This window comes from Elaeis guineensis, chromosome 10 (genome assembly GCF_000442705.2).
Source record: "Elaeis guineensis isolate ETL-2024a chromosome 10, EG11, whole genome shotgun sequence".
NCBI lineage: Eukaryota > Viridiplantae > Streptophyta > Magnoliopsida > Arecales > Arecaceae > Elaeis > Elaeis guineensis.
In genome coordinates this window covers 38571068-38643156 of record NC_026002.2, presented here as the reverse complement: position 1 = coordinate 38643156, position 72089 = coordinate 38571068, and the positions used below count along the sequence as shown (strand labels likewise).

The 72089-nt window shown below is 38.4% G+C and overlaps 2 protein-coding genes across 3 annotated transcripts; both read right to left on the bottom strand.

The window, feature by feature from the left end:
• Positions 1–19535: 19535 nt before the first annotated feature.
• On the bottom strand, positions 19536–36599 carry LOC105052345 (ethanolamine-phosphate cytidylyltransferase). The gene is made up of 9 exons (XM_010933121.4): positions 35972–36599; positions 33031–33266; positions 31901–32082; positions 27600–27671; positions 26420–26487; positions 25034–25154; positions 21004–21069; positions 20788–20910; positions 19536–19946 (listed from the first exon to the last, which is right to left on the bottom strand). Exons 1-9 carry the CDS (start codon positions 36295–36297, stop codon positions 19875–19877), a joined length of 1266 nt encoding a protein of 421 aa, XP_010931423.1. The 5' UTR covers positions 36298–36599; the 3' UTR covers positions 19536–19874.
• A 19762-nt stretch (positions 36600–56361) lies between these two features.
• On the bottom strand, positions 56362–63208 carry LOC105052346 (vacuolar protein sorting-associated protein 32 homolog 1). 2 transcript variants are annotated; one of them, XM_010933122.4, is made up of 7 exons: positions 62872–63208; positions 61531–61630; positions 59450–59509; positions 58116–58201; positions 57941–58032; positions 57251–57365; positions 56362–56735 (listed from the first exon to the last, which is right to left on the bottom strand). In XM_010933122.4, the coding sequence occupies exons 1-7, from the start codon at positions 62944–62946 to the stop codon at positions 56553–56555; spliced, it is 711 nt and encodes a 236-aa protein (XP_010931424.1). In that variant the 5' UTR covers positions 62947–63208; the 3' UTR covers positions 56362–56552. The 2 variants fall into 2 exon arrangements, with proteins under 2 accessions (XP_010931424.1, XP_010931425.1); XM_010933123.4 differs by lacking the exon at positions 59450–59509 and having other exon boundaries at positions 62872–63201.
• Between the last annotated feature and the right edge of the window lie 8881 nt (positions 63209–72089).

Genomic DNA, 72089 nt, shown 5'->3' with positions numbered 1-72089 from the left:
AAATAAAATAAAAATAAAATTATAACAAGGATCTGAAGTTGATCAGTCAAACCTCATCGGAAAGATGGTTGATGACCTCTCCATCTTCTGTCGTACTCCGTAGAGTGAACCAGCTTCTCTCCTTCTTTCTTTTGGATCCCTAAAGCTATTTAATTTTTTTTCTATTTTTTTCTACACTTTCTACTCAATTTTTCTACTCACAAAGCTTATTCCCAGACCTCCTATTTATAGATGAATTTTTTATAATTTTTTAGTAAAAAAAGAAGTCCTAAAATCTTTAGAAATCATATTAATTTTCTTAAAAATATTCTTGACCGTCGGATATGGATTGGACTGCTCAGATCTGCCCCAAACTCAGTCTTTTACTCCTTATCAGGGTCGGATTCGATTATGACCGTCCGATCATGCTTCAGATGAGATCTGAGCCATCGATCAGCGCTTTTGATCTCTTATTCAAAATTCGGAGCGTCCTCAGTCGTTAGATCTCTTGATGAATCGCTTCTGAACCGTCGGATCGCGCAAAAGAGTCCTCTTATAAACCGGCAATGAATAGCAACCATTGGATCTAAGTCGGATTGAATCTCAGCCATTGAATCGCATCCAGAATCTTTCTCTCACTGTGAACCGCACCTGTGGACCACGTGAAGTTTTTTGTGGACCACGCCCTAGCTCTGTGGACCGAGCAGCCGGTCCACCGTATACCGAAGGCTATTTTCTTTATTTTTTAGAATATTTTAGCTCTATTTTTGCTCTGATTTTTACCTGAAAAATTAAAAAAAAATATGTATTAAATTTTTCAAAAATTTCTCTTCATTTTGATATTTAAATTACTCAATTAAATTAACATCTATTTTTTTATAAATATATCTAATTTCATATTTTTTTCAAAATCACTTATTTTTTAAGAAAATTCAATAAATTTATGAAATTAAGATTTTTAAGAAGATGTTAGCACCATAAATTATCAAAAATATCTATAATAAATATAAAAATATATTCCTTATTATACTCTCCAACTTGAATTTTGCTCGTCCTCGAGTAAAGAAAGAATTTAAAATTAAATACCGTTTAACTTAAAGTTTCGAATTTCATCAAATAATTTTTAAAAGACCATTGATATTTAGTAGAATGTAAATGAGGTATGTCATTGGGGTATTAATACTAGTCAATATGAGAGTTAAACTAAGAACACTAAATTTTTTCTGAACTTTTTCAAATTATCTCTATCTTTATCTCTAAATCATTCACCTTCATATGGACAAGTATATTGTTACTTCCATCCTTCATTTATTGATTGATTTTTTTTTTAAATGTTGTACTGCTATTGAGTATTTTAACCCCTTAAACTTTTTGTTTGACTCATGTAGCAAGTTTTCAGTCATTGACTCCCAAACCAGATGGCTTTAGGGTACTAGGTATGAAATACTCCTCGAACCTACTTGCTCGAATCAAACAGGCTATGAGTTAAAACTAGCTTTATAACAAAGCTTTTTTATCCTTCATACTTTTTGACACGAAACTCAATGCTTGCTTAGACAAAGAGGCTCGGTTACTCAGCATGAAGTACTTGAAATTTTTTTTTTTTGAATATATGAAGAAATGTATAGTTACTTTACACAAGCCCATAAGAAGTAAACTCTTCTTTGATGCTGGTAGAAAAATTTAGAAATGCTTAAAGAAAATTATTTAAGTTCTAAACTTAACTCTTTATTGAGTTTTCTTAATACTTGTTCCTTCAATATCTCACAAACTCTCTGATCTGTACATCAATTTTCTTTTAAAAGTATTTGGTTTAACTTGATTCTTAAGTATAATCAGATGCTTAAATGCTAAATACTAACTTACTTGAGGACTTAAAATTTTTTTTTTTTATTCTCCCCCCACTTTAATCAACATTGTCCTCAATGGAGTAGAAAAAATGAACAGTGTATGTAAAGAGAAAGAAAAGGAGAGATATCACCTGATCCATAAGTCTTTTCAAAACTGATTCTCCCCCCAACTTAGCCAAGATTATTTTCAGATCCCTACAAAAGACATAAAGCAAGACTCGATTATCCTAAATAAAATACAAAAGAAAGCAAAGGTAAAAGCAAAAATTAAAAATTTAAAAACTGTGTTGCCTCCCAGGAAGTGCTAAGTTTACCGTCTTCAGCCAGACCATGCTAATTCTTACTTATCCTGTGTCAAATATTGGATTGACAAATTTCAATAATTTTGGATTGCCAATCTCAAGAAGATGACCTTTGATAAATTTTAATATTTTATTACCAATCTTTAAAAAGTATTTCACATCCCCATTTTTAATTATAGTAAGATAATTTTCAGATCCTTGTTTGTTGAGAATTTCTCCTATTTGTTCTTCTAAAATGCTCATGAATTGAGTTTTTAGTTTAGGAGTTAAGTTCGATGCAATGGATACTGAAAGGATACCATTTAATTCTAAACATATATTCTCAAGTGTAACTGATGATGATTTCAATTCTGGAGGGGATGGTGATTCTAAAGAAGAAGATATGACTTTTAGGGCTGAAGAAAATAAAACTTTTGGTGGATATATCTTGGGTAGCTCATCCGCTCTCTTTTCAGTATCACTTAGATCAATATCAGTACTGGGCTCAGATTCTTCTATCAGGTTAGTCTCAGTTCTAATCTCTTCTTTCAAATTTTTATTTGGGCTAGCATCAGTACTAGCTTCTCTCACCTGATCTTGATATGAATCCTTAAGAATCTTACCACTTCTAAGTTCAGTAATTGCTTTGCCATTTTTAAATTAAAGATTCTTAGATGGGACATTGGATTGATGACTAGGTCCAGGTGGTTGATGAGTGGATGGGTTGTTCCTAGGATTTGGTACTGGTTGGCTTGAGAGTTGACTTGGTTCTCTTCTCATGATAGACTCAGCTAATTTTTTTATTTGTGCTTCTAGCCTAGTGATAGATTGTTGTTGGGTCATGATCAATTATTGTAGTTGGTTTAATCTATCATCAGTTAGATTAGTCTGTTGAGGAGGTGGGTATGGTGACTGATTTTGATATGGTGGCTGGATAGATTGACTGGGCTGACCTCTATTGTAGGCATAATTCTGGAATGGAGGCCTACTTTGAAAGTTTTGCAAAGAAAGAATTGGGTCTGAGCCTAAGTCTGTTGGGGTCTCCAAGAAAAATTAGGATGGTTCCTCTAGCCTGAATTATATGTGTTAGAAAATGGATCATTGACAGATTTGGAGTAATCTTGGGCAGCTTGAACTTGTTCTTGAATGAAAGGTGAAAACTGTGCAGTCATAGGACATTCGCTCATATGATGGGCTGGACTAGCACAGATAAAATAAATCTTCTGATAATTAGGTAGTGGTGTGTATTGTGCAGGAGATTGCTGACCTAATGCTAGAAACTGATCAAATTTCTGGGCAAGAAGGTCGACTTTATCTAATCTTTAGGCTATTAGGTTCAGATCAGCCTTAGGACTAGAGTCTATTTGCTTGATCTTAAAAATTTTTGTCCGCTTTTGGTGAGAGATTAATCTTTCATAAGAGGATAATGAAGCATGATTGATTGAATTTTCACTCAAAGTTTTAAATAAAGTGTAGGCTTCATCCTCACTTTTACTCATGAATGCACCCCCACAAGATGCATCTACCATCTGTCTGTATTGGTTACCTAAACCCTCATAAAAAGCTTGAACAATTTGCCACTTAGATAGACCATGGTGTGGGTATTTTTTAAGAAGTTTCTTAAGTCTCTCCCATGTTTTATGAATTTGTTCTCTTGAAAGCTGAGCAAATCTAGTGATGGCTCACCTCATGGTGTTGGTTCGACCTATGGGATAGAATTTCTTAAGAAACTCGTGCTGCATTTCAGCTCAAATTTAGATTGATCTCCCTATTATGCCAAGCCAGTACTTGGCTTTGTCTTTAAGTGAGAAGGGGAATAAGGTCAATCTAAGTACATCATTAGTAAAATTTTGAATTTTCACCGTGGAACAAATTTCTAAGAACTCATCCAGATGCTTGTAAGGATCTTCATTAGTATTTCCATAGAAAGATGGGAGTATCTGGATTATGATCGACTTGATCTCATAGTAGCTTGTAGGGATATCAGGTAAGTGGATACAAGTCGATGGGTTATAGGTGGAAGGAATAAAATATTCCTTCATCTGCCTAGGTGGTTCTCAAGGATCTTCAGTCATCTGATTTTCAGGTTTAATATGAATCAACCGTTCAATCTCAAGATTGGGTTCAACTAGATCAGGATAGAGAGATCTTCTACCTTGCATATACCAGTGCAAATCCTAATGTATGATTCAAGTTTTATTTTTGTTTCATTTTTTTTTAAGAGAAAAAGGAGAGAGAAGAAAGAAAGAGCTCTAGACCTAGATACGTAAGGTGGGAAGAATTAGTTGTAGTTTAGTGTTAATTATAATCAAGTTAGCAAACAATTAAATCTAGACACCTATGAGTTTCTTAGACCTAATAGTTCGATGTAGAGTGGTTTAGCTTAAATGCAAATTGGGTTTGTTCTCACTTCCTTCAACTAGCCAGATAAGAGGTGGGATCGTGAGGGTCCCTCCGTTGCTTGCCTTAGACACCAATTGAATTGGTCAGGTAAGCTAACGGAATCAATTAAATAACCACAAATCTACTTAGACTGAGCTTTTATAACCTCTAGCCTTAGACACCAGTTTCAGGAGTGAGTCCGGACTTACTTTGCACTTGACTTGACCACAATACTCAGAACTGAACTTGATTAATACTAGGAGCCAATGTCTACTTGATTTTAGTTAGGCTAGGGTTAATGTGGGATGCTGGTTGGTTGTTTTTGGACAAAGGGAGGGTGATGAAATCTCCACCTTATCTTGTTATGGGTGTTGCCCTTAAATTGATTTGAGATGAATATGCACAACCAATTTCAAACAAGAGGTTCTATGCAACTAAATTAGATGCATGAAACTAATAAAACTTGAAAGCTTACCTTGTCTCCAGCGATCACCAAAAATAAATCTACAATAATGAATGCTCTTAAAAATTAAGTTTCTACTCTTGTCATGCAATTTTTATTAGATTTATGTGAATATTCTTTTAGGTTAATTAAAAAAAATAGTAATTAATATTAAAAAAAATAATTAAGGCTAGGGTTAGGATTGATCTCACAACTTGGAAGCTTTCTATCTCTTTTTTTTTTGAATTTTTGAATTTTTTTTTACAAAAAGATAAAAAAAGTTAGTAAGCAATAGTCACAAGAAAATCAAAGAAATCAAACATTAAAATTGGTGCCTTCTCCGGCAACGACGCCAAAAATTTGATAGGGTTAAGATGTTGTCGTTAGGATACCGTGATTATCAATCAAATTTTGACTTCAATAAAAATTAAAAATATGTAGAAAGTAGTGAGTCAGGTCGAATCCACAGAGAAGGCAGGATTTTGATTTAAAATTTTTGATTTTACAAAAAAAAATAAAATTTTGGAGAAAGCAATTTAATTCAAAAAATAAAAATTAAAAGTATAAAAAATAAATCGGATACTAAGATCTACTAACTAGATCCTAGCATCTACTTATAATAAAAATAAATAATAAAAATTTAAAAAGTATAAAAATAAATTGGTACTAAGATCTACTAATTAGATCCTAGCATCTATGTGCAAAAAATAAAAGACAGAAAATTAAAATACAAGAAAATAAATTTTACATTAATTAAAATTGAAATTCAAGTATAAAAAAATTAAAAAAATAATAAAATAAAATAAAAATAAAATTGTAACAAAGATCTGAAGTTAATCAGCCAAGCCTCATTGAAAAGATGGTTGATGACCTCTCCATCTTCCGTCGTACTCCGTAGAGCGAACTGACTTCTCTCCTTCTTTTTCTTGGGTCCCTAAAGCTATTTAATTTTTTTCATACTTTTTTCTCAATTTTTCTACTCACAAAGCTTATTCCCTGACCCCCTATTTATAGATAAATTTTTTATAATTTTTTGACAGAAAAAGGAGTCCTAAAATTTTTAGAAATCATATTAATCCCCTTAAGAATATTTCTGACCGTCGGATCTGGATTGGACCGCTCATATCTACCCAAAAATCAACCTTTTACTCCTTATTAGGGTCGGATTCGATTCTGACCATCCGATCGTGCTTCAAATGAGATCTGAGCCATTGATCAGTGCTGCTGATCTCCTATTCAAAGTCGAGAGCATCCTCAGCCGTTAGATCTCTTGATGGATCGCTTCTGGACCGTCGGATCGTGCAAAAGAGTCCTCTTATAAACTGGCAATGAACAGCAACTGTTGGATCTAAGTCGGATTGAATCTCAGCCATTGGATCGTGCCCAGGATCTTTCTCTCGCTGTGAACCGTGCCTGTGGATCGTGTGAAGTTTCTTATGAACTGCACCCTGGCTCTGTGGACCGAGCGACCGGTCCACCGTACACCGAAGGCTATTTTTTTTATTTTTTAAGATATTTTAGCTCTATTTTCTCTCCGATTTTTATCTGAAAAATTAGAAAAAATATGCATTAAATTTTTTAAAAATTTTTCTTCATTTTAGTGTTTAAATTGCTCAATTAAATTAAAATCTATTTTTTTATAAATATATCTAATTTTATATTTTTTTTAAAATCACTTATTTTTTAAGAAAATTTAATAAATTCATGAAATTAAGATTTTTAAGAAGATGTTAGCACCATAAATTACTAAAAATATCTATAATAAATGTAAAAATATACTACTTATCAAGTATCAGGCTCGAGCAGCTTTCTGAAGAGTGATCGAAAAGTCGATGCATAAGAGGATATCGGTCGCTCCCTGAATCGTCATGACAGCCTTATAGCTCTCAAGGTGGTCGATCAGATCAGTGAAGCCGTCGTATGGCTCCACCTGAGGCATCTTGAGTCAAGATGGAATCGGTTGGTACAAGATGTACTGAAAAAAAGGCTGAGCGGTGTGGAGGTCGTAATCGTTTGAGGACTTTCGACCTTCCACTTGGAGCTGAGCAAGTTGGTGATTGATCTCCTAAAATTTGCGTTCATAATCATCGAATCACCATTAAGAAACTTTGGGGGTAGAACCACCCAACAAGCTCGAAAGAGAAGCGGTGGGTGTTCGCGGCCATTTCTTCTTCTTAATACTATTGAGATGGGTAGGAGAGGGGGAACGCCGTGAACGATGAAGAGCACGTCGAGAGTGTCGAGAATGTCCTTGCCCGTCTCGATGGGGAAGCCGAGACGGTCACTTCAGAGAAGGAGACAGTGATCACCGTGGATGATGGCGGCTGTGCGTGGAAGGCACCGACTGTGCCACCGATTGTTCCATCGGTGGCTGTTGCTGCTGGGTTTGCTGTTGCTGGAGGCTTTTGACTGCCTCCGCGAGAACATTCATTTGCTGCACAATTGTAGCGATTGGAACGTCCGTGGTGATCATGAGACGTGAGGAGCTAGGTTCTGCTACTGGAGGAGGGGGAGGAACCTCTTCTCGATGGGAAGAGTGCCTCGTCGATTTGGTTGCAGTCGAGCATCGAGCTCTAATTTTTATCATGACGAAAATGATTCTCCGGTCTCCTTCCTAGCGTGCCAATCTGTTGTGGCCAACTCTCCATCGTCTATCGTCGGTATCGAGCACCTGTAAAACAGCATCCACACAAATTGGATTGGTGTCCGATGGAGACCCTCCGATGCTTAAGTCAGAGAGAAAAATTGGTGAACAGTAGTATTTTGGATATTCAGAGTAGCAGAGCTCTGACCAGAAGTGGCCTCTCCCTGCTATTCACTTACCCTCCTTTTTATAAATTAGATTATTGTAACCGTCGGACATGGTCCTGTGTTTTATAGCACTAAATTATCGAGTCATAATCATGTAGTGGGTCATTAGTTTCCACTAATTACGCTGTGATATATGGCAAGTAACCGTTCATAACGATTATGACGTGTTGAGCGGATAAGCCGATCATACATCAGTAGTAGGTGTAGCCGTCGGCTGATAGTTCTATTGCACCGATAGCCCAAGTTGTTCGATATTTATCAGTATCAGCTGATCACTAGTCGGTAACCGACCATAAATCGACGAAGCTTGATCAATTGATTGATGAAGAGTCGGTACTATCTATTCAGCCGATGTTCAGTCGGATTCGTATGTTCAGTTAGTCGGCTATTGCCGAGTCGGAGTCAGGAGTTGGTTGGTCTGAGTCGGAGATCGGCCGATTTATCCCAACAAAGAGGGATGCCATTGAGCTAAGCTCGGACTGGCTACTATGATGAAAATAACGTTCGAATCAAAATTTTCTTTTCAGCATAACACATATAAGTGATCTAAATTTAATGAAATAAATTTATTTAAGAAAAAAAATTTCTTCAACTTGCTCCATTCTAACTCTTATAAAATAAAGAATAATAAAATTTGGAAAGTATGGTTCTAGATCCCTTTTTACTAATTTGATAACAAAATTGATTGCCATCCCTCTATTTATATCAATGAGATCTGCCATTACAAAACTTAAATTAGATTCCTCCTTTAATTCGACGAAATTATAGTTTTTGCAAAACAGTTATGACTAATAAAAAATAACCATGAAAAAAATTAAAAGCTGCCTATAGAGTTAGTTCTTGACTTTTATTTTAATATTATCTTTAATTATGCCATGCAATTTTTCTTAGATTGTTGGTTATGCGCGGTTAAAATTTTCTCAAAAAAGAAACTTCTACTTTCCCCTCTTATTTGGAGACCTAAAAGTTGTTGTATGGTGTCTTAAAGATTTGACACAGCACCATAGATCTCATCATAGTAATTATGACCTTCCAAAACTTTTGCACTCAATTCAATTTCTAACATAGTAGATGTTGCTAATGGATCTTATCGAACCTATCCTACATCATCAGAATGATCCATAATGGTGATCTTTGTGGATCAAAAATAATTTTTTTTGATAAAAAATTAAAAATAATATTTGAATCTAAATTAATGATGTAAACATCAAAAAAAATATAACTATGAACCAAGTTGACATCAAAAAGTTTCGAAAGAGATTGATTTTTTATTCAATCATGAAATGAAATCTATTTTTGCAAAATGATCATTGTTTTGGACTCTATTGAAAAATTTTCAGGATCTAATGCCAAGGTGATTTGTTTACCAACAAAGCAAGCTCAAATGAACCACATCAGCGGTCAAACCTTAGTAATACATGAACAACTTTTCTCATATGCAACCCGAAAATGTTTGGATTTGAACATTTTTTTTTTTTTGCCAGTAGATTTGATTCAAGTTTAGATCCTTGGATTTTGTTTACTAATGAATACATTTGGTCATGGACATGCTTAATTTTGAAATTGCGGACTCTATATGATTAATTGCTATCCATCTTGATTATAGATATTCATCAATCATAATCCCTTCTATAACTATTCTATTCTTATTCGCAACTGTATCATGACGCGATGGGAAGGAAGAGCAAGTGGTGCAAACGCAAACAAATTAAGTAATCAAGGACCAACAACTTTGCCGATAGTGTGATTAATGCTAGATAAGTGCAAAGCTACATATAGTTCTGTTACCATCCAAAAGAATATTGTGTAGGAGTGGGCCATAAGCCTCAATTTGTTCAGAAGTCCAAAGACTGCATTATTATTCTTGGCTCTTTTCCCCACTAAATTCATTGACTACCGTACTTGGATGGATTAGGAGCTGGAGATGGAGTGCTTCGGAATATGAGAGAAGAGAGGACTGTTGTGTAGGAAAAGGAGGGTATAGATGAAAATTTAAACATACCATAGTTATTATTCTTTTTCCTTTTTGCCTTTTGTTTCTATTCAGATGGACTGAGAGAAGATGAAGAGGTAACTAACCTTGAAATAAAACCTAAATATTATCATGCTATGATTTAAACTTGTAGAATTCCTGCACTCAACTATGTAAAGGACATTTGTACCCAGAACCTGTTTGCTGGCTGACAATTTGATGCAAATTTGTGACAATTTGATGCAAATTTGTTATACATCGCATTAAAATAAGCTCAATCTGCACTCTCACCACCAGTTTATTGACCTGAACCTGCCTCGCAATGAATCTGCATTACAGATACAAGTGATCATCATGACGAACTGCAGGAAAAAAAAATATCTCTTGAGACATTGTTATGCAGGTGTTTCATCATACATTTGCCTGCCTGCCTGGTCCACTTCAGGTTTTTTTCCCAGCTGAATCACAAAAGAATTTCCTTTACATGGAAGATCTTGGAGCATAAGGAAGCTCTCCTATCTAACCTGTTAAAAAAAAAAAAAAAATGGGCTGATAATTAAATATAGTCAGCCTTTCACCAAACAAGACTATTCAATATTCATCACTTTCTTCGTGGTGCTTGGCTGGTGAAGCTATTAACCTTTCCTAATCCACCCTTTAACACTTACTTAGCATGAGTATGGATATTTTTGTATGTTAATCTGCTGATGCTCTCGATGGATCTAATGTTGCCACTCCTCACTAAAGCAGGTCCTATCTGAGGAGGTCATTTCATGGGTGGACCCAGCTATGGCCCTGAAGTCCTGATCAGCCCGGACAGCTACTGAGTTCCAAGGGGACAGCTCTTTTCTCAAATTAATATCATATCTTGCGATCTCGTAGTGAAGGAAAATGGGTAATGCTATGAATGAAAAGGCTTGGTCTGTCTTCGTCTCATATCTCCATTGTTTTTGTGTCACCAAATCAGCCACAATCGGCAAAGCAGACAAGTCAGACTCGTTATAACAATAATGTAACATTGTGTTGCCACCCTGTTGGCTTGATTTGAGGCTGATTTCCAGCACGCATTAAAGTTATTAAACATATGAAAGATGATATTTTAGTCACACTTGTCACTGCTGACTGGATAAATCTTCAAGAAATTTTTAAGATCATGCAGTCAAATATTTAAGAGATCATCAAAATATATTCAAAAAATTATCAAAACATATTCCCAGAATCTAAAGAATTAGTAAAGCATATTCAAGAAACTACTAAAGCACATTCCTAAATCTATTATCATATATTTTCTATTAAGGGATTCCCGAGGTATATTCTTGAAATATTGGTGAAATCTTTAAGACCATGTAGCCACTTAATAAGGAATTTACAGAGTATATTCTTGAAATCTATGGTATATACTTTCATCCTTGTATCTATTATAATTGTAAGCAATTATACAAAAATAATATAAAATAATATGTAGACCTCCTCAACAAAACATGTGGAAAGAGAATTTCTTCCCAACTCCAATTTTTTTGTATTTTTACAGCCATGAACTTCGATTAAATATAATTCCATTCCAATGGTGAAATTACCCTACCTTGGACATCCATCCATGTATCTTGGATGCCATTGGCCAAGTTTAAGTTGGTATCGACCGGGGGTTGGGCAATCTATTTTACGTTTCGACTTTGAAGCATCTCCTCCGGGATGATAGATTCTAGTGTGATCATGGTCCCCGACTTTTCTCTTCTGCATGATATATTCTCTCCAGCCCCCATTTTATCTGTCATTACTTCCGTTAGGAACCCAACTACCTCCTCTTTTAATGGGAGATCGTGGCTATCCAATCCACGTTAACCTCAAGAAACCATCAATATTTATTCCCACCTTAAATTCCATTCACATGTCTCTCTTTTTTTCTTTTTTTAGAGTTTCATAGAAAGACAAATTTATTAATACTACTTTTCATGAGTCACGACACCCAAAAAATTATTATATATATAATTTCCGTATAGAGAATCTTTCATAGAGGTGTATTCCTCTGGTTGACCTTTTCATCCAATCTTTTTTCTCGTTTCTTTTTCCCAAGAACTATTCTTAACTGCTACATGGCGTGGGGGAGTGATCCCACGTTCATGCAGTGGTCTTCTCTCCACCTGTCCGATTATGAAAATATTCTATAATGGAGAAGTTGGTTAGGGGAGTTCTTCAAGGTACAAAAGAAATGGATTCTATTAGGGTGACAGTTGGAGAGAACGTGTGAGGATCAAAACCCCATCATTTGATAATTATATGGACCATGGTTGAGGTTAAACTATTAGTTGGGCTGTCAAGCCTAATGGCATGTGACATGGGGATGCTCTAACAAAGTAGTGGCAAACAAGATGAGCACTCCAATGACTTTAATGATATCAAAAGCATGGTAGGATGATTTGAGGGTGCGTGAGGACATGATCCTTTGCCCTTCTCTTTCCTTTGTTCCCTTAAAGAAAGAGAAGAACAGGTTCTTCTCTTTGTTCATGTACTGATCTCTGGGAGTTCCTTTTTGTTTTAATGAGTTATATGAGCTCTCTTTTCTCATGCTTTTGTAAGGGGGTGGTTGGCTATCCGTTGTATCTGATGTAACTATCATACTGTGTAATTTTCTTGCATCTGCATAGCCTTCAGCTCCTTTTCAACAAGAAAAAAGAAAAAGAAAAAAGAAAGACGAGAACAAACCTCAGCTCATTTTCTCTTGTTTTTTGGCATAGCATTCCAACAACCATAGTCATAAATCCACCTTAAGCATCCAGATTTCTTATCTTCTTTTGGAAATAGGAGGACTCAAATTCGTCTCCAACTTCTGTTCTACAATATCCAAGCCATGACAAGCAGTACAATTAGTAATTTTTAGAAGGTTTATATTCTTCATCTATAAAAGTTACTTTTATAATTTGAAGTATATGTTATGGTCGGCGTTGGCCACTCAATTCTCTTCCATTAAGATATTATAATAGTCCTGATTAACATCTTATAAAATATTGATCACCATGCCTTTTGCTGAATTGTTAAAGATTTAATCTCATGGAAATCAAGATCTTTTTTGGTCTCTGACATTAGCTTAGTAAATATAATATAAATCATTTCACCTTACACTGCAAAGAAAACTATAGAAGCATTGAGCAATAGATTATTCATATGGCACTCTACTAATTGTAGTATAATATTGCTGCACAATTTTACCAAACTACAACCATCGGACAAGAGCCAGCTACTTGCCTCTGCAAGTAAGCATCGAGCTTGACCTTTTTAATAAAAAAAAGGTGTCATATATATACACTGTGCTGATTTTAAGGACTGCCATGTACTCTCGGCATACAAACATAACAAGAAAAAGATAGAAAGTTCAAATTGTGTTGATAGCACCCTCCCAGACCACAATACCACGGAAGAGACGATAGTGGTATATACCCATCGCTACACGAAAACACAGTATGTAAATGAGTTAGATAAGCAATTTAGATTAACATTGGGTTTCCTCATCATGAGGATGAAAGCAATGTGTGGTCTCTGGACGCATCTTAAATATAGGGCCTCTCTATCTTTACCTATGTATCTTATCACCCAGTTTTTGGCTGGTGGAAATGATAATCCACTGCGTTTTGGAGAATGTTTTGGGTGCAAGCTTAAGGAGTGCTCTCTGTTTTGTTATATGATGCAGCACTTCAGTGGAAGAATGAATGGCTTCTTTTGACAGAGAGATGAGCTTGCTATTTTGGAATGTAAAAGGTTTAGGACAACCTTCTAAATGTAGGCTAGTTAGAGACACGATAACTCAAGCCAGTTGCTCGCCCGTCTGTCTCCAAGAAACTAAGCTTGGTGAAGCAGCAAGCAGATACATTACCAGTTCCTGCGGAAATAAATTCGACGCCTAGAGTGTGATTAATGCTAATGGGACATCGGGTGGAATCTTAACAGTTTGGAAGACATCTCTGCTTGATGGGTTAACCTTCCACGAAGGAAATTATTCTCTCAGCACCCTGTATCATCTCCGACAAGATTCCCTAGACCAACCGCAATGGCTGTTAACTAATGTTTACGGACCTAACGACCAATGCAAGAGATCAGATCTTTCAATGAACTAGCATTCATTCGAAGTAAATGGCAGGGGCAATGGGTCATAATCGGCGACTTTAACACCATCGGATTTCCAAACGAAAGGAAAGGAAATAGTAACAACGCCTCTGTCTCGGAGGTTTTCAATTCCTTCGTGGGTAATTTTGAGTTGGTAGAGCTGAGGATGAATCTATTGTTATTCACATGGTCAAACCACCGGGACTCTCCTCCAATGTCAATGCTAGACAGATGCCTTTGTATCTACGGAATGGATTGAGCACCACCCATTGGCTGTGCTCATGCCTCTTTCTAAAACAACCTCCGATCACTTCTCCATCAAACTGAACTTCCATAACCCTCCTCTTAGAAAACCTTTTCATTTTGAACTTTTTTGGATCCAGAATTTTGAACTTAAAGATTTGATCATAGCCTGGTAGAAGACTGCACCCAACTCCCCTAATGCATCTACTGCTTTGGTTTTGAAATTGGGATACCTAACAAGGAGGCTCAAGGTATGAAATAGAGCAACTAATGGAAACATTCTGAGGAAAAAAACTCAAATAAAAGAACAAATTCTTGACCTTGATGCTCAAGAAGAGAGCAAAAACCTGTCCTCTGCAGAACATGATAGAAGGAAAGCACTTAAGGATCAGCTGGATGGTATTCTGCAAGCAGAGGAAACTCTATGGAAGCAAAGATTATACGTCAATTAGCTTTTGCAAGGAGATCGTAATGCGAAGTTTTTCCATGCTTACGCTAGTGGCCGAAGGTGGAAAAATCTCATTATATGCATCGATTATGGAAGGTCTACAACTACCAAACCCAAAAAAATTGAAGACACCTTCCTGTATAAGTTACTACTTGGAACTGCTTGGTAAAGCCTCTTCCACGACCTCAACGGCAGACTGGAAATCTCTCTATCCGCAACAACCACAGGTGCTGGATAACCCATTTATAGAAGAAAAAATTTTCAGAGCAATCTTCAATCTATCTAAGGGCAAGGCTCCCAGCCCCGAAGGATTTCCAAATGAATTTTATCAGATCTATTGGAAAATTATCAAGGTTGACATCCTCAACTTGTTCGATCAGTTCGATGCTTGCCAAACTGATATTTTCATATTGAATTATACCTTCATCTCACTCATCCCCAAAAAATAAGAATGCAAAACTGTCTGTGACTTTCGCCCAATCAGTCTGATGAATGGAATCCACAAAATTTTATCTAAAGTACTGAGCATCCATCTATCTAATCTCATCGGAGACATCATTTCAGATGACCAGGCAGCATTCATATGATGATGCCCAACAAGTGATAGTTTCCTAACAACATAGAGATCCTCTCTTATAATTAAAAGAAGAAAAATTCAGGTATTCTTCTAAAATTGGACTACGAAAAGACCTTTGATCGTGTTGGCTAGCCATTCTTACTAGAAATACTAAGGGCAAGAGGATTCAGTGATAGATGGTGCAAGTAAGTGGACTGCATTCTCACAACAAACAAGATTGCTCTTCTCCTTAATGGAAATCCATTGAAATGGATCAAAACGAAACATGGCTCAAAGTAACCGGATCCATTATCTCCCATTCTTTTCATTCTGATAACAGACGTTCTGAACCAGATAGCTATTAGCTAAAAATGGTCCAATAGCTGGTATAGGTTCTTCATCCATCATTGGCAAAATTTCTTGCTTGTAGTATGCTGACGATACCATCTTATTTTCTGATGCAAAGCTCCAGCATGTTCAACACCTCAAATTTATGCTTTACGCCTTCGAAATTCTATCCAGACTGAAGATAAACTTTGATAAGAGTGCATTTGACACAATTAACTTATCACAAACCCAAGCCAGAAGATTTGCAGCGACGTTGGGATGCAAGCTTGCAAGTTTGCCCGCCACATATCTTGGCTTTCCTCTGTCAATTGGCCACATGAAAGCAGCTGACTGGAACTTCTTAATACTGAAAGTAGACAAGAAATTGGTTTCTTAGAAAGAGAAGCTATTATCTATGGGAGGACGCCTATCCTTGATTAATTTAGTGTTGACATCATTGCTTTCATATTGGATGTCAAGCTATCTTCTTCCCACAACGGTAATCAACTCAATTGACAGAAAAAGAAGAAATTTTTTATGGAGAGGGCAGAAGCAATGCAACGAAGGACATCGCTTACTAAGATAGAAAAATGTTTGCAAGCCAAAGAAGGTTGAAGGTCTGGGTGTTTTAAACCTTAGACTTTTCAACAAATACCTACCCTTAAAAGATGGTGGAGATACATGAATGAACTTACAAAAACATGAAGAATTTTAATTCAAAATGCATACTATGGCAACGTGAATGCTCTTACAATGTTTGCATTGAAAGCAGATTAGGAAATGGAGAATGGACTCTCTTTTGGATTGACTGATGGTTTGAAGGAAATTATATGCAAGACCTGTTCCCAAACCTCTTTAGATCAACGCTTTCACCAAATTTTACGGTCCATGAATTTCTTCATGCTGAAGATAAACAACACAACTTCCGGAACCTCCTTAACTCTGCTGCTAGATCAGAATTCAACCACTTGCAGATTCTTTTAAGATCTATTCACCTTTCTTCTAATACTGACACCCTGCGCTGGAGATGGACAGCCAATGGAATCTTCTCTATCAGCAGTGCATACAAGTTCTTTATTCATAGTGGGATGATCTCATGGTTCCCCTTGACTATTTAGTCTCTACCTATTCTGACCAAAGTTAAAATCTTCATGTGGCTAATCTTTCACAACAAAGTTCTCACTGTCGATAATCTATGTAAGCGTAAATTTTCAGCACCTGTTCACTGTCTTCTGTGCTGTTCTATGGATGAAAGCGTCGATCATTTATTCCTTGCATGCCAATTTTTCTCTCAGGTTTGGAATGTGATCATGCAGCGTCTTTCATTTCCTCCTCTACCACCTACTGTTCAAGGCCTGCTGGGCGATTGGATGAATAATTTAAAAATAGAAAATGCTAAACAAGCAATGTATAGCGTAATTTCAGCAATTCTGTAGTATCTGTGGAAGGAATGAAACAGAAGAATTTTTAACTTTGAAGCATACTCCTATGGAAAGATAATTGAGACAGGATTAGCAGTATTAAAAGACTAGCTTCAAGCTGCTAAATGGTGGAAATAAAAGCTGACTACACCTCTGTTTAATTCACTGAGGGGCTTACTAACAGAGTGAAACAGAGTTTTTGGTAGCCCCTCACCTGAAGATTTAATTTCATATTTTCTATGGTCACACCGAAGAGCTGCAACCAAATCACATATCCTCTAACAAAATCTGTAATTCGTGACTTGAAACTTTGAAAACCTGAAGTCTATGACTACTTTTCACAGTTTTCTTTTTCTTCTAAACCTGAAAATCTGTAAATTTTTTCTACCATCTTCGAATCTAGCTCCCCCAGCTTGATTCGTTACTCTGTAAATCTTCATCATGCTTTATTAAATCATGGGTGGGTTCCACCTCCCATGTCAATAAAAAAAAAAAAAGATTAACATTGGGTTTCAATGGATGGTATTGATTATTTCTTCCTATAATTTTTTAAAAGCTTACTTTCCATTTCATATATTATGCATAACAAATTATAATACGGAAGAAGATAATAAAATTGATTCAGTAAAAAAAAAAGCTAATCAATATAATATTAATTATGAAAAATTTTTGTGAAAGACTACTAGTATAGTTGATAGGCATCTCACTCGTAGAGGCCTACCCTTGGGATGCCTAGGTTTAAATTTCTGATGTTTCGAGAAAAATAAAAATATGTATCGCTACTAATGCTTGAGCAATAAAAATTAGGACAAATCCAGAACAGTTGACTCATGCGAGGCGTGGCAAAGCACCAGCCACGTTGGACGGAGAATGAGGACGGGAGCGGCACGGGTTAGCATTTTTTTCTCTAATTAATTATCTAATTATTTTTTTTATAAAAATAAATTTTAGTATATAAAAAATATAAAAAATTAAAGATAAATTTTTAGCTTTACTTTCAATTTAAAAGCAGCTCTCCAAAAGAGTTTTATACAAAAGTATATACTCATTCCAAACATAAGTTAAAAACTATCTATTTTGACTGAAATTATCCTTATACCTTTATATCTTTTAAAATACTACAGTATTACATTATCATAGTGCTGTATTTTTTTACAATAAGGTAGTATTATATTATATTAGTATAGTATTCCTTTATAACAATGCTGTGTTGTTTTATTGTATTATATTAGTGTAATATTCTTTTACAGTAAAGTAATGTTACATTATCATAATATAGTATTCTTTTATTATAGTATTACTTTACAACAATGCAATGTTGCTTTATAATAGTATAGTATAACTTTATAATAGTATAGTATTACTTTATAATAGTATAGAATTATTTTTATTATAGTGCAATATTATTTTATAATAGTGTAGTATTGCTTTATAACTAAAAGGATAATTGGGTCATTTCATCCCATTTAAATAGTTGCTTTTAAGTTATGTTTCAAATGAAGAAGATTTTTTACTTGAAAGTTGAATAGATACACACTTTTAAGTCTAAACTCAATTAAATATTTTATTAATTTTTTAAAAAAATATAGATATTGAAAGGTAATTTTTCATATTTAAGATCGTTCACATCTCTTTGCTATGTTATTCATACATAATTGGTGACACGTAGCTTTCGTGTGGTCACAAGGTCCTTAGGTGTGACAGGACCCCATCCCGAATCGTTTCAAGTTTCAAAATCTCACATCATTAGATTCCTACATTCCACCAACCATCTTTAGTTGGTTCGCGGTCATCCAAAAGATGAATAACTAATCCTATCCCCGATGCCTACATCAGCCTCAAGAAAAAGATTCTTCTTCGCTGAGGTGTATATAGTTGACACGGAAAAGTTCTTTGTGCAACGCGGGTTTCTCAATTGACACGAAATCTAACGAAGCCGAATATAATTGACACTGTATATAATTGACACGAAATCTAACGAAGCCAAATATAATTGACACGAAATCTAACGAAGCGAAATGAGCGAGATTTATATGGAGGTCGCGACCAATTTGTAGCGAGATTTATATGAATTTTCTACACCGCGGGCGAGATTTATATGGAGGTCGCGACCAGTTTGTAGCGAGATTTATACGAATTTTCTGCACCGCGGGCGATGTCCAAAGAATTTCGCTTACCCAGAAAAATAAGAGAGCACAAGTACGCCACCCAAAGCACCAAAATCCTATTGGTTAACGCCTAACACCAATACAAACCAATATCACGGCTGAGAACCCCGAGAACAAAGCTTTCGGCCCAGGTCCGCAGAAGTAACCGACGCCTCAAGTAGTGGATCACTTGGCATAGCGGGCCCCTTCTCTGTTAAGGCTGAGAGGAACAGAACATTTTCTTCCAAGATTACACAACTAGTCCTCCAAATACCACTGTATATTTATTTATTTATTTATTTGCTGTTGCCTTGGGACAGCGAACCTTGAAGTCGAAGACTTTGGATCCGAAAAACGGAAAAAAAAAAACACACACACACAAATACACGAAAAGTCGTAAAAGATCCCTACCATTCAAGGGCAGCAATTCTTTAGCTGAATCCATACAAATAACATCAATTCGTTCTTGGACAAAAATGCAATGGGGAAAACAAGTTTAGGGTAAGATATTCAATAAGCCAATTGGTGGACAAATCCACCCTTCCATGTGAAAATACATGACAAGATGATCACGTTGATGGGGGTAAAAAAAAAAAAAAAAACAATCTCAAGTACCCACCAATACAAATAACTCGTGCTGGAAACTGCACGGTATGATAGCCATTTAAGGCAAGAAAAAAAAATGATGGAAATGAAAAGACAAGGACAGACCGATCAATCTTATTACCCCGATACGACCCAAGTAACCAGCAATCCGCCCGCTATCATCTACGCTGTATCTCTGAGCGCCAATAGGCTTTAAAAAAGGAAAAAAATCAACGCAAAATTTGCACCATACCATGATGGCATGCTGTTGGAAACAACTGACGACTCCTGTGAGATTTTAGATGAACTTCTGATACCCAAATTCCAGGGAATTAATCTTCAGATACGTAAGTTTTACCCTCATAGTACCTCCTTTCACTAGCTTCCTTCTTCTCATTCCTTTTCTGCAGAAAGAGAAATTCTTTAATGAAAAAAAACATATTTAAAAAAATCCAAATATTCTCAGTTTCCTACTATAAAAAATCATCCTAATTGCAGGAGGCATCACAAAAAATATGCAGCCAGTCATCACCCATCACATGTATGACCATGATTCTTTCAAAATTGAGAAGAAAAAAAAAAAAAAAAAAAGAAAGCTACATAGGCCACAGAATTTTGCAACCAGTCTCCAAAAGAACCATGCACGGTCCATAAAAAGATGCCTGCAAGATATCGGAGTGTTTTACATGGGAACGGTTTGGGTTGTGAGTACTGTGTAATCCAAATGCGCATATCCCAAACTGGAGATCAACAGAAATCATAAAAGCATCACTAGAGAATACTGGTCGGCAGCAGCCCCAACCTAGAGTTGGACAAAATCAACTAACCAGCTTTGACTCCCCGATCAAGGTCAGTGATAAACACCACATGCTCATTTTGATGTTACTTAATCACTTTGAAGGACTATCACATTTCTACATGCTTATACAGGAACCATAATCCAGGACATTCAGACAACTTAAAATATTTGCTGCCAGTCAAAAATAAATTATTGTTAATATGTCATCAAAAATAGCTGCCCACATAGAAGACAAATACTTACGTGGTTGGCAACACATTTTAATAAAGCTAAGATTACATGATAAATGAGGCAGCACTGGCTACCAACCATGCAAGCCGAATCCCTCAAACAACCCATATTAATGGTTCTCAAGGCATCTCAAAAGACACAGAATAATAAGAGAACAGACAAAAGTACTTCGGAGTTTGGACTACTGAAATTAACCGAATTAAATGGCACATTACCTGATATGCTTCATGATTTGAAACAATCCTCCTGATGATTGTGCTAGTAGTGATGTCCAAAGGGCTTTCTATTTGCCTATAGATGCCCATAGCCATTGGAACTGCATATGGGTTAGATTTCTCCTGAATAGTGATCCATAGACCGTTATCAGCTGATCAGATTTTGATTATTCACATGCGTATGACAATTATGTATGAAAATTTAACACAAATTACCTTCAGAAAATCCATATTTTCTGCAATTGTTCCATGAACAACCAAGGAGATATTGAAGGTAGTAATCTGGAAATAAAACAAGTTTGGATATACTAGATTAGTCTTCCGTGCCATCTGAGAAATACTTTCTTAGTGTCTAGCCAAAAGAATAAAGAGAAGAGCCAACATAGATAACAAGAGAAGGTATGCAGCAGAACCTCGGTGAAAATTAAAAATAAAATTTATCTAATAAATATTACTTCAGTTGATGAAACAATAATTCAAGAAAATTATCTTAGTATATTCCATAAACAAATTTATCTAAGGGATCCACTAATATTTCTCCTGTTTGACAAGTTATGCATCTGAGGTGCACCACTGACAATTTGTTGGCAGCATAAATAAGCAGCATTTTTATTTATATATTTATTTTTTAAAAGGAAGAATGACTTGTGAGTGCACAGTTGAGTAGCCAAAGTAGCACAATGGATTCTTGATATAGCTGGTGCACATGACAAAGTCACGGGCTGTATGCTCAGCATTCCATTAAACCAAATTGAGTGAAGACCTTCCCCACTACATAGCCCAGACCAGCCAATGGGCTAATCATCTGAACCTTTGCATTCTTTTCTTTTTTGATCAACAAGGCTCTGCAAAAGGCATGAAGAAGTTGATAGCAAAGGCAGTAAAATGGTAATTGGATTCAAGGATTTTGGTTATGGTTGTCCTCATTTCACTGTGATGGTAAACTTTGTTTAAAATGGTAAGATGATACTTCCTCTAAAGCAAGAAAATGAAAGTGGCGTAAAATGACTCTCCGTGCATGCTGTTTCATTCTTCTTGATCATTTCTTCAAAATAACAACATTAATAAATAGATAACAATGCTAGAAAATACACCAATATAGGATGCACCAATTAATAATTGGCCTGCTTGGACTAAAAAGGGTGGGATGCCATTATCCATGATTATATTTCTTTGCAAATATTTCAATAGAAATGATCTGACAAATTCCTCAAAAAGAAGAACATGGCAGATGAGCACAGAAGAAAAGCAATAGGCAACATAATTAGCATCAGTCCGAACCCAAAAAATAAATATCGGGTGCAATCTCGGTTTTTGAAGGCCAAGGTTTCAGTTTATAACAAGATTATTTTTGATTGAACAAAGGCCATTTGAAGATGACTTTTTTTATGTACTTAGATATCACAAGATCTTGCTTGCTATATCTCAGATAGGGTACCAAAATATTGCTCAAAATTCAAATGACCCTTAATTTTTCAGTAATATCTTTATTTAGTAAATATGGATGATCAATAGCGAATGGTTATCAAATTATTTAGAAATTACCTATATATCATAAAGGCAATTGTTATATGATTATGTCTATGACAAGTTAAAATTAACATTCGATAATGAATCATATTCTTCAAAATAAATTAAAATATCTTTTGCGATAAGCATCATATAGCAATGTAATATTGATAAATAATATTATGACTAGTTTAACTTAGAATCATTATGCATTAAACATGGAGTTCAATTAACCTTTATGAATTTTAACTTTCAGTGAAGATAGATGTATATTGACTATTAAGATATGTATGGTGTACATCACAATCTCTCCTTCATTTCCAGATATCTATTCACTATTTATTTAAATTATTTTTATTCATACGGGTCAATTTGTTGTTTCAATATGTATTTTTCTTCCTTTTTAATTGTTTTCATGCCATGCTTCTATTTAAAAAGAGATATAAAACCATGGCACATTTAAACATATGTTAAATACACTTATTCCTCTATAGTCATGTCAAATTTTTATTGTTGTACATAGTAAAATATCATGTATAAGATATCACCTTACAGTAAACAAATCACAAAAATATTTGAAATATATTTATTTTTCATGTGTTCAACACTGTTGTGTCAAACATTTAATTTCTTTTATGATCATCATGCAAATTGATTTGTCATGCCAAAAGAAAAAAAAAAGGCCCAATTAAGAAATATTATATTATAGTTTCATCTCGGCCAAGATATCAAGATACTGTGAATCTCAGTGAACTTCGCAAGATATCCATATAACACTAGCTATAAAAAATACTGTAAAAATTGAACTGGTTAATCTTGGCTAATATGATGAAATAAAGTATCTGCCAATAGTGTCAACGTTTCAGTTATCATATCTTAGCAAAGTTTTTTTGCTTACATGACAAAATATCCCAGCTGATGCACTAATATCATGTCAGGTAATATATCAAGATATCTGGGCATATATCAACCAATACAATAAGGACCAGTATCTTAGATGCCGCGTATCAGTGGGTCCCCAGCACTAATATCAGCCAAGATCTCACGTGAGATGAAATCCTTGGATGCAGTCAAGCTCAAGATGTTCAAGGATAAGAACAACAAAGAGAGCATCAGTATTACTCTCATCGAAATATTCCAAGCTTGTCTACTAATAAAACAGGGAACTGTCATTAGACACATCAAAATGCCACAGATGATACAATCATCAAATCTTTTTCTTTAAAAAAAAAAAAAAGGTCGTTCTCAGAAAAAGTAAGATTCTGAAAGCATGATAGCACTGCAAGATTCCTGCCACTAGCAGGGCAGGTCATAATTGAAATAAAAAAAAGTAAAAAAATACAAAATATTGGGCTATCTGCTGAATACCTCCATGAATTACAGAACTTTGTGAATGAAACATTTTAAAAGAGTCACACTCAACCAGATGTGACTACAATTTTCGAGGCCAACAAGAAGCCCGATAATAATAATAGTGATAATAATAATAATAATATTTCTTTTGCCCATTTATGTACTCCTCATGATCATGTATTAAGCACAGATGCTTTTTTTTTTTTTCAATAAAGTTCCTAGTAACAACATTTGTCAAGTATCCATGAAAAACTATGATGCTACTTCACATCCAGATCGCTTTGTCATCCTAATTGTTAGAATATAAAACAAAAAAAAAAAGGAGTCTATGTTGAAGATTAAAAGCCTTAAGAGAACGTGAGAAACAATGAAAATAAATACAAATGAAACTCTAAACCTGAGATTCATTTGCATTCTGACACAATTGAAATGGAGTTTAGAACATTAGAACCCAGATTTCACAGTCAAATAATAAACTGCATATAACAAGATGAGGCTACCAACTTGTCCAGGAGGCTCAGGAAGACAAATGAAATGAGAGTTCCCTCCTTAATGTGCATAGGATATAAAACAAAAAAAAAAAAAGGAGTCTATGTTGAAGATTAAAAGCCTTAAGAGAACGTGAGAAACAATGAAAATAAATACAAATGAAACTCTAAACCTGAGATTCATTTGCATTCTGACACAATTGAAATGGAGTTTAGAACATTAGAACCCAGATTTCACAGTCAAATAATAAACTGCATATAACAAGATGAGGCTACCAACTTGTCCAGGAGGCTCAGGAAGACAAATGAAATGAGAGTTCCCACCTTAATGTGCATAGGAAGATATGTTTATTTCTTTTGAAAAAAGACACACCAATAACAAATAGAAAATCCATGTATACACATGACCTTTCAAAAGATTGTTTCAGTGGATTCTGCCAATCTCCACAACCTTCATGGGCAACTTGGAAAGAGGCATTGGATAAGTGGGGCAAATAAGGTCTGGACTACCAAATGTCTCACTCAAGATAACAATCTCTCACAAAATATCCCAAATGAAGAGAAAAGAGCATTTGAGGTGCGATTCAAGCCCACCCCTATAATTGCAGTTTGCGATCATGGTCATGTGAAACTTGTGGTTACAAGATACACTCTAGTCAACATTCTTCGTATACACAATCTTGCCTAAAAATTTTGATCGATGATGTCACTTTAGTTCTTCCTTTCACTTCAAAGTCAATATGCATCAGTTCTCCATTTCTTTCTTTCATATCTAATTTTGAGGGAAGCAAAAAATTCCTCTTTGTAATTACATGCAAACTGGAAATAGGGATAAATCAAACAAGTGTAAATGCAGCAATACATTATAAAACATGTGTCACATGAACATGACTAACCATGTCTTTTGAAACTTCCCAGGGGGCACCAATAATCACTTCATCTACATAACGACAGGCCAAAACACTCAAACTTCTTTCATGAAGATTCATGATTGGGCGATGGGCTCCTCGAGTAGTGCTGTCCATGGGATAGAAAAGACAAATATTAGTTCATTAGAAAAATTATGTGATCAAGAAAAACTATAACTGAAAAGTAGCCAGGAACTTTGTAAAGGAATTCAAACACTAACACCAAGTTAGGGCACACATCATGGAGGAAGCAAAATGAGTTTTTTTTTTTTTTTAATAACCTAAAATAATTTTGGACTGGATGTTTATCAGTGGCTATATCTGGGATGTATCCAAAATGAGTCCTCTTCATATCCAATACCATTTTTCCAAAGAATAATAACCAGAAATATCCCGGATGTATTAAGCTGTGACTAAGGTTCCACATATCCAATATCTGGAATACAGACATGGCTACCATATGAAAGTAAGCATGGTTCATAGAGAATAGGTAAGTTATTTCCCCTAATGTTTCCTGGGCATACATACTGTAATATCCTGGTCCTCATGTTTCCTGAACATGAATGGTGTAATATCCTGGTCTAAATGGGACTAAGTGTATCATAACGTACGCTATAAAACAAGCAACTCTTTGTGAGCTCATGCCTGGCTCAAAATCAAGCTTGGCTTTGGCTTGCTTGATTGGTAAACGAACCACGATATAGCTACGCTTGGCTCCTGAAGGGACCTCAGGATCTCAGTGAGATCTCTTAAAGCTGTCTTCAGCAGCTCAAGTTCAACTTGAAATCAAATGAGCTAGCTCAAGCTCGACTCAATTACAAATATGAGCAAAGCTTGAACTAAACCTGGCTTGCTTGAGCCACCTTGTTTACACCCCTGATCATCATTACCATAGCGCAAAATTATGGCATACATAGATCTTTGATGTGATGGTAAAGTGCTCAGTCATTGTATGATTTGTTAAATCAGTTTGTATGCTATCACTAGGTAAAGAACTGAAATGGTGGCAGGTTTTATTTAGGCAATGAAGAGGACTCACTTGAGTGTTATATGCTTGCTTTCTTTAATCATCCATGGTGTTTCTTTAATTATCCATGGTGTTGGAAAAGAACAACACATAATCAGTTCAAGAATAGCTGTTCTTGAAGATTGAGAATAATCACTAATAAGATTTATTATATGAACCATGCATAGAGCTATGGGAAAATGAAGTTCTCCTTTCTCATAAAACAGGACTTAAAAGAAAAAAGACTGTTGAGCAGCATATAATCACTAGCCAAGCTTCATGGAGGCAGGCAATGCATGAATTTGGATGGTACTAGTAAGGATCACATGGTTATTTGAAAAAGTAGGGAAAGAAATCTAGCATATAACCTGATTGTCTGATCCGTATGTATCCCCACAAGCAAGAAATCTCCAAGTCCTCGAGCAATCCGCAGTATCTACACAAAAACCGATATGAGCTAATTACAAGGAGAAAGGTCCATAAGCATCACGCAAGAAAATAAAATAGCGTACCTAAATTTAGTAACAAGTAACAATAGACATGTAAGCAGTGTGAAGCAGCAAGCACACATGCATGCATGCATGCACAGGGTCAGTTGCTAAGCAAAGGGTTTACTACATTTGAACATAGGATGGCAAGGAGCTTTGCTTTAATGACAAAGAAATGAGCTCAACCACACTGATCAGGAGATGGATGAAAACAAGCAATGCAACCAATTTTGTGAAAAAAAAAGGGGGGAGGGGGATCAAACCAGACCATCAGGTGATACTAATCTAGCATATCAAGTACACATACATGAACTGGATAAAGCACAAGAAATAACAGCAAACTGGAACCCCATTCTATAAGAAAATTTAGAACAAAATCCATTGTCAATACTAAACCAGACTAAATGCTTTTTCTGCACGGGAGGAAGCATTAAATTGATAAAATACAAACAAGAAGAGCACCACATAGAAGGAAATACAACTTATGGACATGTTACATTCTCCTACATTAGGGAACTTGTTACAATTTGCTACGTAGGAAAACCGGAGATTCAGTAAGTGGAGCGAGATAGTCCAAGGGAACTTTTCACAGTTCTAAATGGCGAAAAAGCACTCAAAATGCACCACCAAAATGATGAATGGCAGAAGTAGATAATTACATAGTGACATGAAAAAGCATGAGAGATTGAGGCAAATATGATATTGACATAAAAACTCTCTCATTTTGTTTAGCCTGCATAGATGTAGCAACATGCTGTCATATAAAGGGGCCTTAAGGAAGGGTATGGAAATAGAGAGATGAAATTCAAGAATGTATAGAGCTAAATGCAGGAATGATAAGGAAGGGTATGGGATCATAGTCAAAGGATCTGCCATGAGCATTGATTACTGAAAAATCTGAATAAAGCAGTAAGGACCACGGAAACAATTCTTATGAAAGCTTATGTGGCCTTATGCGAGATGCCTCCAGTTAATCACCAAACATCAGTAACTACAGTTGATGGTGGAAAGAATTAAAAAGAAAAAAGATGATAGAATGAACACAAAAAAATGTGAATACCTCTACATGTCCTGCATGGAACAGATCAAATGCACCATCAATGTAAACTATGCGAGCATCTGGACCAGGCCCCTGCATGAGCAAAAAGTATTCATAGGATGAACAATTAGAATATATTCGAGTTGAATTTACTCAACATGATCCGAAACAAATAAAACAGTACCATGCCAATCAGTTTCTGAGAAATCACCAAAGCCATCAATTTATTGGCAAAAAATGAAATCCTTATTCTTGAATTGTATTTCCTACAGGTTTCTAGATCTTTGCAGATTAGACAGGAAAATAACATAGCTTGTTATATCATATAACATTCTGTAATTTATTCAAGTTTAGTTATTTTTCCCTTCACCACATGTTTCAAAGTATTACTTTTTCCCTTCATCTCCAAAATTTCTGACATTTTCCTAAATTTTTCATCGAGTTTGACTTTTTATTATTACTATACTAATTAAGAGTCTTGACTATGTACTTATGCTCAAGAACATTACTTACAATACTCCCATGATACAACATGAAAAAGAAACACAAGCAGACACATCAATACATGGTAAAAATGTAAGAAGAACAATCTTTCTTGTGCCTGCTTTGGTTAACTTAGAACCTTTTTCATATCTGAATCGTGTCCTGGCTTACAAGAAAACTAAATACAAGAAGGATCTCAAAGAAACTAGACTTTGTCACCAAAAGCGAAGAGGTCAGCCACTTGGGCCACCTGTCACATGTACTTCAGGCATGCAAATTTTAACAGCAACAAAAACTGAACAGAAATGAGAAAGGTTTTGTGCTAGCTACCAAAAAAATTCAGTCAAACAAATTCATTTACAGACATACATATGTTAGGTTCCCTAAAAATTTTTTTCTAAGCATTTCTGGATTCAAAAAACAAACGTAACACACTATAGGAGAAACCAGAAAAGGAAATTGCAAGATCTTAGAGTAATAGAATTGTTCTCTTAGTATATAAAAGTTGTCAACTCTAGTTTGGAAAATAACTAGCTTGGCCCAATAGGAAAGTAGAATATAGGTTCCAATGTGATGTTTCATTCCCAATATAAAACAAAGAAAATTAATCAGTTACCAAAGAAAATTTTTTCGAAATTCAAATGTGTAAAACTGATTTTTCATTCATTAAGCATCCTAAAAATTTTAACAAATTCACTAATTGAGACTTGCCATTTTTGGGTGAAGATCAAGGTTTTTTTGTTTTCTTGAAAGGCCTTCGAGAAAATAGGGACTTTTAATCAATAAAAAGATTTCATCTATGGTCTAAAATTGCATATAGATCTTGTTGAGGTATTTGTCAGATATCTATTTCCTGGAATCCGAGGTATCTTCTTTTTTTCTTGTTTTTGATTGGCTTTATTGGCTTTGTTATAGAAATTAGTTATCTAATCTCTAAGTGGAAACAAAACAAATCTAGAGATTCAGTACAACAGGGAAAAAAAAAAGAAGAAGCATATGCTGCTTGTTCTGTTTTTGGCAAACGAAAATGGCTTGCAGACTAGTTACTTCATCCAAATAAGTTGATAATTCAAGGAAAAGAATATTGATACCAGTAAGGAATTCTACCCGTTTTAATCAATATACAAAACCCTAACTTGATTTTAACTTAAGGCAGGAAAGTAGGCTACCTTTGGCCCACTTCATCCCAGTAGCCTTAAATCTTAGATTTGAACTCAGATTTGGCCCATCTATGTCCACTATAGGACATGTCAAGTTCAATTTCCAGGCATATGTGTTGAATATCAATCCTTTGGACCCGCATAAAACTTCTAAGTATGTTTAGTCAAAACAGTCAGATACAATCAGGTCAGAATTCCTTAATCGAAACCCTATTTAGTTCAGAAATTGGGTATAAGGCCCATAACTGAATCATGGTCCAGCTAACCTCTCTGGTTTCAATCTGAATTAAATGCAGGATCACCAGAACTAACATTGGATCCTAGTCCTTAGTCTTAAATTGACAACAGATGCACTAACATCGAGCAAAGGGTGGGCAAGAAGAATAGCCAACTTATTATCAGCAAGGTTTATTGCCCAGCAAGGATATGAGTTAAAAACCAGTAATCCCCATGAGAATCTCCAAGTACTACTGTCAAGGTTTGAGGTCTCTTGATGATAATCAGGCTTTCGCTTAAGGCATAATAAAATTTGTAGGTAGATGTTAGGACATGAGGGGTCGGTAAGAGATACTTTTACACTTAATGTAGCATGAGTCGTAGCAAACCTAGAAACAGGAAGGAAATATTTAGATATATGTGGATTGGAAATAACATTGTTTTCAGATGATTTTAAGGAGATACAAGGCACGAGGTAAAGTTCAAGACTAAATCCAGGAATGGAATATCCAGGGGAAGGTTGGTTGACCCTGATTATTTAGAATTTCTATGGTGGTGCCACTGTTTTATCTACTTTCAAGGCACAAGTTTCTACATATTCCAATCTTTCAACCTTATTTCAGTTACTCATGTTACCTTGAAAGGAAAATAAGGTATAAGGAAATGGTGGACTAAACATTATGTTGAAACTATTAGAATTGATATTTTTTTAACAAAGATAATGGCATCCAAAGTTTTATATCTCGTGGGACAGAGGTATCCCGGTTTTTCCATGGAATGGGATGCCCCGCTGTCCCGGCAGCGGTCCCGATTATGCGACCCGATAGATATCTTCCATCTCTCTCCCCTAATTCTTTTCTCTTTCTTTTTCTTCTACATTCTTTTCTTTTCTTTCATTTTTCTTTCTTTTCTTATCCCTTCCTTTCCTTTCTTTTTTCTTTTTCTTCTTCCTTCCTTTCTTTCTTTTCTCGTTCCCTTTCTTTCTTTCATTTTTCTTCTTCTTCTTTCCTTTCACTTTTTCCTTTTCTTCATCTTTCATTCATTTCTTTTCTCTTTCTTCTTCTCTCCTTGTGTGGATGGGTCTTGGAGTCCCGACCTTGTCCTAGTCCCGTTTTCTCATAGAAATAGAAATAGGACAGCCGGAATGCCCCCTGTCCCGCTGAGACGTAAAATCTTGATGGCATCTACCATTTGTCTTAGAAAAGATTGCTATACTTTCTTCTCCAAGAGAATGTTTGCAAGTTTTTTTTTTTTTTGATCCATCTATCCTGCTAAACCAAGATGTAAAGATCTTTTTTTCTTTAAATTTTCTTTTAGCACTTAAAGACACCTGCAAACCTGCACAACAGAGGTAATCTGGAGAATTTATCAAAAGCATGGGGATTTAATGCTGAACTTTTCATGATCAAGGTGTTTGTGGTAATCTTTTTTGCTGCAAGATGAGAGCGGTGACTATCAATTCTCAAACATGAACAGCTAAGAAAAGTAACCGAGGTTGAAAAATAAAAGTTTTATCAAAGTCACATTCAATTGTGTATTGCTCTCTAAACTGGCCAGGACAGCTTCAATAATACAATAAGAGGTCTCCCAAAATTTATATGCCAAGTCAGCGAGCAGAGTTATCAAAGTATTTGTTTCATATGTTGGGATACACTTACACAGAAAATTTGGAAATGGATGGATTTGCTGCAATAAAATAAAGTAACAGCAGGATATTCCTAGAAGACAAAAGTATTTCACGGAGTCCACAGGTGAACCCAAAATGCTAAAAAAAGATAGCACCTTAAACCTTCATCTGGTATTAAACCTATGATGCACATGAATTTAAGAAGATGTATACAGTAATTCCTGCTCTACTAAAGACTAAGGCATTTAACTCCTATCAAGCCAGTCACGTGTGGAGTACTGAATCTCATTTCCTGATTAGCAATTCCAATTATTAGTATTTATCTTGTTGCCTTGTAAGATACAAGTTTTAATGATTGTAAGGAGCTTCCAAAAAAAAAAAAATGGTATTTTACCTGCCAAGTGTCTCTGCTTAATCATGAACAGTACTGGATGTGATGGCATGTCAGATTATGCCGAGTTTAATTTACAGCATAAAACAGTGTAAAGGGGCTTAACATCCTTATACACAGTTTTACATGGATAGTGTTTAAGTGTTAGCTTACTCCTCTTGTTCAAGTTACTATTTTATCACAAGATTCACAATGCTTCTATTGCAAGCACTCCAGTTTTAACTCTCAAAAAAGTAACTTCCTAAACCATTAGGGTAAACCTTCAGGTACTTTGCCACAAGGTCTACTGAATCATTAGAAGGAAAAAGAATGGACATGAACAAACTTCATGAAGAAATGCTCCTAGTTTCCATTAACATATCAAACTTCCAGTGGACAATAAAGAGATTCTTGGTATTTTTTTCATCAGGTTAGCCAAATTTGGATGAGAGTTCAGTAAGTATACCTTCCCATTTGAAAATTGCACTATTCGTCGAGATGTTGGCAAAAAATGATATATCCGAGTTCCACTGCCGGATCCACCATCATCAACTTTTTGGTTGTGTCCATGACTGAACTGCCTTTGTAAAGAGGAATGATTATGACTATCACTACTTGATCTCTCCCTCACACAAAGAAGCATACGACCTGTTCATGAAATATGTTAACGCTCAACTTGGAAATTGCATACATAAATTTACCAAAATTTACATGAAAATTTTCCTAGCTATCATTGTGATGTACTTGGTCTATTGCAATATAAATAAACTTAACCGACTAGAGTTGGTGCAACAGCCCACAATCAAAATCCATCACCTTGATTTTCCATACAAAGCATACTTAGACATGTAACAGGATCATTCTTGAGGCTATCAACTTTCAAGGTCATGAAAGACAGTATACATACAACTAATCCTTCAATGGGCACTTCTCAAATTGAATCTCCATATAAAACACATGCAACTTATCTGCATTATGTATTCAAGATTTTCATTTAACATCATAACAGGTTACCAGATGGATTAAATTCCTGTATAAATATCAGCAAGCAATTTGCAGGTACACTCATGAAAGGCAAAGTGCACTTGGCCTAGTGGTTGTATCCCTCTATATGGCAGGAGAGGAGGTTCTGGATCTGGATCTGGATCTTGGTGTTGTTGTTTCCCAAGTATTATACCCAATTAATTCTGTCTGGTGGTACTCCCATCTATACCATCATTCTAAAACTAAAATTGTAAAGAGAACAATCTCTCTCTCTCTCTCTCTGTGTGCGCGCGCGCGCGCGCGCTTATAACAAGCTCATCCCAATTTGATTTAAATGGACCAATATCATCATAGTGTGAAGAAAAAAGAACAAATTTAATCAATATATCACTTTAAATCCCAGGATATTTTGTTGATATTGAATAAAAACTTGTAACAGTGCAATGAAAGAAGTATGCGATTTTATGAATGTTCAACTCATTAACCAGACCACAACAATGTCAATGCAACCATTATCTAGCCTCTCTAGAGCTCCATAAAGAGTCAGAATGTCACGTGTCAACATAGTTGGATTGAAAGGGGGGAGGGGGGGAAGAAGAGCAGAATCAGTACCAACGATATCTGTGCTTGACACTCCTTCAGTTCTTTTGATCTGCTTATAACGACCAGCCTTCTTAGCAAGGGCATATGCATCAGTACCATCTGGCAGTAGGCAAGGATCATCCCCATGGATAATGTAATCTATATTATACTCAGTAAACAGCTTGTTCATGAACTCTTCTGTGATAGCATAAGGAGCATCTGGAATGACCTCATCCACCCATTTCACAGCACCTACCATTATCATCCTGAGGCCAGGAAGGGGAAAAATGAATGATTTACTAATCACGCTTGATAGAGATTACCCACTTATGAATAAAATCATGGAGGTGAGTCTCATCAAACTAAGTTGTTTGAACACAATTATTATCAAACAACATAAAGATATCTTAGTGAAAAAAACTGAATCAGTTGAGTTGAAATTTATTTCCAGGTAGAAGATGTCAAAATTAATTGCTAATTTGAAACCATAGAGAAATTTTCAAAATAGTCTTATGATTTAGAAAGCAGAAACAATCTATATGATACACAATTTGAATGGAAATTAAAATGAAAATAAAGCCATAAAGAGAACTATGTCAACGGGAAAATGAAAACAATTTATATGATAAATAACCTGAATAGAAATTAAAATCAAAATAACACAATAACCAAAGTTGATGTCCAAGAGACAGCACAGTGCAATATGTCTAATCATTTGGAACTAGCCTGCAGCATGTCAAATGCACATGAGTGGGTTTAATAAATTCCATCACATGTGATGTATGTGCTTGATTTAAGATCACTTGTAGTTTATAGGTTATTTTGATTTCATAAAGTGTGATATCCCAGTAGAAAGAATATCTAATGATGATTGAGGAACCATTGAAAAATAAAATATATGAGATTTAATTCTTTCACAATCATTCTTTTTTATATTTGTGCCAACTATTTTGCATGTGAAGATGATTGGTGTCCTATCATACATGATCCCATCAATTGGCACATGTTATGTATAGAACTAAGTCACAAAAAAAAAGGAGTTTTCATGGACGGTTATGCTCCAATCAAGTAAGAATCTTGATATTTGATGAAGTGAAATGATGCCATTAGCTTATTCATTATGTCAAATGCATGTGATCTAAGCAACAGCATGAGTTTTTGATGGACAGTTCTAGTCCCATCATTACGGCTGGACGTAGGCTAGGGCTAAGCTGGCTTTGGGTCAGCCTGCAGGCCTAGCTCGAGGAGATTCAGATCAGGCTTAGGCCTCAAATCTAGTGCCAGAAAAAGTTTCAAACTGGTTCAAGCAAAGCCTTGGCCTAACCAAGTCCCCCATCAGAGCCCAGCACGAAGACTCGCTTGAACCTCAATTGAAATGCAGGCCTTGCCCTAAATTCAGGCCATATTTATACCCCAATCCTTAATCCTGTCTCCCATACATCCCACACCCCTTTCTCCTCTCTACTCCATGCCACTCTCACCATGCTGGAGCAAATGAAGTAAGCTATGCAAGCTCAACTTGAAAAAGCATGAATCAAGCTTAATTCAAAACTAAACAAACAAAAGCTAGAACTAGCAAAACAAGCTTGAAATTTATTTCAAGTCAAGCAAAAAATTGGCCCGACTCAGTCAAGCTCATCTTAACAAGGCTCAACATATTTATACTTTTGTCATGTATTGCATGTTATATAAATAACATATTATCACATTAAGGTTTTAATAATTGTATTTTATTTATTCTAGGAATCAATTACATGTTAATTCAGGCTTCAACCAATCTAGAAATCAAGCTATAATTCCAGTTTCAACAAAGTTTGATTCAATCTTGAATTCATTCCAATTCAAATTAGGACTCTCAAGCTGATCTATTAGGCTCATGCTCATGGCTCAACTTGAAATGAAGTTCGAACTGACCTTGAAACAACAGTAAGAAAAACCCAGCTTGATCCAAGAAATCAAGCTCAAAATTAAGTGAGAGTTTCCCAGCCATATCATAAGAAGAACGAGCCTGTAACTGTCAGCCCCTTCCTCACTCAAGCTCTTTTTTTTTTTTCCTCTCAACCCAATGCCACACTGAAAGAAAACAACCATCCCAATCATCACTGCTAAAGCCAACAAGCTTGATTGGGCCCAAGCTTGATTGGGCCCAAGCTTGATCAAGCTTGGCTCAATTACAACCATAGAACTCCATGACCACCTCGTCCCTCCATGCATCTCCCCCGCTGCCCCCCCCCCTCCTCTTCTTCTCTCTCTCATTCAGTCACTTACTCACTCACCACCAAAGCCAAGGGCTATGTCTCCTAATCCTCCACCACCTCTGCTCCCTCCTAATCCTCCACCACCTCTGCCTCACCAGCACCCTAGCACCAGCCTGGTGGGCCGCGTCCGCACCAGCACCTTCAGCCTCCTCTCCTCCCTCAGCATCCCATCCCTACCATCACTCAAATAGTGAATGAACTAACGGTGAAAGCAAGAAGCTCAAGATTAAAAACATAACACAGCAAATCTAAAAATAGCATGCATAGAATTCAAATTCAGTCCACATTTGATTGGAAAAAAAGAGAGTGAAGACGTAGAAGAAGCAAACTCCAAGTCAAGAATTGGTCATATATCAGCATCTATGACATACCATTGATACAAGACATCACAAACCATTCAATGAGGCACATAATCTCCGCAATAATTAAATATTAACAGGATGATCAAGATGCCCAAAAATGATGATTTCTAAACAAGAAGAAATTAACAAGGAAATAATTCAGGCCTTCCATATTAAAGCAAAAAGGAAAACGGCAAAGAAAGGCAATACCATGTCATATTTTTAAATCAACGAAATCAATAAAATTTTTACAACTATCAAGAGAACAGAAAGCTATAAATCCTAAATCCACAGCTCCATTATGTATACATGGCTAAAAAAAACAAAATTAAAGATCTTCTCACAAAAGACGGCGATTTGAAAATAATCGACCTCTCGTGGAGTGGCGTGACAGGAGGCCCCTTGTTGGCCGTGATCTCGTCGTCGCTCACGACCCCGACGACAAGCTCGTCCCCGAGGGCCCGCGCCTGGCGCAGCGCGTTGCAGTGGCCGTAGTGCATCATGTCAAAGCACCCGTCCATGTACACCCGAACGGGCTTCTTCTTCCTCCAACGGATCCCCAGCGGCGGGAGCACCGGCGGCGCCCGGCCCAGCTGCACCGCCAGCACAGCGGCACCGAGCACGAGCCCCCCAAGCACGCATGCCGCCACGAATCTCGAGCTCGCGAGGCTCTCCATGGCCCCGTTCTCCGATCCCATGCGAGCAGAAACAAAAAGAAGAAAAGGATCGAGGACTAGGGTTTCTTCAACCTCTAGGGTTCGAAGACGCTTCTTGGAATCCTGCCATTAGAGGCTCCCATCTCCGCTCAAGAAGAAGAAAGAAGACGAGGCAGAGCTACTTATAGGAATCTTGGAGTTGGAGAGCAAATGGAGGGCTAAAAGGGATTCGATTCGCAATACGAGAGAGAGCGCAAATGAAGAGAGAGAAGCTTTTAATGCCTTCCTGGCATCCTTTCCCTGGCTTCTGGCTTTTTCTTGGAGGGGGAAATGGGAGCGCGGCGAGAGAGAGGGGTGGGGAAACTACTGGATCAGCGAAAGGAGAAACCTTGACCGTCTGATTAATCGGTAAAAGACGCGACTGGGGAAGGCGGTTGGGGAATCGGTTTGGATTGTATCTTTCTTGCGAAATAATGATTGATCTTCTCTCGCGGCATGACCCGTTGGATCTTGCTTTGCACAACTTTCAAAGCGATCAAACATCTCTCTCCCATCATCAGCACAGAGCGCGAAGCAAACTTCGGGCGTTGAAAGTTGTGCGATCATTCCTTCGCGCGAAAGATACAACCCGCACCCCGGGGTAGGGCGGGGGAGACGGATGTCTCATATTTTATTTGGCGGGTAGCCTTTCGGGTGACGGTGAGATTATTTATTTGAGGGAGAGTTGCTGAGATGCCACGTGGGTTATCGGAGTGCCGTGAGAAGACCTTAATCGGCGCTTTGAGCCAATAGGAGGGACCGTGACGTTAAGATTTGCCTGCCGGATATGCTAACTTACGACTCTTAACCATGAAGAAAGAATGGGAGGACGTATGGCGTCTAGAAGGATAGCGAGTCTCGGGGCTGGGATTTGAGATGTCCCTACTTTCTTGGCCGGTGGGACCAGGTGAGGACATAACGTCTGCCCTTTCTGTGGCAGCATTATTCTCACATTGTAGAGTTTGTGGTGTCCAGAGATGGTATATTGGTATCCAACTTTGTGAGCCATGTTGCTCGTAGTTTGGTGAGGTGTGGGATATGATGGTGGATCATGTTGATTGGCAAATAAAAGAATAATCAATACATTTATGCCATATGTTATCATGCCCACTTCATCATTCCAGTTTTAATTTTGAAATGGTGGTGGGAATCTCATGTGAATCATCTTTTTTTCTTACATCTCTCTGGAAAGATTTCATGTCACAATTTCTGTTTTTGTTAATTATTACATAGAAAAGGAAATCAACCTGGTGGATCTGTTTTGTTGTTGCATTGATGGGAAAAGGGGCAATAAGAGTTAAATTTATTATATGAACAGTATTGGTGTAGAATTTCGTCGATGTCGGAGAAGCTGGAGTCGAGGAGATCGCGGCTGTTGTCGGGACCTACAAAGAAAGTCTAAATCGGAGTTGGGGGTGCTCCGATAAGATCCTCTGATGCTCAAGTCAGTACTCTGCTTCAACAGAAATGGAGCACTCGAATGGAATTTTAGCAGAGTTTCGAGATAGAGTTTAGAGCTTAAAGGAGAACGTATCTGGGGGGTCTCTTTTATAGATGGGAGAGCGTAATCGATTGACAGCGACATCCGCAACTGCCTGGTAGTGGGCCGTTCGGGGCCACGTGGAGTTTGTTACGGAGAGTAGTGGTGTCCGTTGTCGCGACTTGCCAGAGAGTGGTGGAGCCACGTGAAGTTTGTTATCGAAAGTGGAGTGGTGTCCGTTGTCGTAACTTGCCGGAGAGTGGTGGGGTCACGTGGAGTTTGTTACCGAGAGTGGAGTGGTGTCCATTGTCGCGACTTGTCGGAAAGTTCAGACCGGATGGCTGAAGCTCGGTTGGGACGTTTGGTGGAGCGGAATAGCTCTCTGTCTCAGCAATTTAAGAGAAGCTCGGATGTTTTCGAGGTTGCTGACGGGTTAACTATTGTTGGGTGCCTTAGGCGGTGATGCTGCGGACAGAAGTCGTCTGCTGTAGAAGCCCTGATGGAAACTTCTTGTTGAAGAAATCCGGCTGGAGTCCGATTGCTAGAGAAGTCTGTCTGAAATTTGTCTGAGGTAGAAGCTTGTCTGGGATCCATCCGCTGTAGAAGTTCAGACGAAGTTCGGTTCTTGTAGGAGTCCGGAAGGAGGTCACTTACTGTAGAAGCTCGGATGGAGACCGGTTGCCGTAGAAGTCTGGATAGAGACCGCTTATCGTCAAAGCTCGGATGAAGTCTGCTTGCAATAGGAGTTTGGAGTAGAAATCCGGCTGCTGGAGCCCATCCGTTGTAGAAGTTCGTCTGGAATCCATCCGCTGCAGAAGATCGGACGGAGTTCGGTTCTTGTAGGAGTCCGAAAGGAGGTCGCTTACTGTAGAAGCTCAGATGGAGACCGGTTGCTGTGGAAGTCCGGATGGAGATCGCTCGTTGTAGAAGCTCGGATGAAGTCTGGCTACTATAGAAGTCTTGCTGCTGGAGAAGCTCGGACATTGACGAAGTCCGAAAGAAGCTCGGAGTATAGTCGATCGTGACAGGAGGAAGTCTGGAAGAGATTCGGAGAGTAGTCGATCACTATAGAAAATCGACTGATAATGAAGTCCAAAGAGCATTTGAAGCAGTCCGGAGGGTACGATAGGAGTTCGTCCGTTGGAGGAATCTGGAGGACACTGTGGAAGGTCGACTACTGAAGGAGTCCGGATGGTACTGTGGAAGCTCGGACGATCGGAGGAGATCAGAAAGATGCTGCACAAGGTCGGAAGCCGGAAGAGTCCTGGGAGGGTTGGCCTCCTACGAACTTCGACTGGGATTATTTTATACCCAATACCAGTCTCCCTACTTTCGAGTTCGGATTTCGAATGAAGTACAGAAAAATTTTCACAGTCGAAGTTGCCTCCCTCGATTTTCGTACTCAGTTGTTTTCAGATATTTTAGCGTTTGGCGCGTCGGTGCTGGAGTCTTTTCAAATCGAGACGATCCGAAAAGATTTTTTCAAAATTTTTGCTAGAGCGTTGCTCTAGGTACGGCACAATAATGATTCTATCAGTCGTCAGCCATCTGTCATGACGAGTGGGACACACGACGGTTGTAGGTCGGTCAAAGAAGATCTGCAATCATTATTGCGCCAGACCCTGTTGTCTATTTAAACCCGTCCCCCTCCTTCAGGGGTTTCACTTTGTCTGAGATTTTTCTTCGGTATCCTCTTCTTCTCCGAGAGCTTCGTCCTCCTCCAACATCCCTCTCGACCTTAGGCGCCCTTCAGGTCGTCCTCCATCACTCTCGCTGCCCTTCTGCATCTCTCGGACCAGCCTAGGTTAGTTCCAGAACTTTTCTTTTTCTTGCTGTTTTTTCATTTTTTTTCTCCTTTGCATTCCGCCTGTTCGGTTTCTCCGCGAGCGCCTTGTTTCTTATTTTTTTCAATTTTTTCAAAATTTTTTGGGGTTTTCATTTGATTCAAAATGTCCTTCAATACTTCCTCCTCTAGCAGTTCTAGAAGTTCGTCCATTCCAGCCCCCCAAAATCCTAGTTCTGTAGATGGACCTTGTCCGATCTTTATACCAGACACCATTCCCAGCTCTCTGATTTTGGACGAACTCTCGCTGATTAGGATTCAGTTCGGGATTCCTTCGGAGTACGAGCTTGAGCTTTCTGGACTAACTGATCGGGCTAGCGCCCCTCCCCCTGGCTGCTTCTACTTATACCAGGAAGCTTTCCATGCCGGGCTTCGACTTCCACTTTCACATTTTGTTGTCGCTTTTTTTTGCTTTTTAAATATTTCTCTAGTTTCTGTAGCGTCGAACTCCTTTAGATTTCTAATAGGATTTCTTTCTCTCTGTCATTTAGTTGAAGTCCGGCCAACTCTTTCTTTGTTTAAAAATTTTTATACCTTCAAGCATCGTCCTTCGGTAAAGGACTGGTGGTACTTCTCCCTCCAGTTCGGTAGAAAGGGGTTGCTGAAAGGTGCCCCCTCTTCTATCTACAACTGGAAGGAGAAGTACTTCTACATCCGATGCCCGACCCTAATGCTGGAGTTGCCCCCCTGGGGCTCCCTGAGGGACTCCGTCCGTCAAGCCTCTAGCCTAGGAAAGGACGATCTTGAAGCCTTCAATAAACTTAAGGCTTATCCAGATCCTCTCCTCTCTGACCTTTTGAAGGAGCAACTTTTATTTAATGTCGGCCTGAGCCCTCTCAATCCTGTTGGTATTTATTATTTTTTTTTTCAAGTCATTCGCCGCTTCCTCTTTCTCTTATTCTGTTTCTAAGCTGTGCCGATCTTCTTTCATTGCAGATATGGACGCAGACGCGGCTCGGATGTTAGCCAAGAGTCTTAAGGCCCACAAGAGGAAAGGCGTTGCAACTTTCAGGTCGGCGAAGAAGGCAAGGGTAGAAGAGACAGGCTCGACCGTGCTTGCCCAAGCGACCATTGCAGTTGATGCCCCCTCCGACGTCGAGCCCGCAGTCCCCTGAGCTTTTTCGAGAAGCCCTCCGACCGAGGTTTCCACTCCAGAGTCTCGTCTCGAGGAAGCACCGGGGGCCGAAAGGAGGAGAAGGAAGAAGACGTTGGCCCGCAAGATCCGCAGCAGCAGGGCTGCCACTGAGGGGGCCGACGGCTCCGAAGAGGATTCGGGGGAGAATTCCTTCAACAATAGGGATTTAATAAAGAGGTTGGTCGATGGGTACGTTCTGCCTGAGGTCGTCCATAGGATCGTCCATGCTGATCCTGAACAGAGGGTTTGGGACTCTCTGGAGTCCTTTCTTGAGGTAGATCGATTTACTTTTTGCTTCCTTTCGCTTCTTTACCTTTTGTTCCATGTATTCTTTTCTTTTCTTGTTGTTTCTTTTTTTTTTTTGGCCTTCAAAGGCTTTTGTAATGCATTCTTTACTAATGAAATACAATGAAATTTTCTCATCACCTTGTATACTATTGCTCTGAGTTGTCGTTTATCGAGCTTCTCTTATCTTTTGTCTTGTTTGACGTCGACGTTGTTTGAAGGTTCATGATCATCGTCGTGTTGATTCGTCCTTTTTGTTCATGACCGAAGGTCTTTTCGAGACCATTCGAGTTTGACGCTTTCTTTCGATGTTCGAACTTGGGGTCCGAACTTCTCGTTACTTTGAGGAAGTCTATTTTCTCCTGCTTATGTTGGGTTTCTCCTTAGAGACTGAGAATTTTTGACAAAAATTTTCTTCCTCGTTGAGACGAGGTCCCTTGTGTCTTAGATATAGTTCATTTTTTTCTTATCTCTGGTGTAGCTCGTCGCTTTTTCTTTTTCTCTCTCCCTTTTTTTATGTTTGGATGAGGGTTTTTCCTCTGCTCCTAACGGGGTTGTAGGGGTGTAGAGGAGTCGCTGAAGAAGCTTCTCCCCTCATCCGATCTTGAACGATCAGGTCTTCGTTTGTGTCAGGACGAGGTTCTCCTTCTATTCCCGACACAGTCAATTTCAGCTCATATTAGAACGAGATTTTTCTCCTGTTCCTAACAGGACTGTAGGGGCGCATAAGGGCCGTTGCGAGGGCCTCTCCCCCCATCCGATCTCTTAATAACCAAATCTTCGACTTTGCTCATGTTAGGATGAGGTTCTCCTCCTATTTCCAACATGGCTGTGAGGGCACATAAGGACCGTTGCGAGGGCCTCTCCCCTCATCCGGTCTCTTAATAATCGGATCTTCGGCTTTGCTCATGTTAGGATGAGGTTCTCCTCCTGTTCCTAACATGACTGTGGGGGCGCATAAGGGCCGTTGCAAGGGCCTCTCCTCCCATCCGGTCTCTAAATAATCGGACTTTCGATCTTACTCATGTTAGGACGAGGTTCTCCTCCTGTTCCTAATATAGCTGTGGGGGCGCATAAGGGCCGTTGCAAGGGCCTCTCCCCCTATTCGATCTCTAAATAATCGGGCCTTCGATCTTGCTCATGTTAGGACGAGGTTCTCCTCCTGTTCCTAACATGACTGTGGGGGCACATAAAGATCATTGCAAGGGCATCTCCTCCCATCCGGTCTCTAAATAATCGAACCTTCGTTTGTATCAGGATGAGGTTCTCCTCTTATTCCTGACACGCTTAATCTCGATTGTCTGAAAGAGCTACTCCCTGTCGTTATAAGCTCATGCCAAAAAAAAAGATATATGAATATGACACTTTTATTTAAGACAAAGTTATCGGTAATACATTCATAAATTTTTCGAATTCCATGGTCGCGGAAGGTCTGCTCCTCCGAGCTCTTTTAGATAGTATGTTCCAGGCCGGACTACCTCCTTGACTTCATACGGGCCTTCCCAGTTAGGGGCAAGTTTTTCTTGGTTCTGAGGTTGTGAAACAGCAGCTCGCCGAAGTACTAAGTCCCCCGCTCTGAAGGCTTTGCTCTTGACCCAGGAGTTGTAGTAGCGGGCTGCTTTCTGCTTGTAGGCTACCATCCGAACTTGAGCTGTCTCCCGCTTTTCTTCTAACAAGTCGAGGTTGGCCTTGAGATCCTGTGAGTTACGCTGCTCGTCAAATGCCATGACTCACGCCGATGGAAGCTTGAGTTCAATCGAGATCACGACTTCTGTTTCGAAGGCTAAAGCAAGGGGGGTCTCCCCTATGGGCAGTCTTTGGGTAGTTCGATATGCCCATAACACATGATAAAGCTCGTCTGCCCAAGTTCCCTTTATTTTTTCAAATCTCGCCTTGATTCCTTGCAACAGAGTCCTATTAGTCACCTCGGCTTCGCCGTTTGCCTGCGGATGGGCTACTGACGTGAAGTTATGGGAGATGTTTAAGTCCTCACAAAATTCAGCAAATCTTGCTCCAGCAAATTATCGTCCATTATCAGTAATGAGAGTTCTAGGTAAGCCGAACCTACAGACGATTGACTTCCAGACGAAGTCCTGCACTTTAACTTCTGTGATTTTCACCAAAAGTTCGGCTTCGACCCACTTGGTGAAGTAGTCAATTGCCACCAGAAGGAACTTCCGCTGCCCAGATGCCATAGGAAAAGATCCAAGAATATCCATCTCTTATTGTGCAAACGGCCATGGGACACTCAAGGGTGTAAGTTCGGAGGCGGGCTGTCTTTGGATATTCACATATCTCTGACACCGATCACACTTTCTGACATATTCAATGGAGTCGTGGTACATTGTAGATCAGTAATAACCTTGTTGGAGCAGTTTGTGGGATAAAGATCTGGCCCCCAGGTGACTTCTGCAGACTCCTTCATGTATCTCCCACAAGGCAAAGTCAGCTTCAGAAAGCTGGAGATATTTCAGGAGGGGCAAAGAGTACGACCTCTTGTATAGCTTGCCTTCATAAAGGATATATCGGAAGGCCTGGTTCCTAAGCTTTCAAGCTTTTTTTGCATCATGAGGAAGAACCCCGTCTTTGAGGTATGCAACCAATAGGTCAATCCAGCTGGATTCATGGCTGATCTCCATTATAAGCTACGATTCTTCCATACTTGGACACTTCAGAACTTCGAAGAAGATTTCTTTGGGTAGTTCAGTCGGAGGCAATGTAGCCAACTTGGAGAGAAGATCGGCCCTGGTATTTTTTACTTTTGGAATCTGCTTGATGTCAAAGCTGCCAAAGGCAGGGATGATCTCTTTTACCTTTTCGAGATACTTGGCCATACTATCATCCCGAGCTTCATAGCTTCTGTTGACTTATCCCACCACCAATTGGGAGTCACTGTAGACTTGGAGCCGATTTACTTCTAATTCTTTGACGATCCTCAGTCTTGCAATCAGAGCTTCATATTCTGCTCCGTTATTTGTCGCAGAAAATTCAAAGCGCAGCGCGTACTCTGCGATAATTTCTTCTGGATTGATCAAGATCAGGCCCGCGCTCGTGCCTGACATGTTGGAGGAATCATCCACATAGAGGGCCCAAAAACCATCAGAGAGATCCGTTCTTTCCTCAGGGGAGTTCGGTTGGAGTCCGGGGTTTTCAGTTTCACCTCGTTCAAGTTCGGCTTCTTCTGTGATAGTGCATTTCACTATGAAGTCTGCTAATATCTGGACTTTTATCATCGGTTGAGGTCGATAGTTGATGTCGAATTTCATGAGCTCGACTGCCCATTTCGCTATCCTTCCGGAAGCATCCGCTCGATGCAGAACTGCTTTAATCGACTGGTCGGTGAGCAGTGTTATGGTGTGCCCTTGAAAGTAAGGTCGGAGCCTTCGAGCTGCAATCAACAAGGCGTAAGTTAGTTTCTCTAACTTAGTATACCTGATTTCGGCATCTCTCAATACTCGACTTATGTAGTAGATTGGCCGTTGAATTTTTGCTTCTTTCTTAACCAGAACTGCTGCAAGAGCCACAGGAGAGACCGCTAGGTACAAGAACAACTCCTCTTCGGGTTCGGACTTTGCCAATAGCAGAGGTGAGCCGAGGTAGTTCTTCAATTCTTCAAACGCTTGCTGACATTCAGTGGTCCAACAGAAGTTCTTCGACTGCTTGAGAGTCTGAAAGAAAGGTAGGCACCGTTCAGCCGATCTTGAGACGAAGCGATTCAGAGCTGCTACTCTCCCAATAAGGCGCTGAACTTCCTTTATTGACTTTGGGATGATCATTTCCTAGATGGCACGAATCTTTTTCAGATTTGCTTTGATCCCGCGCTCCGATACCATAAAGCCCAAGAATTTTTTTGAGGTTACTCCAAAAGTGCACTTGGCTGGATTTAGCTTCATCTTGTATTTTCGGAGGGCGCTGAAGGTCTCCTCAAGGTCGGTGACATGGTTCATTGAGGATTTATTTTTTACAAGCATGTCGTCCATGTAGACCTCCATGTTGCGGCTGATCTGCTTTTTGAAGATTTTGTTTACCAGCCGTTGATAGGTCGCCCCTGCATTTTTGAGACCAAAGGGCATGACCCTGTAACAATAATGATCACGGTTAGTGATAAAAACAGTTTTTTCTTCGTCCTCTGATGCCATCTTGATTTGATTGTAGCCGAAAAATACATCCATGAAAATGAGAAGCTCGTGGTCTGAGATTGCATCCACTAATTGGTCAATTCTGGGCAGAGGGTAACTGTCCTTCGGGCAGACTTTGTTCAGCTTTTTGAAGTCTCTACATATCCTCCACTTGCCGTTCGCCTTCTTGACGAGAACCATATTGGAGACCCAGTTTGGGTAGTTGACCTCTCTGATGAACCTAGCTTTCATGAGTTTATCGACTTCCTCAGCTATTGCTTTCTGCCTTTCCGGTGCATGACCTCGGATTTTTTTCTTCGTCGGCCGATGTTTGGGATCAACAGCTAGACGGATTCCATAACTTCCGCATCAATCCCCGACATGTCCACCGGAACCCAAATGAAAACATCCGCATTCTTTTGTAGAAAATTGATGAGCCGTGTCCGTACCTCTTCTCCCAGGTTGGAGCCGATCTTCACCACATGCTCTTTATTCTTATCGTTCAAAGGAATTGAGACAAGATCTTCAATTGGCTCACCCCATTTTTTAGCAAGGTCATCGCGGGTGTCTAATCCATCAACTGGACAGGGGTCAGACTGACCATTTCTTTGTAAGGCTATGTCATAGCAGTGTCTTGTTAAGACTTGATCTCCTCTGACCTCTTCGACCCCTTGGCTAGTAGAAAATTTCAATTTCAAATAGTAGGTCGATACCACAGCTCGGAGGGTGTTGAGGCCAGGTCGGTCAAGTATTGCATTGTAGGCAGACGGCGCCCTTACTACCAAAAAATTCACTTACACTCTAGATTATTTTGGGTACCGACCTGCAACTACGGTCAAAGTTATTACTCCTTCCACTGACACAGCATCGTCAGTGAACCCTACCAATGGGGAGCTTATCGGCCCTAATCGACCATCTAGAATGGATATTTTTGAGAATGCATCGTAAAACAAAATATTGACTGAGCTTCCACTATCAACAAGAATGCGGCGTACATCATAGTCAGTAATATTTAAAGAAACTACAACCACATCATTATGGGAGAATTGAATCTTCCGGACATCTTCTTCAGTAAAGGTTATAGATTCTTCAGTCCTCTACCGCTTGGACGGTCCGACCGATCCACTGGCTGCTCCCCGTCGGGGTCCTCCAGAGATGGTGTTGATGATCCCGATTGGAGGCCGATCTTCAGGCTGTTTGGTGCGGACACTAGAGCCATCAAAAATCGGCAACATAATTTAAGTTCGATTTGGATCGAAGAAGTCTCATTAAATTGATTCTACTTCAGTTATTTATTTTCAGTCAATAAATTTTAATGTATTTGGCTTTGGGTCCATAGGGCCATACTTGGATTTGTCCACGTCACCTTTGGAGCCACCACTCTCCACATATCAAGAGAAGAAATATGCATGCCAGCATGTGCCATGCTCATGCCAAGTTGTGTCAAGCATCAAGCACCCACATGGAGTTCCATTTCTTCCTTAGAATTCCTTAAGAGTTCTTAGCTACTTACTTATTTTGTTGAAGGCTGATTTCTTTCCTATGGTAGATTATAATACTTTACTTTTTTGTGGAGGGTTGATTTCTTCCTTGTAAAGATAAAAGATTCCTAAACAAACAGGACCCTTAGAGTCCTATATAAATCTTTGTATCTTTCATGAAAAAAAATAATGAATGATTTCACAAACTCCACAAATACTTGTGTCAATCGCTCCGAGAGGGAGAGGGTGTGAGACCCAAAATCGTCCCACAAGGGGAGGGTGTGAGGCCCACTTTCTATCCTATTCCTTCTACTTAAGATTCAGTGTTCCTGCAACTCTGATCGACTCCACCATCTATCCACGCAAGCTTATTCCGTCGAGAGAAGATCCGTCTCCTCTAGAATTTTTATCTGTCGTGTTGAGAGAAGGAGTGATTTCTTATTCTACAGATCATATGCTGTCAAGGACCTTCGTTCCTTAACAGTTGATCTTTGATTTTTTTTTAATCCGATGTTGGTAAAGACCTAGTTCTTTATCGATGAATCTGTTTGGTTAAAAGATTAAGAATCTTAATCAGAGTAGTTTCTTAACTACCACGATCCGGATTCTTATCATCTTCTTAGATTTTCTCACGGGTTTAATGTTTTATTTTCTCTCATTCCATTCTTATTTCTTTTTTGCATTTACTCGTGAGCATGTTTAATTTCTGCTATCTGTTTATGAAATTTTCTATTACTAATTATTTACTGATCTCTCGAATGGCATTCGTCTGTATCATTTAGATTGATCTTGCTTTAGTCTCGTATCAATCAATCACGCCTCCTGAGCAGAGTATAGGCAACTATACTGTCTGTCCTGGGAATAATGAGCCCCTGGCCGGACGTGATTTATTGTTGATGAATAGAAGAGAGCTTGATTATTAGGAGTGATTTTCTTTTTTAGAATTGTCCCACATCAATTTGGTATCAGAGCAGGTTGATTAGGGCTTTAGTTGAAATTCAGCAATTTAAATTTCCGCAAGTTAAATTTTCGTACTCTAAATTTCGTACTTTACTTTCAAGCATTTTAATTTTTATTGCACCTTATTTCTGCATCTTAGAGTTGCATGACCACTAGATCAGGTACCTGGTACCAACATCCTACTTTCCCACCCAACACCAATATGGATCCCAATATAGCAGCCATCATTAATGCTCTGACTGAAAAGTTTGATGACATGAAAAATTTTATGAAAGCCATGGATGAGAGAATAGTGGTATTAAAAGAAGCTAGGCAGAAATAACCTGAACCTGAGTCTCTCCGACTACCTATAGGACAAAGAGATAGGAATCTAGAACTTGATCGACCTATAGGGGCACACCCGCACCATAACCAGTTCGATCAAGATGAGCATATTCTTAGGAATGTGAAAGTCGAAGCTCTAAGTTTTGATGGTTGTTTAGATCCGAGAGAGTACCTAGATTGGGAATCAGGTATGGACCACTATTTTGGATGGTACGAAATATCTGAAGCAAGGAGAGTTAGGTTTGCTAGGATGAAATTGGTGAGGCAAGCCCGACTTTATTGAGAAAGTGTTGAGCGTCTTCTCAATCAGAGAAGACAAGATCCGATAGAAATCTGGGATGAGATGAAAGAAAAACTCATAGAGAAGTACCTCCCCACCTCTTACCAACAAAAACTTTTAGATCAATGGTAGAGGCTTACTCAAGGGAATAGATCAGTCACCGAGTATATCACGAGATTTGATGAATACCTCATGAGATGTGGAGTAGCCAAAGATAGAGTTGTTACCTTATCTAGATTTAGAGCTTGATTACGAGAGGATATTCAGCGTGAGCTCTTTCTGCGAGAGGTAACCACGTTGGAACAAGCTTATCAACTTGCCTTAGATTTTGAAAGATTTTCTAGATATTCGACTCTCCGTCGTCCTGAATCCAACCGAGTAACCCCTTCTAGATTGAGACCTAATATTAATCAAACTCCTAGTAACGGACCTCCACTTACAAATCCTATTGGGAGAAAAGAAGATAAAGGAAAAGGAGCTATAGGAGAGTTATCAAAAGGAAGTAGTTCTCGATCTCATTGCTTCAAGTGCCATGGTTACGGTCACTTTGCTGCACAATGCCCCAACCAATCATTATTCGTAGAAGAATTAGAAGGAGAAACTCTAAAAAATATTGAGGAGGAAGTTTATGAAGCCGATCCAGATTTAGCCGAGTAATTTGAGAGTACTGAGGACATCCTAGGTTATGCTACACCTGAGTCAGATCTTAGGCTTGGAGTCGTTAGGTATGTCCTAGCCCAAACTAAGGAAAGTGAAGACTGGCGTAGGACCTCTATTTTCTATACCTTCATAAAACTTGACGATAAAATTTATAAGGTGATCATTGATAGCGGTAGCTGTATCAACGCCATCTCCACCGACACGATTAAGTGATTAGGATTAACTCCTGTAGATCATCCCAGTCCATACCGTGTGTCTTGGATTGATTCCTCCTCTATTCCCATCAAATTTAGATGTCGTGTGCCCATCCAGCTTCATTCCTATCAGGATCATGTGTGGTGCGATGTCTTACCCATGGAAGTCGGAAGTATCATATTAGGTCGACCTTGGCTATTCGACAATGATGTTACGATTTATGGTCGTACCAACTCCTGTAGCTTTACTTATCAGGGTAAGAAGATCACGATTAATCCTTCCCCACCTAAGGCTACTAATAGAAAGATAGGCGATGGACCAAAAGAAAATCTTAAGAAGAAAAGCCTCAATCTGATAGGTGCTAAAGAATTAAAGACGATCATGAGTGAAGGATCACCAGTTTGGATGCTTGTTGCTAGAGAAGTTCATGAGGATTCTAAGGTGGATTATCCTAAGGAAGTAGCTAGCCTTCTTACTGAGTTTCATGATGTCTTTCCTAAGGATCTTCAAGATTACTTATCGCCTATGAGAAACATTCAACATGTCATTGATTTAGTTCCTGGATCTATCCTACCCAACTTGCCCCACTATAGGTTGAATCCTACTAAGCATGCCGAGCTACAAAGACAAGTTGGAGAGCTGATAAAAAAAAGATTTGTGAGGAAGAGTTTGAGTCCTTACGCGGTTCCTGCACTACTGACTCCAAAGAAAGATGGTACATGGAGGATGTGCATAGATAGCCGTGCCATTAACAAGATCACCATTAAGTACCGCTTTTTCATCCCTAGGTTAGATGACATGTTAGATATGATGGCCGGATCCACTATCTTTTCTAAGATCGATCTTAAGAGTGGTTACCATCAAGTAAGGATTAGATCGAGAGATGAGTGAAAAACTGCTTTCAAGATAAAAAATGGTTTATATGAGTGGATGGTGATGCCATTTGGATTATCTAATGCCCCTAGTACCTTCATGAGGTTGATGACCCAAGTACTACAACCATTTATAGGAGTATTTATAGTCGTATATTTTGATGACATTTTGATCTATAGTCGAACTAGGGAAGACCATTTAGATCACCTCCAAAGAGTGTGTCAAGTTCTTAAAACAGAAAGTTTGTATGCTAATCCTAAGAAGTGCGCTTTTATGACAGACCATATCATCTTTTTAGGTTTTGTTGTTACCCCCAATGGTGTATCTGCTGATCCTGAAAAGATTAGAGCAATAGTTGAGTGGCCGGTGCCCAAGAGTGTGCATGACGTGCGGAGTTTTCATGGATATCAACCTAGAAAACCAATAGACCTCATCCCACTACCTATGCATGCTAGGATTTTCGAATCTGCAGAGTCATTTGCACAGCATGTCAAGAGTCTGCATAAAGAGATCAGTAAAAAAATTAGTATGAGTAATAAAGTTTATAAACAGAATGCAGATTCTCATCGACGTGTTCAAGAGTTTGTAGAGGGAGACTATGTGATGGTTCGATTGAGGCCTGAACGATTTTCCCCCGGAACCGTGAAGAAGTTACATGCCCGAGGAACAGGTCCGTTTAAGATCATAAAGAAAATCGGATCAAATGCGTATGTTGTGAACCTACCTTCTGATTTTGGAATTAGCTCTACTTTTAACATTACAGATCTTGTCGCCTATAAAAAACCAATTCGGATACCTAGTGAGCCATTTGAGCCTGAACCAACCTTTGAGAGCAAACCTATCCCTGAGTGTCCACCAGCCAAAATGTCAGCAAAACACGATCAGATTGAGAGAATTTTGGATGAGCAGATCCTTTCCACCCGGAGTTGAGGCTATCAGCGGTATCTGGTCAGATGGCGAGATCGATCGGAGTCTGAAGATACCTGGATCACTCGAGAAGAGCTACAACGTATTGATCCCGATCTACTTGAGCGTCACCAGAGTGGAATCGATCCACACTCGACAGGGTCGAGTTTTTCCCACCCCGGGAGAATTGGTGCGGACACCAGAGCCATCAAAAATCGACAACATAATTTAAGTTCGATTTGGATCGAAGAAGTCTCATTAAATTGATTCTACTTCAGTTATTTATTTTCAGTCAATAAATTTTAATGCATTTGGCTTTGGGTCCATAGGGCCATACTTGGATTTATCCACGTCACCTTTGGAGCCACTTCTCTCCACATACCAAGAGAAGAAATATGCATGCCAGCATGTGCCGTGCTCATGCCAAGTTGTGTCAAGCATCAAGCACCCACATGGAGTTTCATTTCTTTCTTAGAATTTCTTAAGAGTTCTTGGCTACTTACTTATTTTGTTGAAGGCTGATTTCTTTCCTATGGTAGATTATAATACTTTACTTTTTTATGGAGGATTGATTTCTTCCTTGTAAAGATAAGAGATTCCTAAACAAACAGGACCCTTAGAGTCCTATATAAATCCTTGTATCTTTTATAAAAAAAAATAATGAATGATTTCATAAACTCCACAAATACTTGTGTCAATCGCTCCGAGAGGGAGAGGGTGTGAGACCCAAAATCACCCCACAAGGGGAGGGTGTGAGGCCCACTTTCTATCCTATTCCTTCTACTTAAGATTCAGTGTTCCTGCGACTCTGATCGACTCCACCATCTACCCACGCAAGCCTATTCCATCGAGAGAAGATCTGTCTCCTCCAGAATTTTCATCTGTCGTGTTGAGAGAAGGAGTGATTTCTTATTCTACAGATCATATGCTGTCAAGGACCTTTGTTCCTTAACAGTTGATCTTTGATTTTTTTTTTTTAATCCGATGTTGGTAAAGACCTAGTTCTTTATCGATGGATCTGTTTGGTTAAAAGATTAAGAGCCCTAATCAAAGTAGTTTCTTAACTACCACGATCCGGATTCTTATCATCTTCTTGGATTTTCTCACGGGTTTAATGTTTTATTTTTTCTCATTCTATTCTTATTTCTTTTTTGCATTTACTCGTGAGCATGTTTAATTTCTGCTATCTGTTTATGAAATTTTCTATTATTAATTGTTTACTGATCTCTCGAATGACATTCGTTTGTATCATTTAGATTGATCTCGCTTTAGTCTCGTATCAATCAATCACGCCTCCTGAGCAGAGTATAGGCAACTATACTGTTTGTCCTGAGAATAATGAGCCCCTGGCCGGACGTGATTTGTTGTTGATGAACAGAAGAGAGCTTGATTATTAGGATTGATTTTCTTTTTTAGGATTGTCCCGCATCACTGTTCTTTCCTCCTTGGTGGCTCTGGTTGTGGTAGGGCCCTCGGTCGATCTTTCCTACCTTCATACCGACGTCGGATGAATCTGTCGAGCCGACCTCGTCTGATGAGCTCCTCGATCTCATCTCGGAGCTGAATATACTCCTCCGTGTCATGGCCGTGGTCACGATGATAGAGGCAGAACTTGTTAGGGTTGCGCTTTCCGAGATGTGTGCGCATCCTTTCCAACCTTGGCAGCTGCTCCCTGATCTCCATCAGTACTTGAATTTTTGGAGCATTGAGAGGGTGTAGCTATGGAATCTTCCTGGGGGAGAGCTCTATCGGACTATGCGGTCCGGACTTCTCTGCCTACGAGCTCGGAGAGGAGTTCGGACATGCTTGTGTCCAGAAGGAGTTCGAGAACGTGACCGAGCTTCACTCGGCCTCTTTTCAGTTGCAGGCTTACCGGAGCCACCCGCCTGCCGCTCCTTCGCGGCCTCCTCATCCTTCAGCTTGAAGGCTTCCTCTACTCAGGCATATCCTGCGGCCCGAGCCAGCAAATCAGCGAAGTCCATGGGATACTTCTTTTCCAGAGAAAGCAAAAGATCATTCTTTTGAAGACCGCTCTTCAGGGCGGCCATTGCAACTAATTGGTCCAAGTTTCGGACCTCCAATGCGACGGCGTTAAAATGGTTGACATAAGCTCGGATGGATTCTCCCTCCCTTTGCTTGATGTTGATGAGGGACTCCGAACCTCTCCGGAGACGTCGGCTGCTGACGAAATGAGCCGCAAACTGGTAGCTCATTTGATCGAAGGAGAAGATAGTGCCCGGCTTCAGTGTCGAGTACCAATTTCTTGCTGCTCCCTTCAAGATAGATGAGAAAGCTCGGCACAAGATAACGTCTGGCGCGCCATGGAGTAGCATCATTATCTGGAAGGCCTCCAGGTGGTCAACCAGATCCGAGGTCCCGTTGTAGCTCTCAAATTGGGGGAGCTTGAAGTTCGACGGGATCGGTTCCTGCATAATCATTTGAGAAAAATGAGGATCAGTACAGATATCCTTACCGTAAGTAGGTGGAGCATGGCGGAGCTCTTCGATCCACCGGTTTATCTCTTGGAACCTTTGATCCAAGAGATCCTCTCGATCGCGAGTCTCGAGGGTCTTCTGACAGAATGAAGGTAGGGACCCTCCGGAGGTGGAATCGTGATCAGACAGAGGGCTCACCGCCCTCTGCTTCCCCTTTTCGGGGAATACAGGGCGACTGACCCAAGTGGGTTGTCCGATCATCGGATTCTGGAACTCCGACGATGCTCTTTCCAGCCACACAGATGCCTGCGGCTGCTGCTGCTGCTGCATGGCCTGCACCGCTTCGATGAGGCCTCTGACCTGCTGAACCAGCAGGTCGAACTGCTCCATGCCGACTGCCATTGCCGGAGGAAGAGGAGGAGCCTAAAAAACTGGAGACGAGATCGGAGCTTGCGGATCTCATTGAGATCTGGCCACGGAGGTCATAGATCGCTTGGTGGATGCCTTTCGGAGAGGCATCAAGTGGGGATCTGGCAGGAGAATAAGAAGAAGATGTCGAAGAAGATGACCGGAGACAGTCTCGTTGAGTACTTCTTTAAGAACAAGGGTCCTGCGAAGACACAGCCCTTCCTCTAGCGCCAATTCTGTTGGTGCAGAATTCCGCCGATGTCGGAGAAGCTAGAGTCGAGGGGATCGCGGTTGCCGTCGGGATCTGCAAAGAAAGTCTAAATCGGAGTTAGGGGTGCTCCGGCAAGACCCTCCGATGCTCAAGTCAGTACTCTGCTTCAACAGAAATAGAGCACTCGAATAAAATTTTAGCAGAGTTTCGAGATAGAGTTTAGAGCTTAGAGGAGAACGTATCTGGAGGGTCTCTTTTATAGACAGAAGAGCGTAATCGATTGACAGCAACGTCCGCAACTGCCTGGTAGTGGGTCGTTCGGGGCCACGTGGAGTTTGTTACGGAGAGTAGTGGTGTTCATTGTCGCGACTTGCCAGAGAGTGGTGGAGCCATATGGAGTTTGTTACCGAGAGTGGAGTGGTGTCCGTTGTCGTGACTTGCCGAAGAGTGGTGGGGCCATGTGGAGTTTGTTACTGAGAGTGGAGTGGTGTCCGTTGTCGTGACTTGCTAGGGAGTTCGGGCCGGACGGCTGAAGCTCGGTTGGGACGTCTGATGGAGCGGAATAGCTCTCTGTCTCAGCGATTTAAGAGAAGCTCGGATGTTTTCGCGGTTGCTGACGGGTTAACTGTTGTTGGGTGCCTTAGGCGGTGATGCTGCGAACGAAAGTCGTCTGCTGTAGAAGCCCGGATGAAAACTTCTTGTTGAAAAAATTTGGCTGGAGTCCGATTGCTAGAGAAGTCCGTCTGAAATTTGTCTGAGGTAGAAGCTTGTCTGGGATCCATCCGCTGTAGAAGTTTGGACGGAGTCCGGAAGGAGGTCGCTTACTGTAGAAGCTCGGATGGAGACCGATTGTCGTAGAAGTTCGGATGGAGACCGCTTATCGTCAAAGCTCGGATGAAGTCTGCTTGCAATAGGAGTTCGGAGTAGAAATCCGACTGTTGGAGCCCATCCGTTGTAGAAGTTCGTCTGGAATTCATCCGCTGCAGAAGATCGGACGGAGTCCGGTTCTTGTAAGAGTTCGAAAGGAGGTCGCTTACTGTAGAAGCTCAGATGGAGACTGGTTGCCGTGGAAGTCCGGGTGGAGACCGCTCGTTGTAGAAGTCGGATGAAGTCTGGCTACTATAGAAGTCCTGCTGTTGGAGAAGTTCGGACATTGACGAAGTCCGAAAGAAGCTCGGAGTATAGTCGATCGTGACAGGAGGAAGTCTGGAAGAAATTCGGAGAGTAGTCGATCACTGTAGAAAATCGACTGATAATGAAGTCCAGAGAGCATTTGAAGCAGTCCGGAGGGTACGATAAGAGTTCGTCCGTTGGAGGAATCTGAAGGACACTGTGGAAGGTCGACTGCTGGAGGAGTCAGGATGGTACTGTGGAAGCTCGGACGACCGAGGGAGATCAGAAAGATGCTGCACAAGGTCGGAAGCCGGAAGAGTCTTGGGAGGATTGGCCTCTTACGAACTTCAGCTGGAGTTATTTTATACCCAACAGACAGGATAGTGGATTTTATTGAATTATGATTCCCAGACAGATCACAAGAAGATTATAGAAAGCCCTGCTGTATAGCATATCTGAAAAAACAAGTATTTTCATTGTGATTCCATAGGAAGCCAACCAAAATTCCATAAAATTATTACCTCAGTTCATGATTTTTTAACCCAAAATGAGTAGGCATGCATATTCTTGTACTTTGACATTTAGTTTGAGAATACAAGAAGAGATTAGACATGAATATTAGGTTTAAGTGGAAATGTACGGCTTTTGAGCACATGCAAAAGGGCATCTAGAAGTTTTTTTTTTTTTTTTTCTTGTAACATTGAATAACAAAATGGACAGATAGAAAGGAGCACATACTGTAATATGCATGAGGCATATATAGTTGGGAAGAGTTAAATTTTAGAATAAAAATAGGAATGAGTGACTTACATTCCAAGCAACATGCATATAGTATGTTTGGTTGGGAGGATTGGATTTTGAAATGAAAAATAGAAAAGTAACTTCCATGCATAAAACATGCTTAGTTAGAAAAAGTTAGACTCTAAAACCAAAACGGGAATAAATGACTCTCATTCCAACCAACCATTTGGTTGAAGAAAATCTCATTCCCACCTAATCTCCCAAAACTTAACCCCTACTTTTTCTAATATTCAAATTTAATTCCAATTTCGGGTATAAAATTTATACAATGAAAAATATAGCCATTCCAATACTCTAATTTATTCTAACTCCAATTTCAGCCGCGAACCAAACTCACCCATAGTCCATTTGGAAGAGTAGTACTTATTCAAGTTTCAAGTTTTCACCAAACCTGCTTTTCCCTTCACCAAGCCTGCTTTAATACACAGAATTCGGGGAAGCTTATAAAGAATTGTTATGTTCGTCTCTTTGTTCACCTCTAGTTGGTTCTCTAAGGACAACAAGACGTAACAAAGTTCATTTACTCGAGGATAAAATATCAGACATGCAAGATAAAACATCCAGAACAAGTACACAGTCAATACATTGAGGCCAATAATGATACAAGTTTCATTGTTGGTCAAGTTTATATTTCTCTAATATTTATCTACAGAAAACTAAAGAGTGGAGACCAACATGATAAGATCGCATGAGATGGATAGCCAGATATGTGAGGACACATTGAAACCCGTGCCAGTCATGCACTGTAAGCTACAGAGCCATTTCTGCCTGAAGTGCAGCCAATTCATCCACATCACTCGCTGGACGTGGGGTTTCTCTCTCAGGTTGATTTGGATTTGGCAATCGTGTGGCAGGGACCGTAGAAGGCGGTTGAAGGAGCTCTTCTTCCAACTCTTCTCCTTCAAGATCTTCAAGCTCAGCTTCTAGTTCATCCTGTTCCAAAAATTTACTCATACAACTGAGCGAAAAGTTCATGAGTTAATTTAAATACATTTGACCAATATCCAACTCAAATCTTGGCAGCCAGGAACAATCTCCTTGCCAAATATTGAGATTGTGGTCCAAAAGTCATCAAATTCTCTGCATTGAACTCAACCATTTCCATTAAGGTTGTAACTCATGTTTGAAATGATATGAACTGTTTCTATATTGTTGACTATGAGGGGATTCTCTTAAAATTGGCCACTTACACTGAAAATCTTGGTGATGAAGAAAGTCCAATGGGAGAAAAAGGGGTAATGAATGCAAAGATTCCAAATGAAAATAATCATTTGGTTCTTTCATTCTCTGCTTACACCAGTTTCTGTGGTACATTCTATTACCTGAGTTTGTTTCATTAATTGAGTTGCTTTGTGATTTCATCTTCTTAAATCTAATTCCTGTTTTAAAATGGAAATTTGACAAGAAATATAGAGGTAGAAAGGAAAATGACAGAATGCATGCTAAACCTCATCGAAGTCAGCCGCAGCACCAACTGGCATTGCAAGGGCCTCCTGTATCTGCCTCATATTCTCTGTATGCTCGTTTGCTTGTTCCATGGTCTTCTCTATATCATCAATGCTCCTGCACCATTGTCAGGAGCATGGGTTATTTCATTGGCAAGGTATTATTAAGCTAACAGAGCTTCATCAATGAACCAGGCCAAACTTCAAGAATTCCCCAACATAAGGTTAGTGTTTCACTTAAACTCAGTGCTTATGGTGTATGTCCATCAAATGCCTAGCATAAGCATATACCGAGCATGCAGTTCATTTCAAAGGAACGCAACTAGATACATGCACTAGTTGGCATGATGTGAAATTGTTTAAAGGAGTAAGCATGTCAGCTTGACATAAAGATAGATGAATCATATGAAATTTGTAAAGCTCAGAGAACCAAATTACTTCTTATATGCTATGTAAAGTAAAGCAAGAAACTGTTTATTATAAGCCACTTAACCAAATGATTAGAATTAACATGAAGCATGAGATAAGGAACCTCAGCAGATGACCATGATTAAATTCCTCTGCCATATGAATGAATTCAAATAGCAACTTGCAAATTACAGAAGCTTAATTTGAGAATCAATGAACTAGTGTGTAACTTCCTCACTTAACCTAACCCATTTTGGAGGTGAGGGGAAGGAAATGAAAGTTTACAATGACTGTTGAATGGACTTTACAGCAGATGATCCGGTCCGCAGAGCATCTATAGTGTCAGTAGTTGCCTTTGCACCTTCGAGCACGATCATCTACATATGCATGCATACTATTATTATCAAGTAATATGTCATGTAATGAAATTAAAGGAAGTCCTAGTTCATATATAATATACCTGATCATGAACTCGTAACTGGAAGTTCCCCAGCTGTTCTATCTGTGCTTCATATAACTTCTTTTTCTTTAGGCATTGAATAGCAGCTGCAAGAAAATAAAATGTGCTTCTTCAAAATAAGTTTTCAAGATATGACAACCGAATGATTAACTGACTCCTCAGCAAGGTCTTAACTTTTTAGTGTTGGCCGGCGCCAATTGGCACATACCATGTTGAGCCAGCATCAACACTGGCACCAAGCATGGCACCCATTTAGGTTCTTTCCTAAATGTGTTCATTAAAGCAGGACCTTTAGGTTTCAAGCACATGCTTCGGCATGGCACAGCATAGCATGTGCATGCTAACAACACCCGACGCCTGCAGCACTAAAATCCTTGCTCTCGAGAGATGTTTCCTTAGACTATGTTGACTAGTATGTAGCGAGGAGCACAGATCATCCAACATTCTATGGCCTTGGATCTATATTTTAGCTAATTACTTACCGTCTCTAGTAAGTAGGTAGGCACTAAATAATGTCATAATGTGATTACCAAGTTCATATCTAAATTGTATAAATGGTTCAACATTCGGAAGATTTCAGTGGAACATAGGGAAAAACAGCTTACTCTGGCCAGTTTGAATGAACTTGGATAAGACCATTTAAATAGAAGGCAAACCAAATTCAATCCATAAAGATAAATTATTGAATATAAGTCTGTAAAATATACAAATTGTAACATGCAAACAATGGCACATGTATTTAAAGAGTGAATGGAGAGATCAGCTAGAGGCACCAAAAGCATGTAAAGAAGCTTCAGAGCTGAATGTATAAGTCCAAAGGGCATGTAATAAGATCTTCAAGTAAAAATACATAGAATTTTCAAATGAACCATAATTAAAAAAAAAAAAGGGAGGCGGAGTTGAGAACAAAGTTCCTTGGGTGTTCTATACAACAAATTAATGCACAGGGAGCTGCAATTTTTTTTCCTAACTTCTAATTTACTGGTTGTCAAGTTTTGACATTTGATGACAGCTTTCTTTTCCAGTTTCTAACATGATGCAGTGAAAGGCCGTCAGAAAGACAGGATATAACACTGTTTCTAGTGATATTGGGAGCGGCAGGGTGCGTCTGTTTGAAACTAATCTCACCAAAAAGCAGACAAGAAAATTCATGGCGAAGCATCCAGATATTCAGTACATACATATAAAAGGAATGTAATGCATGAAACTGAACATTGAGTAGTTAAACTCAAAAAACAATAGTAAATCATACAGAAACTGAATTAGTAAAATATATGATGATCATCATGGTTTTGAAACAGATTTCTAGAAGAAATGAAGGCACAGGTGTCAACAGCTTGTAAGATCCATCACTGGCTTTATCAGTCCTTTGTCATATGCCAACTGATGCTGCACTGCATAGTCAAGAAATTTATTGGTTTCAGGCATGCTTTCTTCACCATCAATTTACATGCATGAATGTTGGTTTCAAGTGCTGCTGCACAAAAATACATTGTGGCATGAAATTGTATTACATCCACTTATTGTCTGTCAACAAACCTATGTTTCTAAATAGGGATTTCCAAAGCTAGTGGCAGAATTGTTGTCTGTTATCAACATAGCAAAGAAACGACACAATTTAGTGCAATTATTTAGAGGTATTATTAAAGATCATGGACAATAAAAAGGAAATACATTATAAATTCTTCTATTTCAATCTCAGTTTTATGTCCAGTTTATGACAATCATAAGAAACAAACAATTCATATCCCCTATTCACCCCCTCTCCAGAACCTAAAACCAAATTCTACGTATTTAAGTGTCCAGTCCTCAACTGTTGCATTGACACTAAATCGCTCACACAGTCATGCCAGTATCAGCATCTAGAGATATAGTTCTAGTTGATGAAAATTTATATATGATTCATATCTGATATAGACAAGAAGAAGAAATAAGTTGTCAAGATAATATCCAGGTCCAAGGTACCTCATGTTCCCAAAGGGTATTATCTCATAATTAAAACTAATTTTTTTTGAAAAGTTCTAGGTCCTTGAACATTTTCAGATATGTATTTCTTGATATTAATACTTGATGGAAAGTAGCAGAATGTAACTTCAACCAGCTATACTAAGCAAAAATCATGCTACTACACATTATGTCAGTCAATCATCTTTGCTTGAGCTGGTTTAAATTTAAACAAAGTCATACACAAAAAATAGACAAAACATGATGAGGTTTTGTCAATTTTTTTTCCTCACTAAAGCAACTGCAGAATTGATGCAACAAAGAGAAGTGAACCATACATAGCAAAGGAGGAATTTTGAGAGGAAGCAGCAGCAAGCACTGGCTTCACTAATTAGAAATCCTGCTAAAATAGGGCAAGGAAAGAGAATTGGGACAAACACATGGTAGGGCAAGCACTGGTTTCACTGCCTACAGCTCCTATTAAGTCATTGGGTGAAGAATTGTTAAATTGACCGTTCATTGAACTGCAAGGGAAAAAAAATACTAACTACAAATACACTTGCATGAATATTGTCAAGAAAGTTCCACATAGTGCATGTTTTCTGAAAGTGAAACATAAAATAAAAAGTTAAAAAGATAAAAAAACAACAACAACTAAGAAAAGGCCCAATCAAGGTCATGTGTTGAATGAAGCTGTTCTAGCAATTTCATGCCAATCCACAACAAGATAAATTAGTTACTACTTACTACCTTAAAACCTAAGAAGCTTCAAAGTGTGCAACTGGGTGGAAACTCATAAAGTCACAAATTCAAGATGTGAATATGTGGTGACTAACATAGATAATGAAGTTCATAACTTCAGTAGCAAGAAACACAATGAGGTTCATGATCCACATAAGGGTTAACTAGCAATTGATACTCTTTTCTAGGCCATTCATCACTTACAGAAAATACACAGTCATGACTCAGAAATGTGTTATGCGAACATTTACTATATTAGTTGGATAACTAGGAGCTTGTTTTTTCCTGTTTTTGTTTTTAAAAATGCAAGAAGAAAAAAAATGAACTAGATTACTGAACAATTATTTGTATTGGACCCTCCTATTCTTCTTTTTTTCCAATTGTTCATAAATATTTTAGAGCTTTTGGTAGCAAGGAATGGCGGAAGTTTTGTGCAATTTCTATCCTCAAAGTCAATTTCCATGTACTCTTTTACCAATTTTAACAAAAACAACAATAATAACACAAAGGTCTAATTCTCTGGCAATTTAATCACAAACATTTTTCACTTAGTTAGCTATTACAATGACCATGGTACATATACCTCATGAATTATAGAACTTCATGCTTTCAAATTCCCAAGTAAAACATGGTCCCTGGATAAAAGAGTATCTTTGAAAAAGAATTCTTTATTAGATAATGAGTGAATTATCCTTGATGTTGAAAAACCAGAAAAGATAGAAGCACATACCTTTTTTATTTTTTGCTTTTGTATAATCCTTTGCCTTTTCAACTTCTCCAGAGATTTTCTTTTGAAGAACATGCTCTTTCTTCTCCAACATTTCTAGTGTCTGAAAATAATACAGGATGATCATGACTTTGGAGAAAAGAGGCGTTTGGCAAAAACAAAGCTTGTAGACAGAAAATAGATGATAATAAGAGTTACTGTTTGTCCTTTGCAAGATAATCAAGGATTCAAGTTTGTCCCACAGAACACTGGGATGGGGTGCAATCCTATTTGTCAAGATAGGACCGTCCTACCCATATTGTTCCAACATCCTGATCAGGGCATCTTGGGACATCCCTTGTCCCAAGTTTCGGGATGAGGTAGGACGGTGGCATATCTTGTTCCATTAAAAAATTGAGACAGCCTCGTTCCATGAGATTTAAAACCTTAACAAATTAACTATTGCACTTCCCCCAAAATGATCCAACCAACAAGCAATTAATTCATCTCCTTCTCATCATCTTCTTCGAGCAACGAAGACAAACAAAAATTCAGCCACCACAAAGGTGGACACTTGGGCAGGGTATAAATTTTGTTTCTTTGCTTTTTTTTGGAAATGAGAGAGCAAAAAATCTTTAATAAAGTAAAGGTGGACAATTGGGCAGGGTATAGAAAACATGATCTTCCTGAAAGTCGCACAAACCACCATGCAATCTAACAAGCAATTAATAGCCATTGCCACCAAATCAAACAGTCGAGCAGAAAAACGCTACCAAAGAAAGAAAAGGCTTTTCCTTGCTGGGAGAACAAAAATGATAACCGAAAGGACGAGGCGGTCTTAAACATTCTATTTTTGTAATATAACGACTTCACGTCGGTCCCACAAGAATCTGATCCTTTTTTTAAAGTAGAAAATTTTATCCATTTTGGAAGGAAGCAAGTTTAGAAGCTCATTAGTGACACAGAGTCCCATCATTTTGGTAAAGTACATAGCTTCCTCGACCACTAAAGCGATTTCCAAATAATCAACTCCAATGGAAGTGAATTTGTTACAAACTTCTTTATGCCTCTCCACGACCAAAGAAATCTTCGACTTGTGTACCAAATCTTTTAGCCTCCTCACAGGGGAGCCAATTATCTAGCCGTACCCATGAACCTCTCCCTTCGCTTACATATAAACAAAATAATATTAAAAAAAAAAAACATCACAAGAAAGATAAAGAGCACATGAACGTTTTAATATTCCAGAAACATTGATAAAATTCCTTGAAAAGTATTCGAACTTGACCCTTTTTTTAATTCCCTATATATAAACAAAAGAAGAGAAGAAACGAATTTTTTTTTAAAAAAGCAATAATTAATTACCTCGTGGAGACGATCTAAGGTGGAAAGCGCCGAGGGGGGCTGCTTCTTGGGCTTCGTTAGCAATCTCTTCAACATCTTCACGTCTTGGAGAACGCAAAGAGGGAGGAGAACAGTAACAGTAGAAGAGAGGGCGAGGGTGAACGGCACAAACCTTTAACAAAGAAAAAAAGCACAGAAAGAAAGAGAGGGATAAAGCTAACAGTAAGTCAAAGGGAAGAAAATGGAGTGGCATGTGGAACGGCCGATATGAGAAAAAATAAAAAAACTCGATGGGAAGGCATCGGGTCGGTTTGGCCGGTGAAAACAATAGCAGGTAGATGAAATTCTCCTACGTATTCATCCATCCAGGTGTCTCTTTCCTCTTGTAGATGTAGGATGCAGAGAAGGCTCATGGTGCTACTTGTTTGCCCAATTTTATAAATATTATTAACAAAAAATTATGTAATCTATTTTGCAAAGAAACTATGATTGAAAATATTGTTGATAGAGAAAACTGGTTTGATTCACAGGTAACTACCTAGAAAGTAGCTTTTTGGGAAGTTAATATGATTTTAATATATTTGATTAATTATAAAAAAATAATTTATTTCCAATGATTTAAGTTGATTGAGCATTTATTTTCTTAAAAAAATTATATAAAATAAATATTATATATTTAATAATATAAAATCATATTTTTGTACTCTCAAACTTGATTTAAAATAATAATATTATATTATATTAATATAAATATTATTATATTATATTATATTATTAGATCATAATAATTTATTATATTAATATAATATTAATAAATATAGCTAGAAGATTGCAGGAGGTATAGGTAAGGAGATAGTTTTAGAAATAATATCTTTTCTCCTTATCTGACCCCAAGTTACATAGCCATTTTTAGGCTGTGTGTTGGCCATGTTACTTGGCATAAACCGTTGACAGTCTAAGAGAATAGACACTGTTTCAAAACTAAATTTTTTATTTGGATCTCGTTCAATATGCCCATTTTCTAGAGGTGAATTGGACAACAATATAGATGAAGAAAGACAAGAAAGGCAAATGGATAACTAGTATATCCCAAAATTAGCAAAGAACTCAATCTACAAGCATGAAGGTTTTAAGATCACCTTTGATCCAATGATTAGAGTAGTAGAGAAAACAATATCAATAATGGATGATCATGAGATCATTCCACTATTGCCTAAAGACATGATAAAACTCAAAGAATCAAGTATGAGTTCATCCACATAGGACTAGTTCAAGTGGCAATCAAACCCTTAGGTGTGGCCTCAATACTGCTACCCAGTTATGTCTCAGGGATGGCAAGCTTGCAGACGTCCAGGATTCACTCCTAGGAATGCTTGAAGCCAGTTTGTATGATGGAGCAGTTTATTTCAATTGTAGCCCAGATACAACTATCAAAATGAATGACAAGAATCTTATGAGAACATTAGAGTTAAATATCAAATTATATGGTTTTAAGATGTTGCCTGAATCATATCTTGCTGCAATCATTTACAAGGTCTATTACAAGATGGTAGATACTTTAAATCATATAGGGGTAAAAAAAAAAAAACCTATTTTTAGACTGACCCAAACAAGAGCAATGTTCACATCCCAAAAACATTAGTTTGGGACCAAATTAGTCTTCTTGAGGACTGATTTTTGGAAAGAGCAGTGCCAGGCCCTTGGGTAGATAAAAGTATTGTAGAAACCATTACCACACATTCGGATGGGGATGTGGAAATAAGATTTCATAGACTAAACCTTCAAGATAATAGAGGAAATACAAGATCCATCAGTCTACAAAGAACACCTTCTAGGAGGTCATACTCCTCAATTCCTAGTATTACTAAGATACCCATAGTAGACTTACGGGGAGTCAAGAATATCTAAAATATACCACATCCACAATACATAGAAAAGGGTGATGAAAAAGAATCTCCACCACTATCACCAACTTATTCCCAAATAACAGAAAACCAAAACCCTGAGTTATATACCATTATAGTTGATTTTGAAATAAATAAGAATAGATTAAAAATGGAATTCTATGCAGAAGAAAATAAAGAAAAAAGAAAATGATTTTTTAGAAACTTTGGACAAACCCATAGAAAGGAACTACAAGAGGAATACTTTGACTTTGTTAAGAGATCCCAAGTCCATGTTAATTTCTTTAAATGGTTTGGAATAAATACACAAAAAAACAACATAAAGAATATGTAAATAAAAGAGATGAATATGATAAAAAGATAAGATAATATTTTCATGGTAAGATGGAAAAGGTAGGGTAATAGAAAATGTTCACCCACCTTTATAGGAAATCAAAATTCCAATAAAAGATGCTTAGGTTACTGCATCACCTTTTAAAATTGTTAGAATTTTGATTAGTTTTGAACGTGATCCATACACATGTTCATCCACATGGGTTGTTAGGATGACTTGAGAGTTGGTTCCCACTAAGAATCTAACTTGTAATGATAAGAGTCCCTAATAAGAATTGGGATGATCTAATTAAGTCTTTAAAATGAGTAGGACTCTTATCTAACTAAGTGTTTAAAATGAGTAAGACTCTTAGTGAGTCTCATCTATAAGTACATGTTATGTACATTCAGTCGGTAATTCATCCCATTCTGAGAATACATATATCCTCTCTCTTTAAGGTATATCTTTCTAGAGTCACCATTTTAGAACTCTAGGATTTAGCATACATATATATAAAAAGAGACTCCAATAACCCCTACAAGGTCAAGAAAGAGGTTTGAATTTGCTGAGGTTGTGCACACACTTCAAGAAGATATTAGAAGATCAACAGAGGTTTGTGAAGCAAGCGTATCACATCTGGATTATGGGTTTTTGATATATAAACCCATATAGGAAATATTTTCATTGTTTTTTTACATTGGTATTAGAGCTTATTTGCTTGCTTTCGCCTATGATGTATTTTGTATGATTTTAATATATTATAGTTTACATTATATATGATTGCCCAATGGATCTATTTTGGTAAAAAATAATATAGATCTGTTCTTTTTAATTTTTAAAGATCAAGATCCAATTTTTTATGGACTTATTCTTTATTATTCAGTTACTATTTGTATGTAATCTGGATTTTTTGAGGTATGCTATGTGAGAGGAAAAGAAAGCCTTAATTTTATTTTGTATATTTTTTAGATCAAGATGAATTCATTCTTTAGGTCGATTTTTGATCTATAACAAGTCTGTTTTTGCAAATAAAATTTATATATTATAAATGTACATTAGAAGGGCTTTCCAACGATTTATTATTTGCAAAAAATGGACTTATATATTGAAAGATATGATTTTTCAAAATTTTGTGGTGAATTGGATCAAAAAAAATTTAGCCAAAAATTAAATTAGGGCTAATGGGTGAAGCTATGTATACCTAAGTAGCGAGTGTGTGGGAGCATGAGGCATCTTTGGGTGTCTATTTTTGACACCTTCAGTGAGTGAACCCTTCTAAGACTAGGATCTGGCTATGTGATTTTATCATAAAATTTTAGTCTCTGAATTTTTAATTTACTCAAATAAAAAAAATCAAATTTTTTTGGTTAAAAATTGAAGCTGCACATTATGCATGGGGGTGCATGCCATATCATTTGGGGTTAAAATTTTTATATAAAATATATTTGTTAATGTCCTACCTCTTTATATGGTTGAAACCTAGATTTGAGTTTATATAGAATTTGTTTCTGAATAACTCAGTTTAAGAATTAAATAAATAAATAAATAATTTATTTATTTTTACCTGGGCAATTATATATACTATTTTTGTGTTTTATGATAAAAATTAATGGGGATTGATATTAGTGTTATTATACACATGTTATTTGTTTATTTTCTTACTTATGGATATTTTACCAAGATAATCTTTAAATTGTATTGGCAAAGGCGACATTCCCATAGTTCATTATATCTCCTAGATCAATTGTAGTAGGGTTATTCTTGATGCAATATACTAAAAGAAATGTATTATTATTGAGTCATTGTAAAGGAATGTGTTTCACCTATTGTCAATACTCTTTAGGATTGTCTTGGCATGATGTATGATTAACACCAATAGGACTCTACAGAGTTCATATGAATGCATGATAGAAGTTTATGCAAGGATTGGTTTCTCACATTGTGGATAAGATTAAAAAGGAATTGGTTCCTTATGAGTTAATAATAATAAGTTAGAATTTAATATTTTGACTTACATCATGGAAGATGATTATTAGCTTAGTGACATTTTGGATTTTGTAATGTGAAAAAGGATATAAAAATCTGCATTATTATTTTTGGGAACAATATGTGCCTAATGTCCTTCATTGTTTAATGAATGTAGTGAATCATGGCCTCTAAGAACATTGTCGCTGACTTGATCAAAAGGAAAAAAATTGATGACAAATTTATGACATTTGACAAAGAAAAATTCAATATTTGCTTAATAAACAAGATATCTCGAAAATATTACCACTACCATGGTCCCACTTAAGGAAGGCAATACTGCCCAACATCGCCATAATAGCTGAGAGGGCATAGTTGATCATGATTTATATTTCATCTTTTTTTTTTCTTTTTATTTGTTTCGAGAAAGATATCGTCCGATTCTTTTTTTATTAATTCTTTTTTGATCGAGATGTATGGATCCATGGATCAATGTGTCTATATAGATCCTATTCATGAATTAACGAAAATGTGCAAAAGCTCTATTTGTCTTTACCATTCTATGAGTCTCTTCCTTTTGGCATATGGCATCGCCACTCTATTTGGCAGTATCTACTGATTCGGAACTTAATTTGAAAGCCATATTTCGATCTGGACATTTTCGAGAGGCGTATATAAGAATTGGGTCAAGAAAGATCGATGTGTGTACTTTACTATGTTAAGCAGCATGCATAACAATCTTATTGGCAAATTTGAGAATTGCCTCATAGCCCAAGAAACAAGATTCCCAAAATCGAAACCAGGATCGTGCCAGCCAGCCAGCAATATGAGTCGGTACAGGTCCATACCGTACGATGCAAACTGACACGGCAGAGAACGGCCTAAAGAGAGAAAAAAGAAAAGAAAGAGAGGAAGAGAGGGGGGGTGAGAAGGAGAGGAGGAGAGGGAGAGGAAGAGAGAGCCTCTCGTAGCCGCTGGAGGTGGTCGGAGGCCATCAGAGGCCATTGGAGCTCTTTTCGAGCTCGGTATAAGTGGAGAGAGGAAAGGAAAGAGAGGGATGGACTCATCGGAGGCCGTCGGAGGTCTCCGGATGAACGCCAATACCGACATGACTTCTTCAATGGTCAGCGAACGAGCATCGAGGGTGGCCGATGCTGGGTGCATGGAGGACGACCTCCACCCTCCTCTCGTGCGAAACAGGGGTTTGCACCTATTTTATATATTTTTTCTTTTAAACGGATGAAGTCAGCAAATGATATGCCGACATTTAAAAATTATGAAGTCGGCAACTGAGTTGGCGACTTTGTGTTAAAATAAAAAAAATCCAAAATAGGACCAAACCCCTATTTCAAAAAAGAAGAAGGAGGTGGAGCCATGGAGGCCCTCCTCCCACTCGACCGCCCTCAGGCCCGGCGGCATGGGCTCGTTGGCCATCGAGGATCTCGCAATAGAAGTGCTATCCATCCGATATGTCACCCCCCTTAGAGCTCTCTCTCTCTCACTTTTGTAAAAGCCCCATCGAGCCCGAGCCATGGAAGCCTTTCGGTGGCCGCAGCGGGCCACTGCCAACCTCCGATGGTTAGGGTTTCGTGAAGAAAAAATTATCTTTTTTCTTTGTAGGATCTTCTAGATTTCATCAAATCTGGGATGAAATAATTTTAAAAAAAATTTATCCTATATTTATTTCAGATCTAAATCTCTAGATCTAATCTTCATATCTGATATTAAGTCTAAAATAAATCTAAAAGGGATGAGGAAATAAGTAATACCTCAAGGGTAATCTGATTACCCTGTAGATGATCTCTGCACAGCTTGAGATTCTGATATAGCCACACAAGCGCCTAGCCTCTACCAGTATCCACTCGGGCAGGACCTAGAACATCTTCTCCTCACAAATCTATGCTCCAAAAATCAGATCTCTATCTGATTTGAAAGTACTTCAGAACTCCTTCTGAAGTTGGAGCAGCAGCCTGTAGAAGATGTCCTGCAGCCTTCTGTTCCAGGCATCACCATGCCTTTTCCTTGCACCAAATGAATGTCCAACTCCTTGGATGTGAAGAGGGGAGATAGGAGAGCAGGGAGGATGTGGAGAAGAGAAGAAGATTCTCATTTTGGCTGGGTATTGAGTAGAAAACTTAGAAACCCTAGGCACAGATAGGGATTTTATAGACCCTGTATGCTGCGCAGTGCCACATCATTCGATCAATCAGAAAATTTTAATAAATTTTAAAAAAAATTTGATTGATGGAGTGATATCATCTAATCACATCAGATAAGAATCCCCACCCTCTCTCCTATGTTGGCACCAACTTTGGATAAGCACAAGCAGGGTGGCGCCAAAGAGTCCATGTTTATCAGGACTCTTTCATTCTTATCCATTTGGGGTGCCCACTTTAATCCAATTGGGCTCACGCTATAATCTGATTATGACACCCAATTTGATGTGGTTTAGGCATGTGGACACTCTACAAAAATTCTCTAATGAGTTCTCTTCAGTTTAAGACCCATATGTCAATATTTGACGGATGTCCTAAAATGAAATTGGCAGGTGACAGGAATTAGCAGGTGCTTGTCTTAAATTCATCTCATGAATTAAGACAAGCCTTTTCTAAACTAAACAAGCTTCATTTAGACTGAGAGAAACCTTCTCAAGGTTCTCTGGATGAGTCAAATCATATTTAGCTCAGTAGAGACAGAAAAGATTACACGAAAAAAAAGTTAGGCTCAATCGTGTGCTAGCACGATTTCCTTGAACCTAATTGGATCTTATCCAAATCAATTGAGTTAGCCCAATTGATGACATCCAGACCCTAACCCTTATTAGTATGACCTAGTTAGGTTCAATTTCGTATAGTAATGAGACATGTCGTGATCTCATCATCGACATCATCGAAACTCCTTTCGATGGACCAGAACTCTTCTGATTCAGACAATTAGAATGATCGATCATCAATATCATTCTAATTGCTCTCAAAATCCACCAGTGACACCTAGCAGTATGTGGTGACAATCCATCAGAACTGAAGATGAATCTCTCGATGCAGCTACCTGTGTGATTGAGTTCCTTTATCATGAGTCCCGACTGAATTAGGGTTAAGGTAAACTCATCAAACCCAACATCAGTCATATGAATCAATCGATCGATCCGAGTCCGATGTGAAACCTCAATGAATTTTTTTTTTTTTCATTATTTCACTCTGCCATGGCCATGGGCTTAAGGACTCGATCTTTCGATCATCATAGGGCTACTCCTCTCATCTACCGAGGTTGATAGATCCCATCTTGGTGCGATCTAGTTCCTACAATGAATATGCTACAGCCAACATACATCTCAGGGTTTCGAATGGCTAGGAGATCGAGTTATGGTGTAGTCAAACTATAACACACTCAAGATGAACTGTCGATGCACCTCAGGTCAAAGAACTAGACACACAACTGCAGCATCGAGCTAGTCATCGATGAGAAGGTAGACTTTCTTATGACTGCTCGATATGATCACGCTCAGTACTCTCGTTCTCAATGAATACCTGTACTCTTACTCTGGTGTCTCCATACCGTAGACTCAAGACACATCTGTCCTAAAGAAGCGATCGTACACCAATCTTTCAGATCGATCACCATCCTCGTGATGATCCTATGGTCAGGAGCTGTTTATGAGTTAGTTATGTAAATTCATACATTAAATTTTCAACTCTTGAAAATATGAATTGACATTCCTACTAACTCAAAGGATGTATCACAGACACAATGTACATAATGTGATAGAAAAATAATCCATTTATTGATTTATAGTCAAAATTACAAATTTATCCTTAGATTTATACAGGAATGTGTCAGTCAATCTGGCATTTAGGGCACACATCTAACAAACTCCCACTTGACCTAATGCCAATTGGCTACATATCTAAGTCCCATCTTCTCAAAGTGGGCTTCGATCTTTTGCTGGCCCAATGGCTTAGTCAGTGGGTCTGCCACATTATCTGTGGAGTCGACTCTCTTGACTTCGACATAACTCTTTTCGAGATAATCACGGATCAGATGGAATCGCTGCTCGATGTGCTTGGACTTCTGATGAGATCTTGATTCTTTAGCTAGGGCTATAGCACCATTATTATCGTAATAAAGAGGTATGGCATCCGATGACATCACTTCAAGCTCTGCGGCAAACTTTTTGTACCAAAATACCTCTTTCGCAGCTTCTGATGCAGCAATGTACTCTGCCTTCATTGTAGAATCAGCAATCACCGTCTATTTGGAACTTTTCCAGCTAACTGCACCACCATTGTAAATGAACAGACTTTCAGATGTCGACTTTCGATTATCTATATCAGACATAAAGTCTGAGTCTGTATATCTCTGAATCTGGAGTTTTCCATTTTCAAAGACTAGAAACATATCCTTAGTCCTTCTCAAGTACTTAAGGATACATTTCACAGAAGTCCAGTGCTCTTCGTCTGGATTCGACTGATATCTACTTGTGACACTCACAGCATGGGCTATATCAGGTCGTGTACATAGCATGGCATACATGAGGCTCCCTATTGCCGAAGCATAAGGGATCTTACTCATGCGTTCAATCTCCTCAGGTGTGCTAGGGCACATCTTCTAGATGAATGCCATGTCTAAAAAGTACTAAACCTCGTTTGGAGTTTTTCATGCTAAACCTTTTTAGCACCTCCTCTATGTACATCTTCTGTAAAAGTCTGAGCATCCTATTTGGTCTATCTCTATAGACCTTAATACCCAGTATAAAGGATGTCTCTCCTAGATCTTTCATAGAGAACTCCTTAGACAACCATACTTTGACTGAGATCAATATGAGAATGTTATTCTCAATTAGGAGGATGTTATCTACGTACAATACGAGGAAGACAACTGCGCTCCCACTGACCCTTTTGAACACACATGGTTCCTCCTCATTCTTGATGAAACTAAACATTTTGATCACATCATTGAAACGAGTATTCCAGCTCCGAGATGCTTGCTTAAGTCCATAAATAGACCTTTGCAGCTTGTAGATCCTGTAATCATCATCACTGGATGTGAAACCAAGCGGC

Coding starts and splice junctions, on each gene's coding strand:
- LOC105052345 (XM_010933121.4), bottom strand. CDS start 36,297: ATGGGATCGGAGAACGGGGCCATGGAGAGCCTCGCGAGCTCGAGATTC. Junction 26,488..27,599: donor TCCATGCAGGACATGTAGAG/GTATTCACATTT, acceptor GTTTTTGTGTAG/ATACTGCGGATTGCTCGAGG. Junction 20,911..21,003: donor AAAATATGGATTTTCTGAAG/GTAATTTGTGTT, acceptor ATCACTATTCAG/GAGAAATCTAACCCATATGC.
- LOC105052346 (XM_010933122.4), bottom strand. CDS start 62,946: ATGTTGAAGAGATTGCTAACGAAGCCCAAGAAGCAGCCCCCCTCGGCG. Junction 59,510..61,530: donor AAAAGCAAAAAATAAAAAAG/GTATGTGCTTCT, acceptor TTGACTATGCAG/TGCAGCATCAGTTGGCATAT. Junction 58,202..59,449: donor AGTGATGGATCTTACAAGCT/GTTGACACCTGT, acceptor ATTTTCTTGCAG/CTGCTATTCAATGCCTAAAG.